A 71,744-nucleotide genomic window follows, 5' to 3' on the forward strand; every position below is an offset into this window, starting at 1 on the left:
AATTGTATGTCGGTAGTCAAACATAATTTTCTAAATGACTAACGATTTGAATTGTGAGAAATCTCATGCGGTTTGCAAGCTATTATATGACTGTGTAGATTTATCCAATGCACCTACATAGATCGCTGCGTATTACATCATTATCAGAAGAAGAAAAAGAAAGACCGAACAAAAATAATTAAAATTTTAGAGCTGTCTTTTTGCCGTATTCCATTTTTTTTTAAATAGAATCATGTTTATCTTGAGGGTAACTTACAACCACCTCCCTAAGGTATGGGCAAATTATGAAAACCCTCCTCTTGTTTGGATAATTACATCTACTCCCATCAAATATGAATCTTCGTACACCACCATCCTTATATTCAACATAATCATCTAGATTCCGTGAAATGTGCTCTATTTTTTACTCGTTTTGTGTAAAAATACAGTTTCTGATGCACCACAATCTGATATATATACAAGCCAAAAAAACACATCTTATGATCACTTGTTTTAAAATGTGGAGCTCAAATGAGATAAAACGGGTACAAAAGTGATAATATTACATATAATCAAGAAGATTCCACTAAATTTGAACCGCAAAGATGAACGTGTAAAAAAATTTATAGTTGGGAGGATTGTTGTAATCACCCAAATAGAAGAGGATTTTTGCAATTTTATCATCCTCAAGGGTGGTTGTAATATACCCTTATTTTTATTCTTCTAAATAATTTTGAGTCAATGTTAGACAATAAAATTGACTCCCTATTTTAAAACACAGCTCGGTATATATGCTCTTTAATTATGTACAACTTATATATATTTCATCCATTTATATTAAAATTTTAATCATGTCACACTATTTTTTCGATTATCCCAACACAATCTAATATAACTGGGTAGTTGTACTGGCAATTGGGCCATATGAGCCGAGTTTAGGTCGGCTTAAGTTTATATACCATTGGGTCTCGTTATTGTAGGCTCAAACTCAAATATTATTGAACCTCATGTCTACAGGCTCAAACTCGTCTCACGTATTTTTTTAGGTTTCGAGTTTATATCAAGCTTATCTTTCTTTGTATTCAACTAAGACGAATTGCTCTAGGGCAATAAATAAATTACAACTCTCACAACCGCCAAAGCCTATCCAAGAAATCCTAAAATCGCCAGCGAAAGGATCTCCACCAAACTGCAAGAGGGAAGTAGCAGTGCAACGATAAAACAAACACAACAAGTAAATACATACATCCAAATCATACCCAATTATAGTCAGAAGATAGAGCTCGAGTAGAGAAATCCAACATCGTTTATATAATTTTCTAAGAATAACATAATATCCAAGTAAATGTGTTTACAATAATTATTAAAATTTAAAAAACAAAGGGCGGGTGAAATAGCATTTACCTACAAGTACAACAATTAAGCTGGATCATTGAAGACACGGCATGTGCCGCCACGTCAACGGTAAAAAGTAATTGGATAATGTGGGCCCCATGTTTTTATGGCTAACCTTAAAGCTGGGCCCCACTGACTAGCTCCCTTCTGGATAAGTATCTAATCCAATTCCTAAGAAACCTCAAACATTTAATTAATCTAATATTTATTTGTCTACGTGGCACAATAGAAAACGGAATTATGAGAATTTATGTTGGTTATGCCGCCGTCCATTCATTAAAAATACACCAATTAAAATAGATTGGGTGATTAATAATTATTAATTTGCATGTAAATTACAAATACATCCATGTGTATATTTTATTTAATGGGAAGTTATTTCATAACATCAATGATTAAATATTGGTCGGTATATTTCAGTGAGTGTAGCATCTCAGAGACGATTGGGATTTACCTGCAATATTGGTCCGTAAAAAATTACAGAAGTTTAATACACTATTTTTTATAAAAAAAAAAAATTATTATTCAAGTATTATTTGTGATGAGAATTATATTAGTAGTATATTTGACTTTCGCAAAGATAAAGTAAAATAGTGGTTAGTTCTATTTTAGGTATATAGTTAGTTAGCTCAACTCATTTAGTTAGTTAAACAGCCGTTGTTGTTGGATTAGTTAAGTTCATAATTGATGCCTAATTATGTTAAACTTATCCATGTAAACTCATCTATATATAAAGCCTTCACTAATCACTATATACTAGCTTTATATCATTTCATGCAACTATTCAATGATCTATCTTTTTTAGATGACAATTTGACAATCTTGGTTTTCTAAATTTTCGCCCAAATCCGGTAAATATTTGGTAGTATGTTACGGCTTAAGAGCAAAATCTAGAAAATAAATACAAGTTCGAAAAAATCTGGACAAGCGTTTTGTTTAGAATGCAACAGTTAAACATCTATAAATTAATACAGTCGGGACCAACAAAATTCTATTAATTCAACGAAATATAGAATTATCGAACTGATAATTTGATACATTTTTTTCAAGTCGGGACCGAGATAAATTATTATTTAAGCAAAATTATTAATTTATCGAGATTCTACTGTAGATCAATTGCAAATGTACGTGAATTGTACATTCGATTTCATAGTGGTAAATAGAAAAATTAACGCACCCTTGCCATAAGGGCATGATCCGTCGAAAAATAGGAGTGTAAATTGGAAAATAAGATTTTTATTGGAAGAACAATTCTACACGTTGTTTTGACCACAAAAGTATGCTCCCAAATATACTTACAATCATAAATTCATAATTACTTAGGCAAAAAATTTAAACATCTGCGACTGAATAATAACAATAACAATAACAATAACTAGGCACCATCTCAATTTTAAATGTCATTGACTAATTTGAGGATTACTTTATTGATTGGACAAACTAATTAGTTTGGTAAGATTTGGTACATATTAAAAGCAACGTGGCATGTGAGTTGTGTTCTTATCAAATTACAAACATTATTCATTTTCTTGTAATCTATTACCTAATTTATAATATCCTCTAATTTTATATTGAAATGTCTTTTTTTTTCTTCTATTCTAACAAGAAGACAATTTATATATTAATTTACATAAAAGTATTGTACGAAGTGTATTTTTATTAACCCACTATCACCTTAAATGTTGGCTTTGCTGCTGTATATATCAATCGTCTATGTCTATTGTTAATTATCTTACTTTACACCCACATTTACATACATACTCATTTGATTGTGCATAAATCTATTCGTAAAATTACATAATATATGTATTGCACGAAGGGTAGGATTTTCAATTCTCGATCAGGGAGGAGCGTTAGATTGACGACCACATCTCAATTATTCTTTTCGAATAGAGCAGATTACGGCCACCCCTGAGATAAGTTTAAATTACGAGGAAAAAACTATTTATTCGGATAATTAAAACCACATCTTCAACTATGTATTGTCTTACCAAAAAAACCTCACACTCAGTATGTATATTTTATATCGTGAGGGTGTCGTATAGTGGACATGTAAGACAATACATAATTAATGGAGGTAATTATAATTATCTAAATTTATGGGGTTTTTTTTTCATAATTTGAGCATATCTCAATAATTGCCTTTCATTTGTCTTTGGAATATGTAATAGATCTTCAAAAAGCACGTGCCCTTATTCCTCGTATTTATTTTTCTTATATTCCACAATCACCCCCTCAATTTCCTGTAATTACGGCTCTCCCCTTTGATTTCAACCCTTATTTAATTTGCCCACTTGAATCATTCAACATTCATCCTTGTTGTTCCACTACACTTCTATGCTTAATTTATTACTCTCGATAATCCAACCAGCTACCATTTATTTAATTTGGGTATGTATTAAATTACTAATTAAACAAGTTATTAGTCGTTATACCTTTCAATGAAAAGATATAATAATAATAATAATAAACATAATATTAGAGAAATAGTGGCAATTTTTGTTTCACCTAGTTTTTTTTTTTTTTTTTTTTTTTTTGTTTTTCTAAATAACTTGTTGCAATATATGTATATAAATCACAAATACTAGTACTACATATTCTTACTTTGTAAAGTAGGATAAAAGATTTCAATTTCGGCTTGAGATAACCTTCAATTATTAAAGATAGTTTGTCATCTTCAATTTTCCAAAAGTTTGAACTCTTATCAATCCATCAATTTATAAAGCAATGGGTATGTAGATAGAATATAATATATTATATATATATGGCAAATGGCAAATGGCAAACAAGAGCACTTAATTAAAAGAGGGACATCCAACTTTTTTGTCTATCAAATAAATCCAGCTATTCAAACTTATTGCAAATAAGGTAAAATACTTTACATATATCAAAATTACCCCCAATTCATTGAAACCCAATTCAACTTCAATTTCATGATTTACATCTCAATTTAGCCCAATTTCATCAATTAACCAATTTTAACCATAATTTCAATTTTGACCCCAATTTTGACTTGCCACCACCGGAGACCGCCAGTCGCCGTCGTTGACCGCCGGTCTCTGGCGTTGACTTTTTTTTTTTTTTTGAAATTTTTTTTTCCGGTAGGTCAACTGCCGTTGACCGCCGGGTCTCCGACGTTGACTTTTTTTTTTTTTATAAATTTTTTTTGCTTAAAAAATATATTTTAATTAATATTACTGTCTTGGCTGCTAAATTACTGTCTGCAGCAGTTATTTAACTGTTGGAGACAGTAATTTAACTATTAATTGACTTTTTTTTTCTTCAAAAATATTTTAATTAATATTACTGTCTTCGTTGCTAAATTACTGTCTCCAGCAGTTATTTAACTATCGGAGACAGTAATTTAACTCTTAATTGACTTTTTTATTCTTAAAAAAAATATTTTTAATTAATATTACTATATTCGTTGCTAAATTGTTGTCTCCAGTTATTTAACTGTCGGAGACAGTAATTTAACTGTTAATTGACTCTTTTTTTTTTAATTTTTTTCTTAACAAAAATTATTTTAATTAATATTACTGCATTGGCGGCTAAATTATTGTCTCCAACAGTAATTTAACTATCTTAGACAATAATATTACTGTTCGGCAAAATAATATTCATAATATTACTGTCCCAAACAGTAATATTACTGTCTGAGATAGTAATTTAGTAGCCAAGACAATAATTTTAATTAAAATATTTTTTTTCTAAAAAAAAATTTCAAAAAAAAAAAAGTCAACGCCGGAGACTCGGCGGTCAACGGTGGTTGACCGGCCAGAAAAAAAATTCAGGAAAAAAAAAGTTTTCAAAAAAAAAAAAAGTCAACGCCTGAATCTGGCTGGAAAAAAAATTTCAGAAAAAAAATTATTTTCTGAAAAAAAAAAAATTGGGGTTAATGTGATATATTTGTTTAAATCCGGGGTCAATGTGTAATATTAAGGAAGTTAGAGCATAATGAATGGAATTGATAAGAATTATATTATGGATGGTAATTTAGACGAAAGACTGGGGAAGTTTAATTAAGAGACTGTTTTTTTTGGACCAATGTACATTTAAGTCTAATATGATGGGCTTTTTTGCCCATATATATATATATATATATATATATATATATATATATATATATATATATATATATATATATATATATATAAGATAAATAAATCGATCATATCAATAACTGTTTATTCAAACTAACTAACAAACAAAACAAACTAACAAAAACTAATTAATTTGGCCATGACTTCCCTGTCTATATAGTATATACCTATCAATAAGAAAATTAAATAAATATATAGGAAAAAAAGATGGTAGTGGATATTATTATTTATGGTACCTAAATTGAAGCTGCTTCCTAGGACAAAGAATTTAATCAATAAATCACGGAAGTGGATAGATAGAAAGATTGATAATTAATATTATAGATATAATATCATTAAATTCTTATCTGTATGGCTCGCAAATTGGGTGTATTGTGTAATTGCCATTTTACACCCTAGAATTACAAGTGTTTCGCACATTGCACTCTTAAATTGCAGAAATAGCAGAAAGCACCCTCCAATTATATTATCTTTGGTAAAGTGCACCCTAATTCAACTTTTGGCTTAAAAATTGCCCCTACTTCAATATCACAAACAGGTTGCCGAGTCACATTTTAAGCCAAAAAGTGAATGAGGGTGCACTTTGCCAGGGATATTATAATTGGAGGGTGCATTATGTTATTTTTGCAATTTAAGGGTGTAAAGTGATAAACAGTTATAATTCGAGGGTGCGAAATACCAATTATCGATCGCAAATTGCATTAATTAAATAAAAATCCCCAAAAAAAAGTTTGGTGGATTTGGTGGTGGCAAGAAATTGACCCAAACCCTTAAAACGTGGCAACAATAATTTTCCCAACCATTTCCCACATAGCATTGAAAGAAGCGTGTTTTACTTGTGAGGCTCACAACTCATAAGTCGCTGTTTCTGAGATCACGAGATATGAACAAATATCCAACGATGGGAAAACACGTATTACACCTGCGGGCCAGTCATAAGACACCACATGTCACTGTCCTTGTAAAGTTTGCCAGGTGGAAAATTACATATTGGTCCCTCATGTTCGTCTCTATGCAACTTTTGGTCCCCGTTGTTCCAAAGTGAATAAAGTTCACCCCCAGATGTTTGATTTTTAACACTTTTGGTCCCCGCCGTTACATGCCGTTTGCAAGTGACGGAAAATACTATTTTGAGGCCAAAACTGTGAAATTTTTTTGGGGCTGAAATATAATTAGAATTTTTAAATTATAAGTAGTATATTTTAAATTTCTATTATTTTCCAGTCACAAAAAAAAAAAAAAATTCAATTTCAATTTTGCCCTAAAATAGGGTTTTTTTTTTTTTACTTGCTAACAAACATGTAATAGGGGTGACCGAAAAGTGCTTAAACTTGAATCTTGGATGTGAAGTTCACTTTTAAAATTGAAGATACAAATAATTGATACTAATGAAGTAAATATTATAAATGATCCTTTAAAGGGATAAGTGTTATACATATTTTATTTCAGTGGTGGAATGAGTATTTATAACGTGTGCGTCAACTATTCAATATCTCAAATATAAAATATTGATATTACATCCCCATTACTTTACATTATAATTAAATTTACTAGTAGTATATATCCATGAAAATGATATATTTATAAGTTTGACTTCAAATTAAAGTTAAATATAATTTTCTCTTAGTAAAAAATGTCATATTACATGAATAGTGGTTTTCTTTATTCTCTCCAAAAGGATTGGATAAACATAAGTAGTGTAGAATATGACTTTGAAGTTGCCAATTAATTCCATCAACAAGAGAGAGTTCAACATGGACTTGTTCTCCTTAGGATTAACATGCCATGTAATAGTACTATATCATAAACTCCAAATAAAGTATTGATTTTTCCTTTTCTTTTTTAGATTATCTTTCAATATTATGATATAATACCAAACTATGCATATATAGGAAAAAAAATAAAACCATTGTTTCTAGAAGAAAAAAGACACCATAAAAGAAATTATTGATGTATTTTTACTTTATTTTTTGTTTTTTTTAAATAAATAGGTATCGAACTAAAAAATTTACATCAGAACACCAAAATAACACAAACCGATCCTCGTTTTTAGCAATATTCGATACCACTCAACTTAAGTATAGTATTGACCAATCCTTGTTAACAAATCATGCCATTCTCTTATTTTCTCATTTTGTATTAGGAATTTATTTTTGTTTTTATTTTTCCTCAAAAAAGAAAGACTAGATCATTTTCGCGGAAGTTACTAATAAGTAATAACCATTTTTTTCTAGTCAATTCCTTATTAGCGTGCTGCGATGCAATAACCGCGATTTTAATTTGTGGGGATATGCAAGTTTTGTAAATGCTACATTCAGTGAAATACATCGAATAATTTTGAACTATTGATTTACACATAATAACACACGTGATGTATATGCGTTGCGTTGTCAGGAGCATTTTTAGCGAAAAAGATTAAAAAAAATAATAATAAAACAAATTTAAAAGGTTAGACAATTCTTGGGATAATACAATTCTTTGGAATAAAACCAAATTAAAAGGGAAGAGAGAAGAATATGGTTAATTGGTCACTATTATCCAACTAAATACCTCTTTCAATGCTTTTGAAAATTATTATTATTATTATATTATATATCCGTTACTTGGGCTGCTGCCTAACGTCGTCGTATCTTCATCAAATCACGAAATATTCAAACCTCACATTTGATTTGGGACCTACAATCCAAAAAGGGACAATTAATTTGATAATCTATTTAGAGAAAAATAACTAGAGATTTTGGTAACGTCTATCCCAAAAATATGAATACATAATTCCACCCTTTTTCTTTTAAGGACGAACCCATAGCAATTTCGACACCATCACGCCACGAATTCGGCGTACAGATAGGGTCCGGAAAAACAGTTTACTTGATACTGCGTCTGGTGAAGTACACTTGGTGACTTTTAATCGTTGATCTGCATATAATCATATATATACATACATATTTATATGTGCGTATTCAGTGGGATGGTTATCGAACACCATCAATTGTTAAAAATCACTCGATGCAGATAATCTGATGTAGCATCTAATGCGACCGAAAAAACAAATGTGAGAATGAAATTAAATGTTTCATATAACATTTAACAATGTAATAAAAAATTAATATTAAAATGGTAAATCTCTCTCAAAATAATGATGTAGGATTAGGCGTCCCGTGGGGGTAATTTAGTAAATAGAGTAAGATAGAACAATGTCAGTTTCATATGAATTAAATACTTTCTAGGCTACTCTCGTCACACATAATTAACTTAATTTGATTTACATCTCATAACCAATTTGCAAACTTCAAACCGGTTGAAATTTATCCAATGCACTTCGAGAAGCTGCTATCTTATCAATTAGAAATAATATAAAAGGAATAAAATCAGGATATACTAGGAATACAAAAAAATTAAAAGAAAAAAAGTGTTAAAAATAATATAAATTGTTTTTAAATTAACATGTGGTGTAAAAGGTGGGGAGGGGGGGTGTTTTGGGGGTGGGGGTGGAAAAAGGTGGGGCCCACAGTCAATCTTGGCTATTAAATTCGGAACCATTTATATTACGTAGACTCCCATATTTTTTTTCCTTAAGTCGGTCCTCCGTTCTTATCCCCTCACCACCTTCCTTTTTTAATAATAAATATATATATATATCTATAAATTAAATATATAAATTATCCACATTTTGAATTTTCTTTAAATATTCCTTTAATAAAAAAAAATTCAAAAATCAAAAATCATAAATCATAAATTCCCAGTAAATGTGTTAATTATCCATCTTCCTCTTCTCTCTGTAATCGTTTCCAGCACACCCACACCAAGAACACGCACAAAACACACACACAGAAATAAATAATTAATTTTGTATTTTCTCTCTCTAGAAAATGTTGTCGAGATCTTACTTCAATCTGTTGAACCTCGACGACTGCACGACTGACCGGACACGTATACCGAGGGTTATTTCCATGCCGGGAATCATACCGGATTACGACACCGCCGGCGGCGGCGGCGGCGGAACGGCGGAATCCGATTCCTCTTCTTCTTCTTCTCCACGCGCCGCCGCCCAAGAAAGGAGAGTAATCGTGGCGAACCAGTTGCCATTAAAGGCGACCCGTTCCGAAGATTCGTCGTGGTCGTTCGATTGGGACAAAGAAGCCCTAGTTCTGCAATTAAGAGACGGGTTTCCCTCCGACGCCGACGTCATCTACGTCGGCTGTCTGCCGGCGGAGATCCCCCCGTCGGAGCAGGACGAGGTGGCGCAGCTCCTCCTCGAGAAATTCAAATGCGTCCCGACTTTTCTGCCGACCGATCTGCTCAACAAATTCTACCACGGATTCTGCAAGCACTACCTCTGGCCCCTGTTCCACTACATGCTCCCGTTAACCCCCAACCACGGCGTCCGCTTCGACAAGGCCACGTGGCAGGCTTACGTGTCGGCGAACAAGATCTTCGCCGACAAGGTGATGGAGGTGATAAACCCCGACGAGGATTTCGTGTGGGTGCACGACTACCACCTCATGATTCTCCCCACTTTCTTGAGAAAAAGATACCACAGGGTTAAGCTAGGGTTCTTCCTCCACAGTCTATTTCCCTCGTCGGAAATTTATCGGACTTTGCCGGTGAGAGAGGAGATTTTAAGGGCGCTGTTGAATTGCGATTTGATCGGATTCCAAACGTTCGATTACGCCCGGCATTTCTTGTCTTGCTGTAGTAGGATGCTGGGATTGGAGTATCAATCAAAGAGGGGTTACATTGGGTTGGATTACTACGGTCGAACCGTCGGTATTAAGATCCTGCCTGTCGGAATCCATATGGGTCAAATCCGATCGGTTATGTCTTCGTCGGAGACCGCTAATAAGGTTCGAGAACTGAGGAGGAAATATGATGGGAAAACTGTTTTGTTGGGTGTGGATGATATGGATATGTTTAAAGGGATAAGCTTGAAGTTCATGGCGTTTGGTATTTTACTCGATGAGAATCCGACTTACCGTGGGAAAGTTGTTCTGGTTCAGATAATGAACCCGCCGAGAAGCAGCGGTAAAGATATTCAAGAGGTCGAGAGCGAGATCAATCGAGTTGCGAATGAAATCAATCGGAAACACGGCAAGCCAGATTACCTGCCAATTGTTTGTGTGAATGCCCCAATGAGTTTCCAAGAGAAAGTCGCCTACTTTGCGATTTCTGAATGCGTTGTGGTGAATGCCGTTCGAGATGGGATGAACTTAATCCCTTACAAGTACACCGTATCCAGACAAGGCAGCCCTGAACTGGATGAGGCACTCGGATTCGAAAAAAACTCGGGCCCACCGAAGAAGAGTGTGATTATTGTCTCGGAGTTTATCGGTTGTTCACCTTCGTTAAGCGGGGCGATTAGGGTTAACCCGTGGGATATTAACAGCGTGGCAGATGCAATGGTATCTGGTATAACAATGTCGGATTCCGAAAAGGAATTGAGGCACGATAAGCACTACAAGTACATTGCGTCGCACGATGTTGCCTATTGGGCAAAGAGCTTCGATCAAGATCTCGAAAGAGCTTGTGGAGAGCACTACAGCAAGAGGTGTTGGGGTATTGGGTTCGGGCTTAACTCGAGGGTCGTTGCTTTGGGCCCGAATTTTAGGAAGCTCTCGGTGGAGCACATTGTTTCTGCTTATAAAGAGACGCGTAGTAGGCTTATACTTCTTGATTACGACGGGACTATGATGCCCCCGGATTTAGTGGATAAATCCCCGAGCGGTGAAGTTATTTCTCTCTTGAATAGTTTATGCAACGACCCAAAGAATGTGGTGTTCATTGTTAGTGGGAGAGGGAAAGATTCGCTCGGGAAATGGTTCTCGCAGTGCGAAAAACTCGGTCTTTCGGCCGAACATGGTTACTTCACTAGGTAAAATAGTAATAATAATGCGGGTTTCTTGATTTCTTGATTTCTTGATTTTTTTTTAATTCTTTTTTATTTTTTTTTGTAGGTGGAGTGGGGATTCGGAGTGGGAATCTTGTGGGCTAGCAGTGGATTTGGATTGGAAGAAAATAGTTTTGCCCGTTATGGAGCATTACACCGAAGCAACCGATGGTTCGTCTATTGAGCACAAAGAGAGTGCTTTGGTTTGGCATCATCAAGAAGCCGATCTTGATTTTGGGTCGTGGCAAGCGAAGGAGCTTCTAGATCACTTGGAGAGTGTGCTTGCTAATGATCCTGTTGTGGTGAAAAACGGGCAACAAATTGTCGAGGTGAAACCACAGGTAATAATATTTACTTACTAGCTCATGTTTTGCTTAAAGACTACGTTTTTATGTGAAATCTTGAAATGTGGTAATAATTAGGGGTGGAAATCTGATAAATTGGATCGGAACTAGCATTTTCGGGGATATTATTTTCAGAAGTGGGAAACTAATGCAAATTCTGTTCCCAAAAAATTGGAATAAATAAACTTGTTCCAAAATCGTGAATTTTCGGATAGGAATTAGGGGAGTTCGGAATTTCCAGTTTCTTGGTCACCTATATTACGTAATACATAATAAATTCATATTATCAGCGTAATTTTCAAAGAAAGTAGGTTGAAAATTTTGGAGTTAAAATCCGATTGGAAATCGGAATATACTATGCAGTCCAATTTAGTTCCAAAAAACATCATAAAGATCGGGAATTAGAAATTTCAAATCCGGAATGAAAATATATTGTTCGATAATCGGATCAATTCGAAATTTTCAGTTCCAATTTCCAAGTTAGAAACTTGAATATCTTCAATTGAAATTGAGCTTTTTTTTTTTTCTTGGTTTCTAATAATACGAGTGGTTTTGCAGGGGGTGAGCAAAGGTGGGGTAGTGAAGAAAATAATGGAGACAATGAGGAACACAGGAAAGGGGGCAGATTTTGTTTTGTGCATAGGAGACGACAGATCAGACGAAGAAATGTTCGAGGCAATTGCCAGCTCAGTTGCCGACCGGTCGTTGCCCGAAACTGCTGAGGTTTTTGCATGCACAGTCGGACAGAAACCTAGTATGGCGAAATATTACCTCGACGACACATTTGAAGTCATCAAAATGCTTCAAGGGATTTCGTCTGCATCTTCGGCACAACAGCTAATTCCAAAGGAGCCTCGAAATCGGGTCTCGTTCGAAGGGTCGGTTTGAACAGGTTCTAGAGAGAGAAAGGCAGGGGGCTTTGTACAGAAAGATACATCACATAATTAATTACTACTCAGGTTATCTCTAATGTGATATAATATAACAGTTTTTCTTTCTTTTTGTTCATAGTTGGTTTATGATGATGATGATGATGATGATATATCAAGAATAGGTGTTCTTGTTTGTTCTACAATTTGTACAGACCCTTTTCTTGTTTAGTTATATACATTTTTTTTGGTTTTAACTTGCTTTTATCCTTAGACTGTGATGGGGAATGGGTCGGTTCCGGGACGAAAATATTAAAATTGTCTTGACCCAAACCCAAATTCTTCTCGCTCCGTACTCTAATTTAACGGCTGATTAAGTTTGTTGGGTATGGAGAAAATGCAATGAACATTAGCTTCGATAAACTTATCTCGAAATTTAAATTTTAATATTGTGAAAATTTGTACATATTGAATAGAAAAAACACTAAAATGAACAAAATGCAAAATAAAATGTTGGTGTAACATAACCATTTAGTTTAGCTCTTTGGTTTGGTGGTTGTGGAATAAAGTACGGCATAAGAATCGAGATACAGAGAAAGTAAAAATACGGGACATGTTACATGGGAGTTACATAGAACTTATATCCTAGGTGTAGTTGGAAGTTATAAACTCCGAGTGGCTTAAGCGGAGCCTTCATTCACGTATCTTGGCACTCGGGGCTCTTCCGTTCATTGAGATGCTATTCGTATTATTTTATGGGCTACACAATGTTTGGTTTCACTTCCATTTCATTTTTATTCTTTACCCGAAACGAATTCATGTTGGTTAAGCTTTTTTAAAAAAATCTTCATTTTTTTTTTTTTAAGTTTCTCATTCCTACAAACAGGATTCGACTATTACAGTAAAAGAAAAAAAAAATTGACAGTGAAAAACTAAAAACAAACTAAAATCACTTTATTTTTCAAATTCTTCTTCTAAGATACATTTTCCCAACACGATTAAACTGCTACAGTGTATACTCTCTTATCTCAACAAAATTACTTTCATTCTCAACTTATTCACTCCCAAAAACCTCTCCAAACATTACTATAGATCAGTGTGCCAAAAAGGCGGTTTACAAGAAAATAATCAACATAAAGAGATTTACAAAATACGGTTGTTAACTGAGCTCGTCAAGAAAGGACAGGAATGCTATCGAACAATTTTTTATTGAATACCAGAAATCTGGACTATTGCGGTTATTCATTTGTTCGGCAAATGCAAACAAACCTATATATGGCTGCTCTAGAACTTGGATTTCGACTGTACAATGTAACAAGATCGTCAAAACTAAATCAAAGAAGGACAAGCTAAGGAAAGATATCTCACCTGTCACTATCTCTTCCTAAGAAAAAAATATATACAAGAATCCACCATGAACAAAATTGGAGTCTCCCACATAAAGTTTTCTTCTACAATTCTACGACACTTGGCCTAATTTAGGATTTCTTTTTCGTGCGGTTTCCTAAATAGAGTTATATATAGATATTTATATATAACCTGAGTTCGAATTTGACATTCTATTTTCATTATTTGACGCTTCTGACTTGAGATTGGAGCAAGTGTTGCGCAGCGTCAGAAGCATTCATCTTCAACTTTTCAGAAGCTTCCTTCTCTGCCTTCTTTCTCTCAAACTCCAGTTGCTTGCAGTTCTCCTCGTGGCATCTTTTGAACATTTTTACAAAATTTAGCAGCGTCGAAATGACTGCACCAAAAATTCCATAATTGTAAGATAAACAAACATAAAACTTTAAAATCTCAGAAAAGCGGGAAATTTACCTTGCTCAAATGGGCAACGTGATGGGTCTTCTCCGAAGTAAAGGATCAAGGAATCTACATTCCGACCCTGAATTACAAGAAAAAATATAATTAGGGATACCATAATTGTGACAATATCAAAAGTTGTCACTAAATACATATATTAAGTGACAACATTTTTATATTGTCACTCACGACTCACGACTCACGAATAACTCCTTTCGTTTTCAATCTTTTTTTAGTGTCACTAATAGAAGTGACGTGTTGTCACTACATAGCATTAGTTCAAATTAGTACTGTCACTCAAAAGATTCTTTCTTATTTCTTGTAGTACTGCATAAGCCAGTCTTAGATAGAAGTGTTTGTTTTGCACGAAATCTTCAGTAAGCTGATCCTAAAAACAACTTGTACGTACCACTCCTGCATAAAGTGAAGCCAATGACCTTACTTCACCTTCAGAAAAACAGAGAAACTCCTTCAAAGCCTGCACAAAAATAATAATAATAATAATAATAATAATAATAATAATAATAATAATTAAAATAAATAAAAAAATAAATAACTATAGTGTTATCGAATGGTGCTAATGTCCCATGAGTTTAGAAATGCTGATCACAAAATCCCATTAATAATACCACGTAGAAACTAACATTAGTGGGACCAGGATTTTAAGCCTATGGGGCCGAATGCATTAGAATTCTACGAGGGGGGCCAATAATTCTATTATACACAATTTGTTTTAAATATTTACATAAAATAATAGGGATTTGGGAAACGTTGTTTTGGGGGTGGGAGCATGGCCTCCCTAACCCTATGTTGGCTCCACCACTGGAAACTAACCTTGCAAAACAGTTCAGACACAGGTCCGTCACTTTCAGACATGGATAACTCCTGCATAACTTTCTCGAGTCCTTTGTTTATTGCTTGCATTTCCTCGGCCAAATATTTCAGTTGTATCTGCAAAAGAATTGCTTGGTCGAGTTAAGAGTTGCAGTTTGTAGTGCAATAATACTATTTGCTGGAAAAAGATCAATGAAAAAAAAGAAAAAGAAAACTCATACCTTCAATGCAGGTTCCAAGCTAGAAAGATCTTTCCAGAAATCAAGAAGCTCCGGTAATTTATCAGAGAGCACCTGCTTGTAAAAAGACAAGAATTTATCGGTAACTTTTATGAGTCAACTTCAATGTTAAAATAGTATCCTACGATAATAATCAACCACCATATTTAGTTTCATTAAAAAATGCAATTAGATTATTCATATCATTCATTATTATCCGCAAAAATATACGTAAAAAATCTGACCTTGCAAAGATAATGCATCAGTGTCATCTTGTTGTTCCGAGCACGAGTCTCGGTAAGTTTAAGGAGGCTATCCAACCTGAACCCAACAGCAGAACCTGTCACACCACCATTTTATAAAGGAGAGTAAATCAATTTAATAATTATTTAAATGAAACAAGAAAATGTATTGTGCCCATGTAATTAAGAAGGTTTGCAGGAAAAATAAAAGAAAATAAACTTTACCTCTTGCTGTACCCTGGTTCAAGGCATTACCGAGAGAAAGAATTGTCTGCATAATTCTTTTCAACTTGGCAGAACCCTTAATCTGATAATAAAATAGTTACAAAGAAGAGTAAGAAATCAATATTTACGGTCACATGCAGTGAGAATTATTAAACAAAATTTACAATATTATCGATAGTTACCTGATCTGCAGCAGAATTTACAATATTCAAACTATTTCTGAGATCAGTAACCTGAGAGAAAACGACAAAATTGCAGACTATACATTACAAACAATGTTCTAAAGATGTGTAAAAATTGGGATATCTTATGCAAACTTCTGACCTGGGTGCGAAACTGAATCTTGAACGAAAACACCCTCAACTTATATTCTATTCGTGGCACTTGCATCAACTCCAAAAAGAACTGAAATTAAGAAGGCAAAAAAAAAATCAGATTTTTGCATTAAACAAGAGACAAATAAAAATATATATATATATACATGAATCATATGGTACAGACCTGTTCGCATTTTCCTAATTTATCTTTCTCTCCTTTATAACCCTGGAAACAAAATATCTTGTTAAAATTTCGTAAATGATGACCAAAAAAAAACATTATGTGCATGCAATAAAATTCAAACTCGAGGTTTAGGAAATATGTATGCAGTTTAAGGTTTCTCAGATATAATTAAAGAACGAAAATTGTCACTTTTTCCATACCGCACCTTAAGCACTTCCATCTCCTCCTTTGTTGGGCAAAACTTGATTAGGTTATCAACCTGGTCAACATCTAATGCCGAGTCCTCCAAGGCAAGTACTGAACTCTGTAAAGTCACAATATTTCATTACAATAAAAAAATAAAAAAATAAAAATCTATAGCGTAATATAAGACAACATGCAATGTATAAAACAAACAAGAAGACGAAAAAGAAAATCCATATGGAACATGTGAATCAAATTTTTTGATACATTCAGAAAAACCAATAAATTAGGCGATGGTTAATTTTCCCTCCCATGTTCTCCACAAGTCCAATTCCAGAATATTCTAATAAAACATGAAATAAAGGGTATTTTGAAAACAGAAAAGGTCTATGAGAATTGAAGACACAATTTTCTTTTAACATAATCGTTGAAAGAACGATTTTCTTTTTGCGGAGAAAATGGCACCTGCCACATAGAATTATAGAAACAATATTGATAATTCAACAAGTCAAAATGTAACAGACCATAAATTTTTTTTTAATGCAATGTCAGTTAATACTTGCTAAAAATGACTAAAAGATAGATATATCTAGCTCACCAGCATGTCATGCAAGGGTATCTTCACTTTTGAAAGCATAATTTCACAATTGTATGCACGCCTGTGTTCTATCTGCATAGTAAGAGAAATACGACTTAATATAATTTGATCAAATCAAAAGGGATAAAGGGATAAGCAAGAGACACCTCATTACATACTTCGAATTTTGGATCATCAAACAAAAAGAGGCTAAGAAACATATAAAGCAGGTGCAAATAAAAAGAATTTTTCCAATTGTTTTAGTCAAAAAACAACTGAATAATTATGAATTATTAGAAAGGAGAACGGATTCAACAAACAAAGAGGTAATCGAGAAAAACAAAATAGAATTAACGGATTAAATTATACCCATCGATTTTCTTATTAGTCAGTTCTAGGGTAACAGACTTAATCATAAAGAAGACAATATCATGTATAAACACAAGCAAATGCATCATTTGCCAAACAAACATCGACGGTTGGAAGCAAACTCTCATCCATTAATGTCTGTAGCAGCCACTAAGTTAAAAGTTCAAATAAAAGAAAAATGATAAGAGCACATTCCTTGTCAATTTGAAGCCTATAAAACAAAAGGCACAGTAAATCACCAGTTGCACTTTTTCAGGTTTTTGCCCCATCGAGCCTCGTGAACCCATTCTGCCTGAACCCGCTTGATCTGGATGTGGAACTGCAGCTGAGAAGAGAGATTCAAGTTCCGAAATATCAATCTCTGGTGCCCTAACAAAAAAAAATTGAGAAAAATAAAAGAGCATGAAAAATAAAGATAAATGAGGTTCTACAAAACTATATATACAAAGGAAATGTGCATGATTATAAGTTTCGTCTGAAGAAACTTGAGGAATACTTACTTAGAAGCTTCACCAGATTTCTGTGCATCTGCCCACAAGCTACCCGATACTGCTCTTGATATTTTTAACCAGTGCAACGGCTTTAATTTCTTTGACTGGTTATTCCTTGAAGGTGCGGTTCGAGATAATAAACTCCTCCCTTTTGTTCCCGGTGGTGCCATAGGTGGTGGAGGAGATGATGAAACAGAATTTGACAAACCAGCAGGACCTTTAGGGGAATGCGGTGGGGGAGGAGGTGCTGACGGAACCGAAGGGGGATTTCTTGTATTGGCACCAGGCGGCGGGGCAGGTGCAGGAGGCGGAGCAGGGGCAGAAGGCGGAGCAGGGGCAGAAGGCGGAGCAGGGGCAGGAGGCGGAGCAGGGGCAGAAGGCGGAGCGGGAGCAGGAGGCGGAGCAGGGGCAGGAGGCGGGGGTGGTGCTGGCCGATTCGTGGGTCCTGCACTCGGCGCAGAACTCATAGGAGGTGGAGGAGGAGGAGGAGGGGGACCTCCACTTGACCCCTCCTTAGGAGGCTGTGGAGGAGGTAGGGGTGGAGGTGGACGCGGGTCAGATCTGGTGACTGAAGGTGGACCATAGTCTGAACGTGGAATAGGTTGAGTGGGAGGGGGTCCTCCTTCTCCGGACCTATCCTTCGGAGGCTCTGGAGGAGGTGGAGGAGGTGGAGCAGGTCTGGCGACTGAAGATGCACCATGACTGAAATGCGGAGGAGCTGGAAGAAGAGGCGGCTCTTGTCCACTAAATCTTTCCTTAGGAGGCTCTAGAGGAGGTGGAGGTGGAGGTGGACATGAAACATGTTGATCGACCAAATTATTCCTTAAAGGTGAAACTGGAGGGGGCGGTGGTGGCGGAGGTGTTGAAAGATGAGGCCTTCCTCCAACAACAGATGGACTCTCGTTAGGATAGATTAGAAAAGGTGGGGGTGGGGGTGGGGGTGGAGGTTGAGGTTGATACATTAGAAGAGGTGCGGGTGGGGGTGGGGGTGGAGGTGGAGGTTGAGAAGGTGAAGATCTGTCAGCTGAACTATCTGCCAAATGTGGGGTAAAGATCAATGGAGGTGAGGTCTTAACTGCAGGTGCAGGTGCAGGTGGAGTTCGACTACATGCAGCAGTTGAATCCTCGTTAGCAGGACTCTCATAAAGATTTTGCAGAGGCGGCGGCGCAAAAGATGCAGTTTTATGAGTAACATGTGTTCCGGGAGAAGAAAGATGAGATGTAGGTGATCCGCTAGATTGATAAGCATTTGGATCTGACAACACAACTTTTGAAGGAATCAGCGATCCAGATGTAGCAAATCTTCCTACATCGATTGTTGATAAAGAAAGAGTTGGAGGTGGTGGAGATGAAGATGGAGGTGGTGGTGGAGGTGGAGGTGGAGCAACTCTACTGCCTTCAACCACATCTTTCGTTGAAGAAACTATTGAAGGAGGATGTTCGGATTTAGGAGGTGTATCCTTGACGACTCTATCATTGCTCCGAGGACTATCTGCTGAAGGAGAAGATATACGAGCCTCAATTGTACTCTCATCATTCAAAGGGGGAGTAGAAGTACTTTGAACACATACATTATCCTTCAAAGGGGAAAAATGATCAAATGTTGATGTCTCAGCTTCACTTTGAAGAAAAACCTTCTTAGGCATACTACGGTGCACATCCACGTCAGACTCTTGTTCGGGTGAGAAGTGAAGATTTTTTGCAGTTGAAAGTTGATAAGGCGGTGAAGTTGATGAGGGCGGTGAATGATCGAAAGGAGCAATTATTCTTCTCTCTGGAGATATATTTGCCTCAATTTCACCATACTTAACCTGCTTATCACCCATATCTGCATTCAGGGAAGATTCTGATTTAAGTTCTAGTGTCTCAAAACTATGATTCAACTCAGACTTTTCTGCATGAGTATAAGCTTCGATAATTGCATTTGATGCAGTCAGATGTTGGAAAACTTCGACTGCAGCATCTCCTTTTGGTACTAACCAATCCACACTACTAAACATTTCCTGAACTTTAGCAAATGCCTCGACCGGAAGGCCATCCTTCTCCTCAAAGCAGGAAATGTCCACAGGAACTATAGAAGAAGCAGTGTCCATCTCCGAAAAAAGAACCTATATTGATACAACAGTTTTCCTTACAAAAAATGATAGACTTAGAGAAGCATAAATCATGTCGAAAAATGTACGAGAAAACATACTTCTGCCCTGAAGTCCTTGGGAAATAGATCCTTCCCATCCCACAGTATGTCGATTTCATCCCGATTGAGCATTAAAATATTTGACCTGATAAAAGCTGTGTTGAACATGACTCGAAACATCATCTCTTCTCGCTCTGCGTCGTCATGCAAACTGATACACTCCAGTACAACATCACCTTGAATGTGGCAATTGATATCGAACTTTATTATTTCACATTCTGTCTAAAAATAACCAAAGAAAAATGTGCGGATTTTAGTGGTTAAGGATCAGTAGCGTCTATACAAAGTACTATAATCATGGATGCACCCATATCAAACTGATAACATAAGAGTAAATCATATTGCACATGTAGTGGATCGGGGAAATTTTGCCCATCTTAATCTAGTAAAGGTGGTCCGCGTTACAGACAGTCTACATGTGACTGTTGTACTAACTTCTCTTTTTTTTTTTAAACTGTTGTGTTGAGTAGCACATGACCTGTAATAAACCCTACACTGCATTTTCTACGTAATAAGTGAAATATCACATACAAGCTTATAGAGTTGCCCTCTCAATCAACAAACCACATCATTTATTTTTGCCAACATGCATTAAGCATGTTAAGATTCACGAATTCATGCTCACAATACTTGCAATTTTCACATCAGTTTCTCTCTTATTTCACGAAGAAGAAATCCAGTGCTGAAACTATTCAAATAGTAAATCCGTAAGCAAAGACAATCTACATAGATAAGGAATTATTTTCCAAATTCACTCTTTATTATTCATAAAGAATATAAAAAAATCATGAAATGAATAAATATTTATCGTTTTCACATATCAGGTCTTAGAACCGTCTTTCAAATTATAATATTAGATATTTAAAGAAGGAATTAGTGTTGTGACTTGTGACTCGGAGTGAAAGCAATCACGAGGATCAGGTCAAGGGACAAATATCATACGATCTGCAGCGACTAGCAATAGCATAATTTGGCCCAAGACACAAAGAACAAAAGGAGCTCACCTGCTTGTAGTGGCGAACAACTCTACTTTTCTTTGGAGTCGAAAACAGAACCTTGGGCGTACGGTCAGAGACGAGGAAAGGATCTTGTCCGTAGATACGAAATATCGGTCTGCATCCACCATCTCCATCGAAATTAGGTATCATCCTAATAATGACACAGTCCATAGTGAGAGCCCTGTCCAACGGGGGCCACTCCGAGGCAACATTCCTCCTCGACACATACTGTAAGTACCTTATCTGAGAAGGAATAGGATTGAGAGATGACAACAAGTGCAGAAGCTCACGAGGTGCTTGCTTGTACACCATGTCCAATGTCTTAAACTCCCCACTGTAGTGCCGCCTGTAGATTAGCAATGTCGCCAGCATGAAAGCCAAAACCGGCCAGCCGCCCCTTTCACAGTGCATGAGAAGCAGATTTTGCAGCCCGAGTGAAAGCCAGCTCTCACTGGATCTCAAGAAATGGTGAATGACCTCCATCGGAAGAAGCGGGCAGCCTTCGTATTGACGAGGGTACTCCATTATTGTCATATCGTGTTCTGTCAGAGCATTCGCCATCTGGCTCTGTTTCTCCCCCTCCCGGAAATTGAAAGCAAGGATCGAAGCATCGGGGTAGTGCTCTCTAAGTTGAGAGACTATGCCTCCCACATAGCCCTTGTAATCTTGTTCACCCAAAGCGTCGGTCGTAAAACAACAGTCGAACACTGTAGAAACAAAGAATGTGCAGAATGCAATTGTTAGGCTGCAAGTTTAATTTAAAAACCAATTTCAAAACCGTTATCACTTACTGTGGAAGCACAAATTGAAATTGAAATATATTTTGCTGCCATAATCTAACTGCTCCACCAAATAAGATTTTTCACGATCAATACATCCAGAACTAAGTTAAACCAGAATTTTGCAGTTCACTTTATATTTCACTAATAAGCTATATTCTAACGAAAGAAAATGCATACGTCGAAATACAACATTACCACTACAAGTGAGTAAACGAGAAACCGGACCATGATACACACATGTCGAAACTTATTACTATATATGCATGTGGCGAAGAAGGACAGGAACAAACGATACTTTAGCACAAGTATTAGTTCTCCTAAATGCTAGTTTACGCATGATTTCTAATCTGCCAATTATCGAACGTGAAACGCGATTTTCCATTTTTCATCAACTTTACACACTAAACTCTAGATCACAGGGTTGCCCTACTCTATGCAATAGGCATCAGTGACTATTCACCCAACTAGTTAACAACTCGCATTCAACACTTGCTCATCTAATTCGACTATGCAACAACCAATACAAATTTTTTTTAACAATCATTAAATTGCAATACGAACAAAAAAAATTCAATCCGTTTTTTTTTTCATTCAGCACGAAGCCAACAACATGTATAGGGATATACTGTAATTTCTGAGTAAAACGATGTAAATCAAATTTAGAGAGAGAAATTCATAAAAAAAAAAAAAAAAAAAAATTAGAGAGAGAGAGAGCGTACCATAAACCCTCTCGCAGATCTCTAGAAGTCCATCAGGCGGCTTTCGGTAGAACAATTTCCGAAACAATGCCATTACTGAATTAAACTACAAATTACGTGTATATATATATATATATATTCGAAAATACTGTGAATTCGAATTCTATCAAACAAAATCGTATCAAAAAAACAACTGAGAGCAACGAATTCTGTGATTTGGGGGTTTTCTTAAGAAGAAAAAGATGGCAGCTGAGGGAGGAAGAAGAAAGCTTTGTTCAGAATCAGATCGAATCAACCAACTATTTAGCTCCGGGAGTTGTATAACCATGCGCCACGTAAACGTGCTAAAAACGACGACGTGTCAACCATCGAATCGAGAAGAAGAGGGGGGGAATCTGCTGCTATTGAAAACTCTACATTTCTCTGCAACTGGTTCCGAAACCGGTTGTAGTAAATTCCGAAAGCAGGAGATTGCTACTCTTTTTTTCTATAAATGATGTACTTATCCAGTTGTCGGGTCATGAAAATCAAGGAAACATGCAAATGTGCAAAACTTGAAGCCTTGGGTTTTGGCAAATGCCTGGAAATACAGATCGGATCTGCGGTTGGAAGAGGCGGAGCTCCGCCTTGGGTTGGGACGATGAATCGTCGTTTTGAGCGGAAAGAGATGGGAGGAGAAGATGAAAATTTATTCTTTTGCTTAATTAAGAAGAAAGAGCTATTCAGATGGATTATATTGTTAATATGGTTATCTCTATAATTAAGGAATTAATTAAACTATTTTTTATTTTGCTATTTTATTCATTTTATTTCTTCCTTTTCTCTTTATTTTTATTTTATTCTCCTTTTTTTTCTTCTTTTTCTTCAAAATAAAAATCATATTATACTTTTCTTTCCTCTTCTACACTTATATATTAGGGAGGTGCTATTCGCGGTAGCAAAATTACGAATGTCGTTTTAAAAAATCCACTCTCTATCTTTCTTTCTCTCTCTACAATTTTAGCTTTTATATTAGAAATCATTCCAAAACTCATGTTATTGTAGCCATTTGCAAAAAAAAAAATGAGTGCATCGAATGAGGATCGAGATATGGAATCTAATGAGGTAAAATTTGTTCGTTTTTGTTCTTTAAATCGTGAAAACGCGACCCACGACCAAACTGGGAGCTAAAAAGTCCGATTCACGCCCGGTTTGGTCGCGTAAAAGTGTTATCCGCGCCCGATTTGGGCGCGCTCTGTGACTGAGATTTAATAAAAAAAAATTACATATTTATGCTGCCACAAAGGTAGGCTTACCTAACCAACAAGGCTACAGCCATTTTGAAAATAAATTATTATTGAATTGTATTTATAGACTTCGTTATACTTCGCAAAAAATTAATAAATATACGCTGCTGGAAAGACTCGAACACGGATCTATTGAGAAAAAACGAGACGTCTGACCAACTAGGCCAGAGCAAGCTCATTAACTAAACATTATTTAAATATAATATAGCATGTCATTTATACAGGGATAAAAAAAAAAATTGGACCGGACGAACGGTCCAGAACCGGCGTCCGGACCGAACGCCCAAACCAATTTTCCGCGCCCAAACTGGGCATGGGAAAGCAGTTTCCACGCCTGTTTTAGGCGTGAAAACTGCTTTCACACTCCCATTTTGGGCGTGGAAGATGCGCAGTTTTTATTCAAAATTGACCCCCAAATCGCGATTTTCCTTCGATTTTCATATAATTAACAACAAGTTCAATATATATAAGTAGTTTAGATGAGTAATTACCTTTCAAATTGAGGAGATTTTCGGATTTGGAAGGATTGTGAGAAGGATTTAGGATTTTTGTGAAATTTGTGGTTTTTTTTTGTGGTTTTGGGGTTTGAGTGAATTGGGGAGTTTTTAGAGAGAGAAAGGAAATGTATTGTGAACGACATTCGTAATTTTACTGCCGCGTAAATCATTTCAGTATTAGATTGGGGTTATTTCACATACCCCCTAGCCACCAAATAAACTAGGGATAAACTCAAGCTCAAATCATTATTTGACATACCCCCTATAAAAGTGAAAGTCCTATGCTACCCTTATATGCAATTTTTGCCCAAACTGGATTCAGCATTTCTGGTCCTGCATTTATCATTTTCGCTGATTTATTTATTATTATTTATTTTATTTTTTTTAATAATAAACCTGTTTGTTAAATTTATTTATATATTTAATTTTTTAATTTTTTTTTAATTTAAAAAAAAAATTAATTTTCAAAACAATATGTTTACTGTACTGAAAATAACTACATGTAACTATAGTACATATAGTAATTCGTAGTTATGTTCGTTTTTTACCCCATATTTTTAGTCGATCAATTGTATACACACGAATACTGGCTTATACAAAAAAAAAAATCATATACCCCACCAAAAATTTACAAAATTCAATATTTTTATTATTAATCACCTCATAACCAATAAAAATACAAATCGAAAATACACAAAAATAGGCATATTTAACTACATGTTACTATATCTATAGTAATGTATAGTAATGTATACAGTTTCTTGAAAACTGTAACTTCAAGTAGGTGTAACTTCAACCAAATTTTTGACACTTTCAATGGGAGGATCAATGGTTTTCATTAAGCTGCAATTGCAAAATCAAGACAAAAAAAATTACTTTAGTGCAAATCAACAAAATTTGAAGAAACATCAAAATACTCAAAAATCAACAACCACTAAGAGATCGAGAGATAGAGAGAGGTTATTGCTGGGAAATGCTACAAATTTGAAATCAAACAGACAGTGACTCCTCACCCCCTCGCCTCCTACTAAATCCCTAGCCGCCGCTAATAACCACCTATGATTCCGCGCGCCCACAAATGCAAAAAAATATAGAAATAAATCTGAAAACATAAAAATAAACGAAATTACCATCAAAATATAGATCTCGACGAGAGGAATCCAACGGTGGGTAGCCCATCAAATTTCGACTGGTGGAACACCAAATACACTTCCGGCAAGACCACCGTCGTCGAATGAAAAAAAATTGCAGAAAAAGATCAGCGCTCCAAACTGAATGAAATCACCACCAAAAGAAAGAGCTCAACGAGAGGAATCCAACGGTAATTAAACCATCGAATTCCGACCACCGGATAGAGAGTTATGACTCCGGGAAGCAATTTCGCCTGTGGGAGGTTTGTGGAGGCGGGATTTTGAATCTGGGAGAGGAAGAGAGAGACCGAAATGTGTTGGGCTAGGGTTTAAAACTGATTTAACAAGGGTATTATAGGGACTTCAGGGTGGCCCAGGGGGGTATGTCAAAATATTTTCGAAATGAGGGGGGTTTCCCCTAGACTGTAATCCACTTGATAGTTAGTTCTATATAATTTGGAAATGAGGGGGGTCTAAGCTTCAATTATTTCCTTTGGGAAAAAAAATTTCGTGTTTCATTTTTTTTATGTAGTTCATAAATAATTTATGGGCAAATGGCAAAGAGGGACATAACATGGGACTTAAATGCATATTAGTCCACAAAAAAAAAATAGTCTTTCAAATAAACTCATCCCCATATCTTAGTCTAAAATACCATTCATAATCTATTTTTTTATCAAGTCCATCAATTATACCCTAACTTCCTTAATATTACACATTGACCCCAAATTAAAACAAATATATCACAGTAACCCCCATTTTAATATTTTTTGAAAAAATATTTTTTTTAAGAAAATAATTTTTTTTCTGAAAAAATTTTTCCCAGTCAGATTCCGGCGTTGACTTTTTTTTTCTGAATTTTTTTTCCGACCGGTCTCCGGCGTTGATTTTTTTTATTATTATTTTCTTTTCTTTTTTTTTCTTAGATAAAAATTATTTTAATTAATATATTACTGTCTTGGTTGCTAAATTACTGTCTCAGACAGTAATATTACTGTCCCAGACAGTAATATTACTAATATTATTTTCCCGAACAGTAGTATTACTAATATTACTGTCCCAAACAGTAATATTATTCCATGAAACAGTAATATTACGGTCGGAGACAGTAATATTACAGGTGAAAACATTAATATTACAGTCGAAGACAGCAAAATTACAGGCCAAAACGATAAAATTAATTACTACAATAAAATTACTGTCTAAGATAGTTAAATTACTGTTGGGGACATTAATTTAGCAATCAAGACAGTAATATTAATTAAAATATTTTTTTTAAGAAAAAACAAATTTTCAAAAAAAAAAAGTCAATTAACAGTTAAATTACTGTTGGAGATGGAAATTTAGCACCCAAGATTGTAATATTAATTAAAATAATCTTTTTTAAGAAAAAAAAAAGTCGATTAACAGTTAAATAACTACTGGAAACAATAATTTAGCAGCCAAGGCAGTAATATTAATTAAAATATTTTTTTAAGAAAAAAAAAAGTCAATTAACATTTAAATTATTATCTCCGACAGTTAAATAACTGATAGAGACGGTAATTTAGCAGCCAAGACAGTAATATTAATTAAATATTTTTTTAAGAAAAAGAAAAAAAAATCAACGCCGGAGACCCGGCGGTCAACGGTGGTTGACCTACCGGAAAATAAAAAAGTCAAGACCAGAGACCGGCGGTCTCCGGTGGTGGCGGGTCAAAATTGGTTAATTGGTGACATTGGCTAATTTGATGTGTAAATCATGAAATTGGAGTTGAATTTGGGGTAATTTTAGTATATATAAAAGCGTTTTCGTTATTTGCAAATAAGTTTGAATGAACCGGAAATATTTGAAAAATAAAAAAAATGTATTTCCCATTTTTAATTAAGTGCCTTGTCATGGGCCTCTTTACCATTAACCCATAATTTAATGCAAAATTGATACAAATAATAAACGGGTTATATTTTATCACAAAAATAGTATTTCAAATTTTTTAATGTATTAATTATAAAAGTCTACGTTCCAAAAAAATATTCATTTATTAATTTAAGAAGAGCTCAATTTGTTTTTGTATTACTTTTAAAATGGCCATTTTGTATGAAAATGTTTATGACATGTATTGAATTTTATTTCAAACAATTTATACAGGGGCTAGGGGTGTTTACTCAGTAGGTACATGCCAAATTTCGTTCGGTCTTGGTAAAAAAAAAATTTGAATTTCGGTATTCGATATGGTATACGGTAATGATATCCAGGTATACTATACCGTACCGTATACCGAATATATAATATATATATTTTCTTTATTTTATTTTAAATCTTATAAGGTTATAACAAATTATAAAATACTTATAGATTGATAAAAAAAATTCATTATTTACAAATTAGCCTCTATTGATAATCACCTTTTGTTTTTAGGGCCTTTGAATGTCAAATTCAAAAATTAATTAGTAAATATTTTTTAATACAAGAAAAATATATTTTCGATTTTACCGGTACCAAACCGAAAATTTGAATTAATTCAGTAAAAACTGTACCGAACCGAATAGTTCGGTTCGATAAACAATATAAATTTTGATGTACCGAAATTTCGATTTACTTAAATTCTGGTACGATTCGATACGATTTTATCGAATGAACAGCCCACGTAAGGGCGGTTTGAGAGACCCCTTATAATATTTCCTATTAGAACTCATCAGGAATTATGGGCGGCAAATTGCAATCAGACCCTATGAATCGAACTTAGTGATTAAAAGATCAAACTCACATAGACTTTTTTGTATTTTATTGGAAGAAATAAAAATAACACAAGGGTTCTGTGCAAGTCAAATAAGCAGCCATTCCCAAATTTTTGTTCAAAATGAATTCCAAAATATCTACCATGAATTATTGAATTATTGATTAATATGATGTGATTGTCTTTGATACGAATTGTATGTTTAGTGTTATATGTTTATGATGCTAAATAGTAGATCATCTTGAGTAGTGGAGTAAAACGAGTTGGGAGAGCAGAGTGTGGATCACTGGCTCACGAGCTAGATGGTCCTGAGAGTCCTGCAAATAGAATTCACGTAAACTAAGTCGGGGTTGATCCGGCGGAAACCCCTCCGACGCTCAACTCGTGGAGATTTTGGAGAGAAAATAAACACTTGGATTGCTTTGAATAAATAACGTACATTTTACAAAATGAATTAACTCTTTATTTATACCTTGTCGATTGAGCTGAAGTTTAATTAGTTGGGATTGTCGGGCCCAAACCTTAGTTGAATGTGTTAGAATATAATTGGATTCTAATAAACAATGGATGAATAAAGACTTGTGCAACAAGTCCTTATGTACCGTGAAACACAAAAGGGAAGTCTCCTTGTTTACTTTAATTCTTTAATTTGTCATTAATTGTTTCTTTTATATAATAAACTATCTTATTGATTAAAAAGAGTTATTCTTAACTTAATGACTTGTGTAGAAGTCTTGTGAAAGAAGAATTCTTTCATTCCATATATTTCACACAGACGTGTGAGAATCAAGAGAAGGGATAATTCATTTTTTATTTTTCTTATATTGTCATTAATTGGAATATTATTACTTATATGGGATCTCTCTTTTATTTTAATAATATATTATTAGATATGTATCTTATAAATCTCCTGTACGTATCTAACTTTAATTTGTTTGCTTATACAGGAGTATTTCCCAGGCTATATAAAAAAGAGAAGCAGCAACAGCATACTTCGTGTCTTTTTGGAGAGAAACTGATCTCTCTTTTCTTTGTTGCTGTTGTGTGCTTTTTTGGAGAGAAAAATATTTCTCTTTTCCTTGTTGTTCTTCCGGCGACTTTTTATCGAGAGAAGAGTTAAGAGAAAATATGTTTTTCCTCTCGTTTTTATTGCTCCATTGTGATACGTGATTTTCATAGAAAATATATCGGCTTCAAGGCTTTGTGGTGAAGACACCAAGATTCAAGGATTATCACAAGTTTGCTTCTTCTATACAAAAAGAAGATCGGTTATTCGGGAGAGGGGCTTAAACAGATATCGGGAGGAGATCGATCCGCCGACTGAGGGATTCAGCGTTGAAGGGAGTTCAACAGTGCGGAGCAAATGACGTGCTGCAAATTGAAGATTTATAATTCAGCGTAGTATACAAGAACGGCGTCAACAAAGAGGGAGTCTTTGTATTTTGATTAAAGTCCTACTATTGTATTCGTAAAACTAAAAATTAGTAAATTTCATTAGCAGGTCCCCGTGGATGTAGGGTACAATTGTATCCGAACCACATTAAATTGTGTCTCGTTTATTTCTGTTTTTACGAACTGCTTTACGAACTGTTGCAACACTTCACGCAACAGTAACGAAAAACTGAATCTGACACAAATAATTTATATCTGCACGAAATAAATTATAACAGAATGTGATTCGGCCTCGATAATATTGGTCTTCTATACTGCGCTCGTGGCCCAGTGAATAAATAAATCGTAGGCCCATTGAGCTGCCCAATTAGATATATCAGCTATGTTGTTTCTTAGCAAATGAGCTAACGGCCCTAGTTATAGGACTATTGTGAGCTTAAGGATCAAATATGTTTTAATGTGCATCATGGCTGCTGAGGAGGATGTGACATAACAATAATTTAAAGTATTAAAAGCAACTTTAAGTTTTAAAAGTTTCTCAAATTGCAACAATCGACCATAAGGTTTTAGAACTTAAAATGTATGTATGCATGCATACTTATATATAAAAGTAGGGCACTTTTGTGCAATGTTTGTTGGAGCCTTCTGAGCTTGAGCCTGCACTTAGTGTTTATGATTTTCATTTGAGGGAATTGTAATGGCACAAGCGCTTTAAATTATGTCTCTTGCCCAAACTTCAATACATAACACACACAATATCGATATTGGTTCAGTTCAAGTGGGTTAGCTCGTTATCCATCATGTGCTCGTATCTTGAGTCTCATGAAAGTTTCTAGGGCCAGCCTAAACCCGAAGCCACGGCCTAATAGCACCACTTTAACTAAGGTGAAACCTCCAAGGGTAATTGCGACCACCACCCTACCGTATTGCCACTTTGATTTCATTAAAGTTAAACTCATCATTATCGTCACACTTTAAAGCACTATAACCATAGGGATGGGAGTGGGGGCTCTCCTTATAAATATTTTAGTGATTAATGAGTCATGCATTTACGAGTTGTTCCTATAACATTGAATCTTCTTCATGGGGTCTCCAATTACAAAGGTTGGATTACTCCCGAAGGTGACTCCCTTACGGATTTATGTCCATCCCCTTAATGATTTTTTTACATCCTTATAGGATAGATTTTTAATAGATCAATGATCATTTCTTTTGAAATTTTTAATGTTGATCAATGATTTTTACACCTTTATAGGGTAGATCTTTAGACGATCTTTCGATTTTTTAATGTTGAGAGAATATCATATTTCTCTTCAATTGATACCAATACTTGAGGTTTTTATACGGGTTTCATCTCAACTTCTAGTAGAAGATCCGTCATAACATTTACTTTTCTCAACGACATGATCTTGTAAGATGAAGTTTTTATTTTTGATAAATACCCTCACATTTCAAGAAAACTTCGGGATAAATAATCTTTCAATTTCAAATAAATGGAATTAGCTATGTAAGCAAAATCACAAAAGATAGTGGAAGTTTTGAACTTTAAAATACCCCTTTTAACTTTTCTCCACTATTTTCAAAATTTAGCTTTTAAGGGCAAAAGAGTAAATTTTTTCACCACATTGTTTAGAATAAAAGAAATACTCACTAAAATAAAAGTTATCTCACCACATTATTTTGAATAAAAGAAATACTCACTAAAATAAAAGTTCAATGAATAAATTCTCAAATTAATTTTAACCTATCTCTTTGAGAAAATTCGGCAATGAATAAAGAGATGTATAATAACAATTATGAATTAAAGTAATAGTTTAAAAGCAATTGTCGATTTAGTCTTTCGAACTACCGAAATTCCAATATGATTCGATACATTTTTTACCGAACCGAAAGAACACCCCTAAATGAGATGACCTGAGCCCCATACATCATTTCCTATTATGGTGGCAAAATTTCAAGTGATTTAAACCTCAAACTCAACTTTTTGTATTTTATTGCAAGGAATAAAAATAACACAAGGGTCCTGTTCAAGTCAAATAAGCAGCCATCCCAACTAATTTCTTGAAAAAGAATTCCAAGATATCTACCTACCATGATTTATTGATTAATTTGATGTGATTGTCTTTGGTAGGAAATGTATATTTTAATGGCCACTCCTCAATCAACTATATATTAATCTGCTTTTTAGCAATTAATTAGCTTAATAATTAAACAAAAGTTCTGAATCTTGGCTATAATTCTTTAATCTTTTCTTTATATCTTTTGGTTTCTGCACATCTGCACTGACACTCTCATCAGTCATCACACTTAGTAACATGATCAAGAATGTTTTATTCCTTTTAATTTAATTAATTCCGGTTAGTAAGGTAACTATTTTTCTCTTTTTCTTGCACTACTAATTTATTTATTTATTTTTATTTATTTATTTATTTATATGAATATTTCCATTTAAAGACAGAAGATCGAGTTTCATGAGTTGTAAGAATGGAGGTGAAGAACGAGAAGCTTTTAAGGTATGTGGGTTTCTAGTATTATTCATTTTTCAAGAACTGTATTTAATCGAATTCTTGAAATTAGGTCATTTTTCCATCTAAAGATCGGATTTTTAGTTCGATTTGAGCTTAAAGGAGCTATCTTTTTTCAGTTCTATCACTTCAATTTTATTTTTCTGGGGTTTTATTACATCAAGAAATCTTAACTGTGTTTGTCTTGTGTGTGTGGTGATTGACAAAGGTGATTGATTTTTCCAACAGTTAACATTTATATATTTGGGTTTGTCTGAAATGCACCCAGATTTTCTTCTACTGGGAGGCGCAAGTTAGCACCCACTCCTTTAAATTCCAACACCAAATGCAAGATTATAAATTCCCTCAAATTCGATGATCGAAAACCGTGGCGCAAGCATATACTCGACCCGGGTAGCGAAATCGTGCTGAACTGGAACAGGGTTTTCATAGTCACTTGTCTAATGGCACTATTCATCGACCCGTTGTACTTTTACTTGCCGAGTATAGGACGAAAAGACGGTTCTTGGTGCTCGAAAACGGATTTGAACTTGCGAATCGTCGTCACGTTTTTCCGCACCATCGCGGATATTTTCTACCTATTGCACGTTTTCATTAAATTTAGGACAGCTTACGTTGCACCTAGCTCGCGGGTTTTCGGTAGGGGCGAACTTGTAATGGATCCCGATAAAATTTCCCGAAGATATATAAGATCCGATTTCTTCATCGATTTAGTTGCCACATTACCCCTGCCTCAGGTAATTTTTTTATTTTATTTTCGATTTCTTAAAAATGATTTGTGTTGCATGTGATTCTTGAGTTTTGGTTCGTTATCGGATTTCCTTGTTTACAGATTGTGATTTGGTTCATTATACCGGAGTTAAGAAACCACCGAACGAATCAGAATAACAATGCACTTGCTCTGATTGTACTATTCCAGTATATTCCAAGATTATACCTCATTTTCCCGTTGAGTTCGCAAATTATAAAAGCAACGGGGGTTGTCACGAAAACTGCTTGGGCGGGTGCTGCCTACAATTTAGTTCTCTACATGCTAGCAAGCCATGTACGTAATTTTCTCGTTAGTTTATTACATCGAGTTTATTGCATTTAGCACCCCTGTGTTTACATCATTGTCAAAAAAATCCCCGTGCTATAAATATTAGCACAAAACGCACAACCCCTTAAATGTTACGTTTTTAGGGGGTACTTTGCTAACAAGTCAGAATCATAGAGGCGATTTTGCTAATATTTATAAAATGGGGAGTTTTTCGACAATGAGTGTAAACACAGGGGCACTAAATGCAATAAACTCTTTCTATATCATATTCGTAATTTGTTATTCTCTTGATTGAAAAAAAAGTCTTTTTTTTTTTTTCTCAATTTAATTTTTATGGGATTGTTATTAGGTATTGGGTGCAGCATGGTACGTACTGTCGATCGATCGCTACTTGTCTTGCTTGAAATCGGCATGCAAGAAAGAAGAAATCCCTACGAAATGTTTGCACGAATATTTGAATTGCGGTTTTTCCGGAACTGGACAATACAGTAATTGGATCAACACTACGAATGTGTTCAAAAGCTGTGATCCTAACGAAGATATTACATTCCAATTTGGGATATTCGGAAATGCCGTCGCGAAACAAGTCGTCTCTTCGAGTTTTGTCCGAAAGTACTTCTATTGCCTGTGGTGGGGCCTACAGAACTTAAGGTACATTCTTATATCGAACTATTAGGCCTTGTTTGTGAATGTTGATGGGATTGATAAGATTAATCACGGGCTTTAAACCTAAGCCCCGAACATTTGATACATCTTGATTATATTGTCTATCAAGTCCTATCCTTATTTCCAAAACGAGGGGCATTATAGTAAAACTCAGTCTCTCTTTTTGTGCTGTCAGTTCGTACGGGCAGAATTTGTCGACGAGCACATTTATCGAAGAGACGTCTTTTGCGATTCTCATCGCAATCTTGGGTCTTGTTTTGTTTGCACATCTTATTGGAAATATGCAGGTAAATATTGCATTTTTTAGGGTAAATTACAACCACACCCTGAGGTATGATCAATTTACGAAAAAACCCCTCTTGTTTGGATAATTACATCTACCCATCAACTATGATTTTTTTCTTACACCTCCACCCTTATAGTGTCAAATTCAACATAATCATCTAGATTTCGTTGAATGTGCTCTAGATTGTACTCGTTTTGTGTCACAAAAATACAGTTTCTGATGCACTACAATCTGATATATACAAGCCAAAAAACACATCTTATGATCATCTTGCTTCAAAATGTGGAGTTCGAAAGGGATAAAACGGGTACAAAAGTGATAATATTCCATATAATCTCGAAGATTCCACTAAATTTGAAACCGCAAGGGTGGACGTGTAAGAATATTTATAGTTGAGGGGTGGTTGTAATTACCCAAACAGGAGGGGGGTTTTCGTAATTTGACCATACCTCAGGGGGTTGGTCGTAATTTACCCTTTTATATATAATATATATACTATACTGTTTTGTACAATAATTATGTGATTTAATCCCGTATATATTCTTTTCCGCGTAGACATACTTGCAGTCACTAACGATGAGACTTGAGGAATGGAGACTCAAACGAAGAGACACGGAGGAGTGGATGAGGCACCGTCAACTTCCGGAAGATTTGAGAACACGCGTTAGGCGTTTTGTTCAATATAAATGGCTCGCAACTCGAGGTGTAAACGAAGAAGCTATTTTGAATGGTTTGCCTGCCGATCTAAGTCGTGATATTCAACGCCACCTTTGCTTGGACCTTGTCCGACGAGTATGATTCTCCGATTCCCCCTCTTAAATTTAAATGCTATGACAAGTTATATTATATTATAATTTTATTACATTTGTTACCTCTGTGTTATATCGAATTGCTAAAAAACTCCCCTTGTTATCAGTATTAGCAAAAAAAACCCTACCCCCGAAATTTTTTTGAGGATTTTTTTGTGACAAAATCAGAAACTAGGAAAAAGAGAAAAAGAAAAGAATTATTTTTTAGAGATTTTTTTGCATTAATTTGGATTTTAGGTGGGCTAATTAATAAAAATTGGGGTTTTTTTCGTGTAATTTTGATTTTGGGTGGGCTAAAGAATTAAAATTGGGGCTTTTTTTTGCATTAATTTGAATTTTGGGTGAGTTAATTAACAAAATTTGGAGGGCTAAATAGATATATAGGTATAATTTAGGGGAAAATTTATCGATTTAATCATTTAGGGTGGTCGATTCGCCCTTGGTACGGTATATGTATATATAATTATATATATATGTATATATAATTATATATATATGTATATATATATATATATATATATATATATATATATATATATATGTCAGTTGGAGAATTCTCCAGTTTGTACCTCTTTTTTATCCTACTTTTTTTGTCAGGTCCCGTTTTTCTCGCAAATGGACGACCAATTACTCGACGCAATATGCGAGCGTCTCGTTTCTACACTGAGCACCGAGGGGACCTATATCGTGCGCGAGGGCGACCCCATAACGGAGATGCTCTTCGTGATCCGAGGCCGTCTTGAGAGCTCCACCACAAACGGTGGTCGAACGGGCTTCTTCAACTCCATAACCCTAAGGCCCGGAGATTTCTGCGGGGAGGAGCTACTCGCGTGGGCCCTCCTCCCCAAATCGGCCCTCAATTTCCCATCGTCAACAAGGACCGTCGTAGCCCTCGGCGAAGTCGAAGCTTTCGCACTGCGGGCCGAAGATCTCAAGTTCGTGGCCAACCAATTTAGGCGGCTCCATAGCAAAAAACTGCAGCACACGTTTCGATTCTACTCCCACCATTGGAGGACGTGGGCCGCTTGCTTTGTACAAGCCGCGTGGCGGAGGTACAAGAGGAGAAAGATGGCTAGGGATCTCGCGAGAATCGAGTCGTATGCCGAGGAGGGAACTACGGTTGCCCCCTCGACGGTGAAAGCGGATTTAGGGGTTGCGATCTTGGCTTCGAGATTTGCAACGAATACGAGAAGGGGCATTCAGAAGATTAAAGATGTGGGCTTGCCGAAACTTCCGAAGCCCGAGGAGCCCGATTTTTCGATCGAGCCCGATGATTAGTTTATCAAGAAAAAAAAAGTAGTATGGTCTTTAGTAAGATGGATGCATATAAGACCATAGACATTTTGTATAATTAAGTAGTTTGGTTTGCCATATTTACTAGTGTTTAAGATTAGCATGTGTTCCATATGGTGGAACTGAGCCCTCTGGTTAAGTTTTAGTTGCTACTTTTTGAGTTCTTATTTGGCAAGTGTACAAAGATTATTGCCCAATCTAACAGTGACAAGTGTCTTTTGTTTACTTGTTATTCAAATAACTTGACTGGAAAATTTAGAAAAGATTATTGTATAATGGGAAAATTAGCTGGAAGTCCCTAAAAATAATTCTCTATAGCTACGAGTACAGATGAATTTTGTTTTTTGTGCTAAGAGTTCTTGTGTGCTTTCGGCGCTCTGGATCTAACGCTAGGTCTGGAGTATCTCTAACGGAATTGTGTAGGAGAACTAACAGTAACAGCGACATAGCTTAGTATATTAAAAACCAATAAAATAAACTGAACAAAAAAGTAAAATATGAGTAGATGTATCCCAGAACATATAAACAACTTACATAGACAACTTCGAAAACTTATTTACAAAGTTTAATTACATTAACGAGCAAAAGTTTAGAGAAAAAAACATGTTTTTCATGTAATTTTACTATGAAGTTAGACAGCTAAAACAACTTATTTGTATAGCTTAATAACAGAACACAGAGTTTAGCGGAAAACCTTCTCGTCTGCTTCTCATTCCTTCACCGATTAATATACAATCAAATATTTACCTAATTAGGCAAATATTCACACGCCTAAATATATGCTATAGTCAACATAAGAATAATTACCATCTCAAGAATATTGACTACCTAAAATATAATATTTACATAATATTCACAATACTTAATTACACAACTCAATTAAAATAAGCTACAGAAAAGAAAAAAAAACTTAAATCTCAAGTGCGTACATCACCACCAATATTACTATCACCATCAACAAACAATTCTTCTGACTTTTGGGTTACAACGAAGGCGAATGAGTGTAATGTAGGCGTGATTATGTGGTGTTTGTTTGTGTGTGGTTGTGTGGCAAAACTTCGATAATAGTAGTGTCAGAGAGCGGGATTATCCTAATTTAAAAGAGTAATAACTTTTCAAAAAAAAAATTTAAAAGAGTATCAGTGTCCAAGGATTTTTAGCAAATTGCCCCTTCATTTTGTTTACAAAAATACACACACTTGTGTTAGTCTATCTATATATAAACGGTAATCATGTAACCACACACAAATACACTTCACCAAATGTGTCATATAATTGACCACAGATGAGTTGACTTTACCACTATTTAGTGATTTTTTTTTTTTAATGTATATTTTCAACAATTACAGAAGTTTATTAATGAAGCAAAAAAAATATCTCAAAATTATAGCAAAATTAGAAGCTATATTCAAACAGACCTTCCGAACAAAAACTGCAAAATTTACAAAAGAACCATCACCATCTTAAATCAAATGTTGTATGTATCAATTCATTACAGGTGTTGTTATGTGCAATTTCTGTTCAATATTTGTCGGAGTCGTAAAACTCAATCGTCTTGTATTTCTGTGAAATAATCTCTGCCTGAACTTTTCTAGCAGTATCAGTTGCACAACCGACGAGAATTAGAACCGAAGTACCCGCAAACCCCCTAAAAGCCGTCAGGTGCGTTGCCTGTTCGATGACAGCTGGACCAGCTGCAAGAATCGCCAGAAAGACCGAACCCAGTACCGATATCCGACTCAGAACCTACCGTAAATCAAGAAAACACAACCACACATTAATACTATTTATTTATTCCGTGAAAAAAAAAAATAATATATATGTTCATCAAGAATACGAAATTATTTTTTTACCGTTTTGATATATTGGGCGGTACTTTTTCCGGGCCGGACAAGCGGGATCGACGCACCTTGCCTCTTCAACTGTTCGCTGACATCATCGGGATCCAGTTGCAGAAACGTGTAGTAGTAATTGAAGAAGGCTATCATCAGAATGTTCGTTGGCAAGTATAGTGAACCTGAAATTTATTTATTTATTTATTGTCTAACCTATTTAATGAACCTAATTTAAAAACATTTACACACACATAATATATACAGTTAAACCTCTATAAATTAATAAATTCTATTAATTTAGCGAATTATTAAATTATCGAGTTAATAATTTAACATGTTTTCACCAAGTCGGGACGGAGAGAAACTATTATTTAATCGAGGTTCTACTGTGTATATATATATATATTTATATATATTATTATTATTTTTTTATCGTACCCCCGGGATTTAAACCTACAGCAGCCTTCTTTAGGAAACTGATGCCGGTAAATCGGGCAAGAGTTCCTGGAAGAGCCAATGATGAAGTAGAGAAGATGATTGGCATCACCCCAGAACTATTAACCTGTTAAATTTATATATAAAAAAAATATTAAATTAAATAAACAAAAAATCTTAATATATAATAAAAACGTAGCGAGTGAAAATACTACAGTAAAAAAAAAAAAAAAAGAGGGGGTAATTACTTACCTTAAACGGCAAGTAAGCGGATTTCTGAAGCCCCCCGCCTCCACCGGTATATCTCGAGGCATAATTAAGTGGTATTTTCCTCTCTGCTTCCTAAAATAGTATAAATTCATTACAGTAGTATTAGGCCTCGTTTGGTTATCAAGATAAGACTTTTGAAATTTAATGAGAACCGAATTGTATAAGGCCTTGTTTGGTTTCTAAAATAATATTATATAATTTTACGAAAACCCGATTATAGTGTTCCAATAATTAATCTCACAATTAGCCAAGATTAGAGCTGTTTTTTCCACAATCACTGAACGGCCCGAAAAGCTAGGCCTCGTTTGGTTATCAAGATAAGACTATGCAATTTTATGAGAACCGAATTGTATAAGGCCTTGTTTGGTTTCTAAAATAATATTAAATAATTTTATGAAAACCCAATAATAGTGTTCCAATAATTAATCTCACAATTAGCCAAGATTAGAGCCATTTTTTCTACAATCACTGAACGGCCCGAAAAATTAGGCCTCGTTTGGTTATCAAGATAAGATTAGCCAAGATAAGACCCGATTGTATAAATTGGAATAGCGGAGTTCAAATACAAACTCCTCATAATTGCCAACCGAAAAGTTATTGTACTAACCAAACATCAAACAAGACCTAATTATTTAATCAATCATGGATTACCTTACGAACCAAACGAGGCCTTGGAAAAAAGTAAATCACTCACCTGAACGTATACAATGCTAAGAACGAGCAAGAAGAAGGAAACAGCTATGCCGCCAAGTCCGACATAATTGCCGTCTCCGAATGCTTGAGAAACTGTCCGTCCGACCGAAGCTGGAAGATACGATATTATATTCGTGAAAATCAAAAGCGAGGTACCGTTTCCGATTTTTAAATCGGTAATTCTTTCTCCAATGTAAGTTGTGAAAACCGAGCCGAGTGTCAACATTATAATCGAAGAGATAGCCCACTCAGTGCTGAAATCGTTCACGTAAGGACGAAGAAACAATACTTGGCCGATCGCCTGCAACGAAGAAAAAATCTTATACGAATCAGCTATCGTTTATTTAGGCTTTGTTTGGTTCATGGATGTTGAAATGTGGAAAATGAGAATAGCCCCGTTTTCGTTGATCCAAACAGAGCCTTACCTGCACAACGGCAAATCCAACCGAAGCATAGCGAGTATACTGCAATACTTTCTTTCTCCCAGCCTCGCCTTCTCGTTTTTGAAGTTCTTGCAACTTTGGATATATTTGAGTAAGAAGCTGAAAAACGATTTGCGCATTGATAAACGGAACTATACCAAGAGAGCCTATCCCAAGTCGACCAATACCGCCACCGGAAAACGAATCCAAAGTACCCAATAAGCTGTTTGAATCCAAATTACCCACAAAAGCCTCTCTATTTACACCGCCAAGTGGTATATATATTCCAAGACGAGAGAGTGCTAAAAATCCCAAAAGCTTGAGGAATTTTCCGGGAAGTGGGCCCTTGAAAAAATCCCCGAAATCGATGCTCGTGTCTTCTATTGCAGCTGGAAAATTTTTAGAGAATTTCCTAATCGAGGGTTAAGGGCAGTAAGGTAAAAAAAAAGTTGTCGAAAGTGTTTTGTAGTGAATAAAAGCGCTCGTGTGTATATAAATAAACCTGCGGCTCCTCGTGTTGATGAGGATTTGTCTTTTCTTGTGCCGGAGGTACTGTTTAGTGTTTCGGAAAATATTTGTAGAACACTTTCCCATGCAGTTTTTAAATCGGATAGTCCGTCTGGATTTATTCCGAGCGGGTCAAATACGGAGGTTTCGCGGCTACGGAAAAATAAAATTCAATCAAGAAAGTCAATTTGTGTTAAAAATTAACTAAGTTAGGAACGAAAAACAATGACTTGAAATAAAAAAATTGAAGCATAAGCATTAAAGAGAAACACGATTATCCGGGTTTTTTTTTTCCTGGTTCATAATGAAAGTATTTTTCACAAACAAATTACTAATGAAAGAGAGAGAGTAGTTCTGATCGAAGAATAACGTTAGATGACAACTACAGCAAATATTTTCTAATTGGTTTGAACGAAAACAAAATAAATCCACGATATCAAGCATCGTTTTTCCCAAGATTTTTCTCTTCGACTACAGCCTTGTTCAAATTCTAAGTCGAAGCACAAATTGATGTTCGATGGTTTCATAACCATGTCTAAAATTTACCGTATGAGTTTTATAGTGCAAAAAATAATAATCACTTGACAGAAATTATGCAACAAAAAATCTTCAACCATACCTAATGTCGTAAAAACTAAAAAATAAAACTAACGAAATGCAAGAATCATGTTTCCGGAAACTTCAGCTTCTTAACGTTTCCGTGTTTCGGACACATTTTCGTGTCAGACACTCGAGGACACCTACCAGACACCTTGCGATTTCTAAAAAGTTAGAAACATGTTTGAATATCAGATTTTTCAAATATTTTTGCTGCTTCCCTAATTATTTACACGATTTAATGATCAATTGCAAATTGATAGTCAAATTATTTTGAATATGTTTGTCTGAAAATATATAAAAATAAATACTTACATTTATATAGCATATTTATAAATATACCCCTATAAAATATTTCACACGTTTCCCCCAATCTCCCGTATTCCTATTTTCGGAATATTCTGTTTCCGCATTTCCATGTATCACCATTTTCGTGTCCGTGCTACATAGCCTCTATCTCTTTCGACTTACTAAACACCCAGTAAGTAAAACCTATGTCTAAAGATATGTAGTACTTAAGTATGCTCCTATAATTCAGAAGAATCTATATAACTTTGTGAATTGCTCACTTCAATTAACCAACCAAATCGAGTGATTAAAGACATCAAATTACTTAAAGCTTAGGATTTTCCATTCATTATTTGAAAATGCGCATAAAAATTGAACCATACAGCAATAATTCAAAATAAAAATTGAAACTTTCAAGAAAATGGATGAAAAATAAAGAAACCCTTTACAGAAAACCTCGAACAATCGAAACAATAAGACAATTGGGAAATTCATGGGTTTTATTACCTCGGTTTGCCGGCGGTGGTGGCGGTGGCGGCGGCGGCGTTGTTTCTGTGGACGGTGAGAGTGGCTCTGCAGATAGAGCTGCGGTGGTTTCTGACGACATAGTTACGAGGAGGTTTGTCGGAAAAAGAACGGTTTTTTGAGAGGGAAGTGTGTGAGAGAGAAGCGGTGGAGCATAGAGAAGAAGAAATTTGCCTCACTGTTATCAACATTATCCAAGAACTCCCAACACACACACACTACACACAGTGGAAGGTTTTTTAGAAAAAAAACTGGGAGTGATTTAAGGCCGCGTTTGGATGGATTTGTAAGCTACTATTTTTTTAATTTTTTTTTTTTTTTTTGTGTCTCTCGTGTTGCTTCCCCTTGCAATAACGAAATTTTTGGGAAATCAAGATTGGATTTTTATTTTCTCACAAAAAAAAAGAAAAGAAAAAGAAAGATTGGATTTTTATTTGTGTTTTTTTAGAATTAAAAGCCCATTGACAAGGAAAGATATGGGCTGAATGAAACAAAATGAACCCTAAGTCAGAAAAAAGCCCAAATAGATATTGCCTTTCACATGTGGAATTTAAGACATCATTATTTTTATTATTGAAATAATTATATTTATAATTTTTTTATTTTTGGGAAATGAAGGAATTTGCAGCCAAACATATAAGGAAATTCGAGTTTTGGTTAATTAACATAGATCACTTGCTTCAACTGTTAGGCTATATCTTGCGGGACTATATTTATAATTTTCATATCTATGGATACTCGTTTACTATTGTTTAATGACCACATCAATCAAAAGCTTAGGTTAGTGAAATGTATCATTTAATATTAATATTTTCAATCTGCCCTCTCAAGTTCAGCGAATTACATTTGAAGTATTGCACTTGAAATATTTGAAATGGGTAGCGTTGGGATTCAAACTCATGATCTTTTTATTTGACATGTCTCTGGTACCATGTTGAATGATCATCTCAATTAAAGACTTAAATTGTTAGTGAAATATATCATTTAATATTAATATTTTCAATAACTATATGTATGAATAGAAAATGTAATAGAGTATAAATGATTAACTTACCAATTATAACATAATCATATATCAAACTTATTCTAAATACAAAATTTGATTATTAGTACATAGATCATCTTCAAATTTTAGACAACATAAATGAATCCAATATTCGCAAATAACTAGCAAATTGGACTTTTTTGTCATCTCATTAAAATGTTATGGGGTGAACTCAAATTTTAGTAAACGTTGAAGGACTAAAAATGAAAGTAGGGGAGCATAGGTGGTTGAGATAGCAATTTGTCTTTATTACAAAAAGGCGGATGTGACTGCTGCCCGGGGCAGCTAATATAAAGTTGTAAAGGCGATCCAGGGCATCCTGCCTTCTTTACTATTCATGCCCCACCTTTTCTGCTTTCTGACAAAAACAACCCTATAATTTCTTTTTCCATCATTAAAACCCAGAACCATACCTATCTTTTCATGTCTGTGTATGTAATGTTATACACACACATTTGTGTGTAACAGTGTTGTTTGTGAGGCTATAACGCTTATCCATTTATTTTCAATTTTGTTTCTTAGAGGTAATTTTAGCCATGTTTAACGTGATTATTTACTATTAGATTTTGTAAAATAATAAAATGATATATTTCACGATCTAATTTAATTGACGGTTAATATTTTCTTCGATGAATTTGAAATATGATCTTTCACTTGAGCATTGCAGTACTCGAGTAATTAGAATTCATTTGCCAACGCCTGTTAGATCGAACTTGTGACATATAATTACTCAAGTGTGAATTATATTTCTTATACGGTTTACGAACTATTATATTACACGTAAGAAAGCGTTTGCCTAGTACATTTTAAGTAGTTGTGTGTTTCCTTGTTAATTACAACACATACAAATAATAGAACTGAATTCAAAAGTGCACTAAATAAACTCTACTCGTGCAATATAATTGTCTCGCATACTGCACGAGAGATATAAATCACACCGGACTACTTATGCGCAACGAATTTTACCTAGAAAATACGAAAAAATAAATTCGAACTCGAGTAAATAGACAGTACAACACTCTCTTATCGATGCCAAATTCGGTCACGTAAATTCAGTTTAATTTCATGTATGTGTGAAAGAGAGGTTTTTTTCGTACATATCATTCACAACAACCTTTTAGTTTCTTCTTTGAAAAAGGGAAAAAAAAAAGTTGTTGACAATTTTTGTTTGACTAAATAAAAAACGCGTGCTTTTAAAATTTTAAAATTCAAGATGAAGTATCACGAGAAACTACAAATAAAATAAGATTAATATTTCAAAGTCCACGAACTTTGGCATGTACGCGGTATTATTAATGCCACAAAAATTATGATTAATGGACCAACTTTGAAATTTCCTGGCACTTTTATAAATTTACAACGCGTTGTCTTAATAATAATAATAATAATAATAATAATAATAATAGAATTTGACAAATTTGACATATGTATTATTCCAAGCTATAGTCGACTACAAATTAAACTGCATATTTTACTATATATTACTATAGTTACATGTAGTAACATATGCATGCGATTGTGTATTGTTCGATATGTATTTGTTGGTTACGAGCTGATTTATAATATAAGTATTTTGTATTGTAATTTTTATTATTAGTGTGGATGAATTTTTCTTTGAATATAATCAGGTGTATAGGTGTATGTAGATAATTGGCCGACCATAACTGTTGGGTAAAAAAGAAGAACACTAGTACGAATGACCATAGTCGACTATAGTTACTTGTCGTCAATTTCAGTACAATAAACATACCAAAAAAATCATTTTTTTTTGAAAGAAGGATTATTTTCTTTTTTTATCACATGAGCACATAAAGTAAAATCCAGTTCTAATTATTTAATCACATGAATTCAATTTATGAGATTGAAAGAGTGTTTATTTTTGGCCCAAAATGTAACACACAATGAGAAGAAATAACAAATGTGTCAACCTCATCGCCGCAATTGAAAAGGTATACACTTAATACTTGGTCCAAACAACTTGTTGTGGGTGGCAATAATACTTTTTTATATATAAACATATAAATAAATTAATTGGGACAAATGTGAAAGGAAAACTATTAAGTAGGGGGGTAATAATAAATGAGAACACATGCATGGCTTGAGGGGAATTGACAATTTGTTATAAGCCACGAATGCAACATTTTTGTCTTTGTTGGTTGATTTAATTAATTGCCTTTTCATTTATTTATTTAAGGGTAATTTACACCTACACCCCTAATGTATGCGAAAATAACTTTAAGGTTACTGCAATATCAGTAATTACAATCACCTCCTAAAACAGAGCTAGGGGTGATATTAGACACGGCCACGGGCCGGTTTTGGGCCCGGAACCGGCCCGAACCGGCCCGTTGACGGCCCAAACCGGCCCGTTGACCAAGTGAACCGGCCCGTCCCACCCGGGACGGGCCCGGTTCTGAAAAATGATGAACCGTGAACCGCCGGGCCGGCCCGGCGGTTCACCCGGACTTTAAAAAAAAAAAAAAAAAAAAAATTCAAAAAAATTCAAAAAAAGTGAATAACGGCCGGTTGAACCGGCCCGAACCGGCCCGGTGAACCGGCCCGGGTGAACCGGCCGTTATTCACTTTTTTTTGAATTTTTTTTCACCCCCAATTTTTCCTATAAATACCCTCACACACCAATTTTGCTTTTTTTTGAATTTTTTTTGCCCCCAACCCCCCCAATTTTTCCTATAAATACCCTCACACCCCAATTTTTCCTATAATTTACTTATTCATCAAATATTTCAAACTTGTGCTTCTAAATTGACTTTTCATTTATTTCCTTTTCCTTTATCTATTTAAAAGTATTTCTTTTAATTTACTTATTCATTAAATATTTCAAAAAAAAAAAAATTCAAAATTTTCGGGCCGACCCGGAACCGGCCCGGATAGGCCCGTGAAGCGGCCCGACCCGGCCCGGTGAACCGTGCACGCCACGGGCCGGTTCCGGTTCCGGAAAATGTGAACCGTGAACCGGTCCGAACCGGCCCGGAACCGGCCCGAACCGGCCCGTGGCCGTGTCTAGGTGATATGGTTCTTCTAGTATTTTTTAAATTATTATTATTTTATATAAGATTTATAAATTTTCATCTATGGTAGTCTGAACGGCCCCGCGCGAAACAAATTTAGCGCATATCGCTCCCCAGGGCATAAAATATTGGCTCCGATAATTGTTTCAAGGGTGTGGCTGTAAATTACCTATACTACATAGACTTTAAATCATTTTAGCATATCTCAGAGGGTGCAAATGTAATTTATTCATTTAATTTAATTATATAATTGTAGTTGTGTCCACATTCAAAGAAGATGTCTCTTTTTTGGAAAGCCCTCTTTTTCATGCATTGATTGTTGGGAGTTGGGTTTTTTGTGACTTCATTTTAATTATTATTTTAATTTTTTATTTTGTGTGGCTCTTGAAATAGCCAATGGCTCTTAAACAATTTTTTTTTCTTTTTTTCTTTTTTGTCTCTTGGCTAATTAAATATATATATTAATTCATGTACTATGTCGGCCTGAATTTATCACGAAAACCAGAAAATCAAGAAGCTGATTAAATACTTGTTGGTTGTCAAAATGGCTAAAAATAGATTTTCTTTTTAATTAATTAATTAATTAATTAATTAATTAATTAATTAACTAATATTTATTAAATTATTTGCGTCTGTGATTCATCTTTCTGTTATTTGGTTGATTCTTAGTATCATGGCCAAAAGGGAACCACAAAAACACTTTTCATAAGTGTATAAAATATGAATAATCAGAATCTTTGTTACGCAATTATATATATAAATATATATAAGTCACGTTAGAGAGATCGAATAATGAGATTTTGGTGACGTCACTACTGTAATATAAAGTCATGAATTTAATTAGGAGAATCTTTATTTTAATTTAATCCCTAATTAACTCAATAAATGAGCATATCAAAGTCAAGTCAAACCTTAATTCGAACATATATATACAATCTTTATCTTTCATACTTCAATTTTTTTAATTTTTTATGAATATTTACATAAATAAATAATATAAATGTTAAGATGAGTATAGTGTCACGTCAGAGTAACACAGAAGAAGATGATACCCAAAATTAAGACTGGGCACGTGCGACCCACGTGAAGTTATAAATATTTGATATCGAAGCTTCACCTTTTCATTTATACCTTCAATATAATAGTGATCGTCACATTATTTAATTAATTAATTGAGGTGGTTCAAAAGCTGTAATTTAAAGAGAGCTGGAACAATGATTTGCTTCAATATTAAGAACATCAATTTGTCTATTTTTATATGTAAACATTAACTCTATTGGCATATGCAATAACTTATAAACCAAGCGAAAAATATAAAAACACAAGTAGACATAAGCCGTGAGAAACTCGACCTGTAAACTGTTGACAAGGATTTTGGGCTCGAGTCGTTTGACTTTTACTGTCTATTACTCCATTAAATAAGTCACTGTTACAGGGGAAGTGGAAGTGCGTTAAATTTTTTTTATTAGTTATTATTAAATATGAACACAGTTCATGAACCGTTGGTTCACTCGTTAGAAACGACAATTCACGGTTTAAAGTAGTATCCTGTGTAATAATTAATTTATTAAAATTGACTTCGAAATCAAATATATATATATATATATATATTGGAAAAAATAAAATGTCCATGTTCGATGGACAAAAGCAGCAACTTTTGACATTGGGGGCATAATGACAAGATTTGGTTGACGCATTAGATCTACACCTGATAATTTACACTGGGTGATGAACAGTAAATCTACACATAATCACACACACCCACATGTATGTGTGCTTACTAAATAGTTATTTAATTAAATGTATGATTCAAATTCACTCGGTGTAAATAATCAGGCGTAACATCTGACTCTCCCAATCAATGTGGCGAATATATAAGTCAACTATCTTATTCAAATTTCATCTACTAGGGAAAAACACTATGCGGAGTTGCATGGTTCTCATTTTAATAAGTGTAACTGTAATTATATGATCATAAATATAAAACAACGGATCCACTTGAAATCGAGGGGTGAAATGGTAAAAGATGCTATTATTTAGTATTTATTTATTTATTTTTCTTTTTCAACGTCGGTATTGTGTTGTTTCGAGCGCCAATTATTTTTAGGGCATATTACAAATAAGCCCATCAGTGGGAACTTATTCATAAAGAGATCCAGACAATATTCTCCTTTACCAATAAGTCCACACATGGTCCAGATTTATGTAAAGGACTAAAATAACCCCTCTTACTTTAATATGCTCCAATTTCATCCTTAACTTACTTTAACTTCAATTTGACCCCAACTTTCACAAATTATTCAATTTTGACCCAAAACTTTTTTTTTTTCACAAATTTTTTTTTTTCAAAAACTTTTTTTTCCCGCCGGATTCCGGCGTTGACTTTTTATTTTTTTTTTATTTTTTTTTTTTATTTTTTTTTTCCCTTCCGGATTTTTTTTCCGGATTCCGGCGTTGACTTTTTTTTTTTTTTTTTTTTTTTTTTTTTTTTTTTTTTTCTGTAACTTTTTTTTCCGTTTAAACAGCAATATTGCTGTGAATGACAGTAATATTAACTATATTACTGTTAAACACAGTAAAATTAACTAAACTATAGTTTAACACATTGATATTGCTATATTAATCTCTAGCACATTAATATTAACACAACAAAATTCATTATTATTGTATAATAAAGTAATATTACTATGTTGTCCGTTCAACAAATGTAAACAAAATAAAAAAAACCAAAAGAATTAATATTACTGTGAGTGACAGTAATATTACTATAGCAACAGTAATATTACAATAGTAGACAGTAATATTATTACGTTACTTCGTGAATAACTCGAACAAAACAAACACCCCAAAAAAATAATAATATTGATGTTGTTGACAGTAATATTATTGTGTTTACAGTTATTTTACTGTCAACGACAGTAATATAATTACGTTGACTTGTCAACAAATCAAAAAAAATAAAAAAAAATAATAATAAATAAAAAAATATAATATTGCATTAATTTACTGTCAACGGCAGCACAATTACATAAATGTAATGTCAACGGCAGTACAATTACGTTAATTAACTATCATTGACAGTATAATTACGCTAAATTACTGTCAGTGACAGCACAATTACGGTCAACGTGTAGCGGCGGGCGTGGAAAAACAAAACAAACCAAACAAAAAAAAAAAAACTTAAAAAAACACTAAAGAAAGAGACCGCCGGAAACCGGCGAAAAAATCCGGAAGAAAAGAAAAGAAAAAAAAAAAAGAAAAAGGAAAAAAAAAAAAGAAAAAAAAGTCAACGCCGGAGACCGGCGTTGACCGCCGGTCAACGCCGGAATCCGGAAAAAAAATCCGGAAGAAAAAAAAAAAAAAAAAAAAAAAAAGTTTAAAAAGTCAACGCCGGAATCCGGCGGCAAAAAAAAGTTTTTTGAAAAAAAAAAAAATTTTGGGTCAAAATTTAATAATTTGTGAAATTTGGGGTCAAATTGAGATTAAATTAAGTTAAGGATGAAATTGGAGCATATTAAATTATACTCCAAAAAAAAGTCAAAATTGAATTTTTGTGGTCAAAATTGAACTTTTATGGACAAAATTGATTAATTTGGATTACAATTAAGAATTGGGTATAAATGATTGAGGGTAATATTGGGATATACATGAATGTTTCCTTTAGTTATAATAAATATTAAAGGGATGGGCTTATTGGTGAAAGAGATATGTCCCCTATACCTAGAATAATAAACATGCTTGGTTCTGAATTTTCGTCGTTTGGATCACTAGTTGAGGAATGTTGTTTTGTTGCGAGTACCTTTAACTCGTGTAATTTTATGTTTATCAAGCGTGCAGGCAACTCTTTAGCTCATTCTATTGCTAAAATTCCTTGTATCGACTATTTGGAGGGCTTCAACCTTCCTATGAATTTGACGGATGTCGTCTAATAATATGTCTTTTATCTCAAAAAAAATAAACATGCTTGGTTGGAGACTTTTGCATAAAAATCCCTTATTTTTAATTTCTATTAAATCTTCCCGGGGAACGCGACACGTTGCACATGCAAAAACGTGATTTCCGCAGAGCTTCTTCACCAAAACGACGTCACCTGGGCCCCACTTTTTTCACCAATACTATCATCAATCCAAAAAGTTCATTTTTGACCGTCAATCAGTACGACGACCGCCTCTTGACCACCCCCTGCGCGTCTTTTACAGTCGCTGGTCCTAATGACCATAATACCCCTCATAAACAAAAAAAAAAAACAAATAAATAATTTAATAAATTTAAATTAATTAATATGTAAACCACAAAAATAAATAAATTAAACAATGCCCTCAATTTTATTCATCGCATTTAGAGCAACTCCAATGGCGGAATCAAATGGAGTATTAAATGATAAAACTTCCATTTTGATTCCCAAAACTCAAAATTTCTTCTCAAAAGAAAGCACCAAAGGGGTAGTTTTTTTGATACTTCATCTCCTAGAGGTGCAAAAATGCACCAAAAAATACCAAGTATCAAATATTCCTAAAAATTAGGAACTGCAATTTCAAGGTAAAAAGAAAAAAAATTCTAACAACTTCCTATGGAATAGGGACCAAATATATCTATTAATTTATGTTTAATACATTTTTTTAAATAAAATTATTTATTTGGTGCCTACGAGTTGGAGCATATAAGTTTTTTCGAAGTATCAAAGTATTATTTCAAGCATCAATTAATAATTTAGATGTCTCATTTTAATATCTACCATTGGAGTTGCTCTTATTCCCCAGTATTAACAACAATTGATACCAACACATTATTAATACCATAAAATAAATAAATAAACTAGTAATAAATATCAAAATTATACACTTTAAAAAAAAAATAGAAAAAAAGTGAATGCTGTTGAAGATTCGTTAACCTGTCAACATCTCACTCACTCTCAACGATTGTACTCCTTTCATCTATCTCTTTAAATTTCCCAACACCCCCCCTTTCTATAATATTTACACAAACACCCTCACAAAAACAAAAAAATATCATTTTCACCCCTTAACAACAAACTCTTTAGTCTTTACACCAATATACTACTAGGCAACCAATCTTCACCACCCGTGCTCTTCCCCCGGTCACTCGAATCCGACTCCACCACCAACCGAACCACCGATTTGCTCCGATCGCCGCATAAAGGTAACCGCTTCTTCAATTGATCGAAAGCGGGCCCCACAACATTCTCCATCCATTCCTCGAGACTCGTCCGGTCGTGCCACAAACCTCCCAAAATCTTCTTCACCACATCATCCCCAACCTCAATCGGCAAATCCTCGTCCACGACCATCGAGAATTTCACCGATATAGTTTTCTTGATCTCCCTCCGAACAAACCCCGAGTCCACCGGCTTGAACACTATCGACTCGTCCACATTGCTCGCCAGCTCGTGCGGCACCGACGTAATCGAGAAGTTCCGGTCAACCGCAAAATCCATCTCGTCATCCTCGTAATCATTGGTGAGATCGCTCGAATTCACCGACGATCCATCGGCCGAAAGATTGAGATCCAACGACAAACCGGGCCCCGCTTCCTTCCTCGCCCGCCTCGCGGGCCCATTTTCTTCCGCCAACAACCAATTTGCCCTCCGTTTCGCCGCCGTTTTTTCTCTCACTATAAGTCCCAATTGCCAACTCCCGCCCGCGACAGACGCGAGCTTATCCTCGTCCAAGAACCGATCGCTTCTAGAAGCTTCCGGATCAACGGTGGACCAATCCCCCGTGACGACGAACACCGCATTCCCTAAACCCACCTCACGCCCGTGCGAATCGGTAATCCTCCCACGCTCGATCGCCCGCCTTATGCTACCGCGCACAAGCGCGTCCGCCTCGTCAATATCTTCAAGCACGATCACTAAAAACGGGTTTCTCCGAACCGCCTCCGCAATTCTATCAACGGCCGTTTTACCTCGAAAACTCATATCCAATTCTTCATCGTCCCGTTTTTTTCTACCGAGGCATATCGTCACGGGGCGGCCCCCACATATTTGCTCCGCTAAAACCGAGGCCATCTTCTTCTTGCCCACCCTATCGGGTCCCGTGAAAAGCAACCACACATCACCCCTCGACCCGCCCCCACGTTTTTTCCCGTTGCCCAATCTGCACCGCGTGATGGCGGCAGCCACCGTGCAGGCGGCTTCGGCCTGCCACCACGCCCTCTCCATGAGGCCCTTGAGGAGTTTCTTGTACGTATCCGCGTCCAACGCGTTCGAGAATTTCTCGAGGAACTTATTCGCCAGCGGCTCAGACGAGATGCAGCTCAGCAAGTCTTTAGCCTGATCTTGATTATTCTCTTTCGCGGGTTTTTCGGACACGATGGCGTTGTCTCGTTCTTCTTCCCTTCCAAGAACAAGATCTGTCCTAACGAGTTGACTAGTGTTCAATTGAAGAGCTTCTCCGATTGGTTTGATCGTCTGCAACTTAGGCTGGAAAGGCGGGCGTGAAAGCAAGTTCAAGTTCGGATTGTACAAACTCGTCATCGATAAAGAAGGTGGGCCCGCTCGATCGGGGCGATTCGTTTGATGGAAATTAGGATGAAGATGCAAGCACGTGTCTCGCCATTTTTTCTGCAGTTCTTGAGTTTTCTGCTTGGAAAGCAGTCCCTGTTAAAAAAAAATACGTAATATAAGTCACCCGTAAATTTAATTTGAATTAATAAAACAGTTGTTTCAAACACCTTCGAATCAAAGAAAGACGGATATATATTAATATATATACCTGTGTTGCTTCGTCTGTAGTTTTCGTAGAATCGGTAGTGTTGAGTTTGGCATTTTGCAGCCACTGAGGCAGAGATGGTTTATTAGGCGCGTCTTGTTTAGCTTCGGAAAACAATTTTTGAATGGCGGAGAGTCTCGCCGCTTCTTTCTCGTAATTCTCCATACACTTTGGGCAAACGGTCGGTTTTTGAGACGATGGATCCAAATTTTCGGATATACGCCTTGTTAAACCAGGCATTGGTGGACTTGGTGCAGCCTTCATTGGATTTAAAGATTCCATTTGATTGCTCAAAATTCGATCGGCTCCCAACCTAATAAAATAAAACGAGTCGCTTTAGCTATAATCGGATAATGATAATATTGTCGACACAGTTTCGATTTTGATTATATCAAGAACGAAACTTTGAGGCGGCGAAAAAATATATACCTGGGAAACATTCCGGGAAGAGGCGATCTAGAAGCGATGGGTACCGCCTGCAAATCCCAATCGATTTCCATGGTGGAATGATAAACTTGGCACCTCAAATAAGTTTCGCAAGTGGCGGTTCCGATCAACCAAAGCCTGTTTTTGCCGCCACCGCCGCCACCTTCGTTAGCACCGCCGCTGAATCTGGCCACCAGCTTGGTCATCTCCGCCACTGCCGCCCGCCCGATCTCGGAAACAACCGGCTGCTTCTGCTGCTGCTCCACCAGCCACTTCAAATCACCCAAATCAAGAACCACCCCACCACTGCTAATTTTGCTCTCGATCTCCTTTCCCAATTCCTCGATCTTTGATAATATCCGACTTTTATCGGATAAGAAAAGGCCTTTCTCCATTGATACAACCTGAATATTCTTGAAATTCTGGTCGGTTTCTAATTCCTTGGTTTCGATTTTTTTCAAGAACTCCTTCACTACGGATTCGGGCTCGGAATCGCCCACCAGAACCGGGTTTCGTTTTTTGCTTCTGGACATTATTTCAAACACCTTCTTTACTTCTTCTGTTCTTTGATTCAGTATGATCGGACCGGTTGTTGTTGTTGTTGTTGTTGATGCCCCTTGCGGCTGCAATCGTGGATTTAGATATAAATTCCGATTGGTCAATTGGGCGGCGGCCGGAGATGGGGTTGTCAATTGACTGGTATTGGGAAGTAATCTCGGGGCGAAACTCGACCCGAAGCTAACGTTTCGGGTCGGAATTTGGTGGTGGTGTTGGTGGGGTTGTGCGGCGGAAGCAACCAACGACTGTTCGATGGCGGCTTTCACGGCGGGGCTGGAGAATTTGGCCTCCCTCATAACGCGGCTGACGCTGGGGTCGTCGAGTATCGATATAACGAGCTGCTCGAGCTCGACTTTCACGGCGAGGAGGGGCTGCTGCTGCTGCTCCGGGCAGCCGCGCCGCTGGTGTGCCTGGGCACGCTTCAGCGCCGCCATGAGCGCGTTGGAGATCGGCGGCTCCGGCGGCTCGGCGGCGGCGGCGTTCTGGGTCTGGGCGGCGGCCGCCGCCGTGGGGAGGCGCTCGAGGGCGACGCTGAAGCAGAGCTCGAGGGCGCGGCACTGGAGTGGGTGGCTGGAGTTTGGGTGGGAGCGGATGCACGCCTGCCTCAAGAACCCGGACGGCGAGGAGAGCAGCGTCGCCGCCACGTGGAGCGGCGTTGTCTGGCCGTGGTTGCGGCGGCCGGCCTCCGATATGGAGTGGTTGAGGACGGTGGCCGCATCCGGTGTGAGGGTTTGCTGGATAGTGCTCAACCCTGCTCTCATATTGAATTCCTAATTCCAATAAATTAATCTGCAGAAAATCTAAAATACAGATATACAATTTTTCCCCTTATTTACAATCTTGATTACAAAAAATTAATTTGCAGAAAAAATCTGAATTTTATGAAATGAATAACAAAAATAAGAAGACCCTTCAACTCAAAAATCAGAAAATCGAAAATTAAAACCCAAAGATTGAATCTTTATAATCTGGGTTTTATTGGATATGATGATCTCTACTTTCTCTCTCTATCTTTTGGAAATGAATTTTTTTTTGTTCTGTAATATGAGTTGGGTATTTGAATGTCTGAAACCATAAAAGAAAAGAAGAAAAGCTGTCTTGGAAATTCAACGCGAAAACGAAAGATCGGACAAGCTCCTTCACACAAACCCCTCTCTCTCTCTACAGTTTGTTTCTCTCTCTAAAAGGAGGTGATGATATGAGGAATGAACACACAGAAAAACCCCATCTCTTTCTTCATTGAAGACACCAAAAAAATATCCCTAAATGAAATATAAAACAAATTGCGGAAAAGAAAAAATAAAAGGTAGGTGTGATGTCATAATAAATTTTATTGTTTTTTTTATTTAATTGCATAATATAAAAAGAAAAGAAGAAAAAAAAAAGCACAAAAATCCAAAAGGTGTTAAAAAGTTGAAGTAGAAGGTGTCAGAGAAAGAGGTGTTTGTTTTATTGTTTTCTCAATTGGGATGTTAAAAAAGAAAAAAAAATGAGATTAAAAGGAATTTATGGGAAATAGTAACATGAAAAGTACTTTCTATTGCAAGGATTTCTGGAAATATTAAAATAAAACAATTAGGTACTTTCTTGCTAATTTTATATATTTTTTTATCTGATAGTCCGTCCGAGGTTCGAATTTCATTACCAACGATCGTCAGATCGCAATCGAGTTTCTCGCACACGATTAGTTTAATAATGTGGTTTACATTTCTCCTGTGGTTTGAATGATATTATCCGTGAGTGTATGTTTATTTAGTACACATATATATTTGTCTTCAGGTTTCTTTATTATTGTTTTTTAGAGATTAAATTCTGAGCGAATCAGCCGATATTTAATATAAATCGGACTGCACTAATTTTTTTGACATGTGCACTCTTAAAGCTTAACTCTTAATAAATCACGCTAATTAGGGTTATAGGGGTTATGGATTATGCTGGAGAGTTTTTTTTTTTTTTCTAATTATTAGAATCCTAATTATATTTTTATTTAAACTATTCACGTGTCAATCATTCTACGACATCAATTTTCCTATTAAAACCGGTCATCCTGTCTAAATTTGCAACTTTTTTTTAATCTCAATTTATAGAAAATAAATTTTAAAAATTTTGACATCTACGTGGGGAGTGACCCACCATACTTTTTAGTGTAATGAATCCAAAATATTTAATTGGGATAATTAATTAAAACTAGTAGGTAGTTATATCATATATGCACTTGTTCTCTTGCATCAAGGGGAATAAAGTACTTAAAAATAAATTGTTTAATTTAATTATTTATATATATAAAAAAGAAAGTAACCCAAAAGATAATGGAAAGGTGAGGAAAGAAAGAAAAATGAACCTTTTTGGGGTGGATGAGATGAGGAGATTCATGAGTGGTAAAGATATTACTACTTTATTTGCTTCTCTCTCTAACTTTTTTTCTTTCTTTCTATTTTTCCGTTTGAAGTTTCTCTCTCTAAAAAATGCCAATGACTATAGATTGACTCCTTTTTTAGCTCTCGTTTTGTTTTGTTTTTTAGTTCTCATCTATCATTGACAAAGTGGAATCCCACATTTCCACATTTGCGCGTGGGGCTACGCGTCTTTGAAAGGTGGGAGTGGGAGTTATACGGGAAGATAAATGTTACGTCTGGTTATTTATATCGTTAGGATTTCAATCATAAATCTAGGGCTGTGCATGGATCGGTTTTAACCACCAACCAACCCATTTTCGACCCACAATTTCTGATGGTTAATCAACCATCAACTGACCCATTTAAGTTGGGTCGATAATGTCAACCAACCCATGTATAGTTGGGTCGATAATGGTTTCTAATATGCTAAAATGTTGGTTAGTCGGTTAATTTCGGCCAACCAACTTTATTCATTAATTTATTATTTATTAATTTTAATTAAAATATTTAATATTTTTAATTTCAAATTTTTATTTTATATCACATTTATTAAATTGTTTAATATTGACCAAAATCCTAAAAGCAATAAATCTAACCTAATTATCTAATTTAAACAATTTTAATTTTAGGACATACAGTCTAAATATTTGGACGATTATTATTTGTTGAACTATTTATGTTTAATTGCAATATATATGCCCGTAATGTTTTGAATCTTTTATTTGAATATTATTGAACTAGTGGCATTTAATTTATAAAAGATATAGCGTTGTAATAAGTAATAAAATATTAAAAAAAAATTAAAAAAATATTTAGATGGATGACCCATCAACCAAACCACCAACCAACCCATTAAATTGGTTTTCAACCATCACCCAACCCATGTAAGTTGGGTCGATAACGGTTTCCAATATTTACCAAAGTTGGTTGGATGGGTTGGGTTGGTTTTATGACTGGTTTTTAACCAAACCAACCAACGCACAGCCCTACATAAATCTAGTTAAATAATTATTAATTAAGAACACATACACATGAATATGTGTGTGCGATTATATATAAATCTACGGTTGAAACTCATTCAATGTAAATAACCAGATGTAGCATCTGATTATATACCTTCTTGGATACGTTGTATTGAAACTTTTAAAACTTCTTGATATCATAATTTCAAAGTAATTGTATCATAATCTATAGTCCCTCCATTTTATAAGTGTTGTTTAAGGTTGATTGACGCTAATAAATAAAGTTATTAGTTAGCTCTTATTTTAAGGAGCAAAAATATTATTTGCCAAATTATCTTTTTTTCTTTGTGTTCTCTTTATCGCTTCATTAATTACTTATTAATGTTAGGATAAAGTTAGCCAAAAAATTATCTTGCCTCAAAATTCTAAAGAATTATTTAGTACGGAGAAAAATTACAGCTAAAAAGACACATGGGAGATTTTGTAAAAGTTTTTGATTAAGTAGGAGTTAGTGATTGTGAGTAAAGATGTAAATAAATGCTTATTTCTAACAATTTAATCACTTTTAATACTTATAGTTTTTTAATAATTTAAAATAACACAAGAATTTATTTACAATATACTCATTTTTATTGCACTAACATTATCATGGTACAATAGACACTGTATCCAGTATTCATTTGAATCAACATATGGCGAACTCCACCAAATGTAATTTTATACACGTGTATTGTTAACTATCACTTGTTTTATATATATATATATATATATATATATATATATATATATATATATATATATATATATGCTCTCTTGAGCATCTCCAACAAGAAGAATCATAGCTCTAATTGGTTATGTTAAATTCATACATTCTAGCTATCCATCTCAAAAGATGCTTCTCCAAAATGAAGAGCTAAATATTTACATACCATCTAAATTATACATATTGGCCTTCAAATTTGGATAATTGGCTAAAAATTTAGCTCTTTAGAATCTTTTCTTACCATTTGTTCCGAAGGTGACAAAAGATTTCAACTATCATCTCCCCAACCACTATTTTTCCTATTTTAATGCAAAAGGTTGAAATACAATAAAATAGTTAGCTAAAATTTTAAGAGCCCATTCGCTTACCTATATCGATTAGTTTAGATTAGATGAAATTGAATTAATCTTCTATTGACTAATTAATAATTTAGATAGTAAAATGTTCGATTCATTGAATTAGATCTTGTATTATATCTGTTAAATATATGGTATTATATTTATTCAGTCTGTAAAATCTTTTACTTAATAAAATTAACATGTAGTTTGAATGATAAAATAGTCTTTTACTCGTTTAATTAACCCCTATTGAATTAATCTCAAGGGAGGGAGGAGTGCTACTAATTCAATGAAATAGTAGCATTTAATAACGGATTTTGATTTTAGTAGTGAGTTTGAAAAAGTGTGAATCTCGTCAATCAAACGTGTTATCAACCCCCACTATTTAGTCAATAAAACTTTATAGCAGTAACCCAACGAGCACTAAAAGTATTATTAGATTAAGTAGCTAAAAGTTGATACATACAATACTCTACAATAGCTAAAATTTTACATTTAGCTAAGTAATGTAGCTCCCCTTGTTGGAGATGCTCTTACACATTTTATGCTCTTACAAATTTAAAAACGGTCGTACGTAAATAAAATATAAATAAATATACATCTAAAATAGTGTAATAATAATAAATGATTTGCACATAGAATGAGCTAATTTGGAAGTCGTGATTAACACGCGCGAGTAGGCAAGTGTAGGAGGGTGGAATAATTAATTAGTCCATGTTTGCCTTTAAACCAATTTTCAACTTTTCGCACGCAAACGGCTCCGAAAGGGCATGCGCACATTAGCGCGGCCACCATCCTTTTCACACCTACTCTTCTTCCTCTTCTTTTTTCCATTTACCTTTTTTTTCTTTTTTTGTGCCTTTTTAGTGCATTTAAAAAAGGCAACACATTTTGCTTAAATATTTTGTGCTATACATAATAATAATAATAATACTACTTAGCTAAAAAGTCTACATTTGATATTAAAGTCAAAAGTGCCTTGTATCTGGGGGAAATATCAGATTCAATTACTTCTATTATCATATACTCCATCCGTTCCATATTAAGTGTCGTTTTTTGCTTTGCACAAGTATTAAGAAGCTCCATAAATATGTCTTGATTTTAGGTAAAATATATTAGAAAGACTAAAATAACCTTAATTATTTAATGATGTGATAAGAGAGAGTTAATATTTATAGTTGAATTAATAAGGTTAAAATAGGAAAAAAAATATTTAATGTAATATTGGAAATCTAAAGTGACAGATAATATGGAACAAAAATATTTTTAAAAAAGAGACAGTTATTATGGAACAGATGGAGTAATTATTTAGGGCAATTAATTCCACTTTCCCCTTGTACTTTGACTCAATATTACTTTGCCCCCTTGTACTCTGGTTCAATATTACTTTACCCTTTTTACTCTCAATTGCATCGATTTGTCCCCTTGTACTTTGGTTCGATATTACTTTACCCCCTTCTACTCTCAATTGCATCGATTTGCCCCTATGTACTTGAAAATTTTCTCAATGTGACCCTCGCCGTTAGTTTTCACACTTTTGACATTTACACGGTTTGATCTAAGTTTGAAAATTACAAAAAAGTCACCCCTCCCAGTTTAAAGGCACCCCTCCCAGTTTAAACTAATGGCGGAGGCAAATCGATGCAATTGAGAGTAGAAGGGAGTAAAGTGATATCGAGCCAAAGTACAAGGGAGCAAATCGATGCAATTGAGAGTAGAAGGAGGTTAAGTGACATCGAGCCAAAGTATAAGGGGGCAAAACGATGCAATTGAGAGTAAAAAGGGTAAAGTGATATCGAGCCAAAGTACAAGGGAGAAAGTGGAATTTACCCTATTTATTATATACAAATTCAATAAGAGATAACATTATCATTTAATTCTAAAAAAAATAACAATCAATTTCATTATTATCGGCACTAAAATTTTGCATTTTGGACGGATATGATCAAAATTAATATTTTAGAAAATAACCAAAATCGAAAATCAGAAACCTGAAAATCCGAAACCGAAACCAGAATCGAACTCGAAACCCCGAAACCCAATAGCCTGACGCCCGAAACTCAAAACCCAAAACCCAAAAATCGAGTGATTAAATAATTTTAATCTCCGCAGTCAAACTTTGGAACATTAGAATGATATAAAACTTGTTTCAAAATCAAATTTTTTTAGATTGGAACTGTTAATGAGTTCATCTATCTTAAGCGTCACTTAAAAATATCGGATCCAATGAACTTGTTATTGTCGTCACTCGTCACTATACCTACGACACTAATTTATGTATTTCAATTTGATGCCCGTAAAATAATGACAATAAAAATGTAATAACAATGACAATTTTAAGCATAATATTATCAATATAATTATGTCACTATTACTAATATTTCTAGTAATGTCAATTAATACTTAGAAAACACAATTAACTTATTCAAAGACTTGATGCTCAATTCGTTGAAACAAATTCTTTCAAATGTTGTATATCTTGGTTTGTCGTCTAATACTCATAGCATAAATTGAAATTGTAGGGGAATCATTTGCACAACTTGATGCAATTAATTAAAAATTTGACTATTAAAGATAGACAATCTAATTAATTGATTTCTTTTAATTTAGGTTATTAATATCTTGGTGTTATTTTCCATAATATCCAATATATTAAGGCTTTGTTTGGTTGGAGAGATTAACTATTGGACTTTGTTTGATGTTTGGTATCCCAATAACTTGTTGGGTCGACCCGTAAATACTATGTTGTCATGGTTTATATCTTGCCTTCTAGGCATGTTTTTTATTGGACCTTCCAAAAGCCAATAATACAATTAGGTCCCGTTTGGTTGGGGAGATTATCCATGATTAACTAATTAAATAGTTGGACTATGTTGGATGTTTGATATCTCGAATAACTTGTCGGGTCGACCCGCAAATGTTATGTTAGCATGGCTTATCTTGCCTTTTAAGCATGTTTTTTGTTGGACCTTCCAATGCCCAATAAAACAATTGGACTTCATTAGATTATTTAATCTTATCTTGGCTAATCTTATCTTGTTAAGCAAACGAGGCCTTATATTTCATTAATTTATTTAATATCTTCACTAAACAAAAAATATATATAATTTTATTAGACGAACTATAATTCCAACTTGCCAGCACTTCCGAAAAAATAAGACAACTAATCAAGTAAGTTGATCGAAAGTCAACTAATCAGAGCTTCGGTAACCTGTCGTCGTGCAGTTGACACAGTAGAACAATGTTAGCCAATTAATTGAGTCAGCTGGTAGGAATTCAGCTGATGAGAAGTCAGCTAATCGAAGTATTGGCAACCGGCCGCCATAAATAAAATAAATAAGAGAAAATGAACTCTAATTAACGTTTGAAAATAGTAAGAAAACATGTATAACTATTTATTTGGGTCTATCTCATGAAGTTTACTATAAAAAATAAAATAAAATGTAGTACTAACCCCTAACTATGTAAGTTAGTGTGAGAGGTATGTGAATATGTTTTGGCAAAAATAAAATACTATTTAATTATTTTAAAATTAATCTTTAGTTTAAACAAATTTTGAGGGAGATGTATGTAATATTTTTAAAATATGAAGGATGATCCGCATGTAATTAAATCTATCCTCCAATGAAACAATGTAATTTACTCAATATTTAATTAAAGGTAAAAATAGAACTTTAAAAAACGTCAACAACCCTTAACGGGAAATCATGAATACATAACATTTTTAGTAAATGTAAGACATTTTTTTTTAATTTTAATTTTTATCCCTATTTTAGAATGTATTTTAGAATTTATAGACATTTTAATATAAAAATTATTTCTCATTCAATATTTATCATTAATTGTCTACATAACTACATTTACTCTCTACAATTTCCAATCTCAGACACATATGAAGAAACTCTTTAAATTCGTTAAAATTCGTTTATACTACAAAATATTTTGTCCGATGAAAAATATTCACTATAATCGACTTCTTTAAACGTCTTGAGACGATCCTCGTCCAAATTAGTAACACAATTAATATATATTATAAAATATGGAACATAAAACAGAAAAATGGAAATTTGGTACAGAAAACATGAAACTCCTTTCGCACTGAAATGAATTTGTTACCTCACTTTCAGCCGTATCATCCTCCAAAACCAATAACTCCCCGTTCTTGGTGATTAATGATGATTAATTGTGTGATTTTCTTCCAAAGTAATGTCATGGAGACTTATAAAAAATATTTTGAAAGAATAAGATGAGATATATTAGGCTATGAATTTTCAAATAAAGTGTCTACGTTTACTAAAAGTCTTCATGTGATATTCCGGCAAAATAACATTCTTAAAAACTTCTACAATAAATGGATTTGAAAAAATAAGATGGGATATATATTAGCTTTTCATTTTCTAAAATAAAATGTGCTACATTTACTAAAACACGTCCTGCATTTATCACCACATATAATTAAATAGTGTTAATTGTTAGATAATACTTAGACATAAGAAAGTATGTGACATTTTTCGAACCATAGGGGTGAGACTGAAATTAGACATAATCCGAGGGGGTATAAATGTAATTTATCCTAAAAAAAGAAATAGTATCCCCTTGTGATTTTATTTTTATTTTTTTTCCTATTGGTTAGAATTAGAGCCTGTTTGGCTAAGCTTATAAGCTCCTAAAAACATCTTATAAGATGTTTAGGAGCTTATAAGTTGTTAAAAGGTGTTTGGTAAAAAAATTGCAAAAGATCTTATTTTTTCCATAAATAAGCTCTTAGGGAGCTTATAAGATGTTTTTAAAAAAGTACCTCTACCCCACCTTTTTTTCTTTAAGATCTTATTTGCTTCTTTACTAAAACACTTAAAATACAAAATTACCCTCAAATACTTTATTATATTACATGAATACTAATAATATTTATATTTTATCAAAACAACGTATTCTTGTAATAAAGATTAATAATTAATTAAATATAATTATCGTAATTATCATAATAATTGTAAAAAATAGTATTCTCTATTTATATTTTATATGTATATAAAAACACACGAATATTCTTATTATCTCCATAATAAATTATATTTCTTTCATCTATAAAAAAAATTATATTTCTTTTACAACTTTTATTTTATATTATTATTATTATTTGAAAAAATAATTTGTAAATATTATAATAATATTTTAGGAACAAAAGTATTTGAGTCAAATAAGTTTAACAATTATACTGGCGTCATGTATTTTTTTGTCATTATAGCAATAAACAGACCTTTTATTTCCAAACACCTGAATAACTTATAAAAACAAAAAGTAACTTATAAGCTACATATCCAAACACCTTAAAAAATAATTTTTAAAATAAGATCTAACAGCTTATCAGCTCCTAAAACATCTTATCAGATGTAGGAGCTTATAAGATGTTTTAAATAAGCTTAGCCAAACGGGCTCTTAGAACTTTGTTGTAAAGTAGATGTTTCATTCGAGAAGTCTTCACAAATCAGTAATCAGTAATCACAATCAAAAATCATCATCATATTCTCCTTTTTGCCTTTTAGTAACGCACGCTTTTACTTGCCTCTTTTTTACTGCCTTTTAGTTTTTTCGTGCTGGAACCAACTTTTCACCCCCCCCCCCCCCCTACATCAATTACAGTTTAATCCAATATATAATAATATATAACTTTTATCAGTCAATTACTTATATATACCCTATATTTTATTTAAATAGAGATATTTTTTGTAAGAAATTAATCAGGAAATTGGAAAAGAAAATCATGGATGCATGATAGTAAAATTGCACAAAATTAAAAGTCAATTTTTCTAAAAAAAATAGGGTAAATTACGTTCAAACCCCTGAGATAAGGTAAAATTATGAAAAAAATCCTTTTAATTTAGGTAATTACAAACACACTGCTCAACTATGTATTTTCTTACAAAAAAATCCATCATTTAATAGATAAATTCGACCCAGTAAAAATGAACGTATATGACAATACATAGTGAAGGGGTTTCGTATTGGACCTTAAATCAAGGTGTTGATCGTAATTTTTACCTAAAAATTATAAACGATTTTACAAGAATTGCCGATATAAGAACTTACATCAAGAATTTTTAATTTAATGGAGTATTGTTTTATATTTATAACTATGATAATGATCCGCCGAGGAATTGAAGCTGAATTGATTATAATTAATTAATTAATTAATTATATTGAATCGAACATAAGAATCCCATGATAAATGGATAACAAAGATGAAAAGTACAGGCGTGATGAGGAGAGAGAAAAAAAAAACCACGAATGAATAAATATAAAGCAATTATAAAAAATAAAAAATAAAATAAAATAAAAGAATAATAAAAGCGAAAGTGAAAACTGTGAGTCACAGAACAACTTTTTACATTAATAACCTGTCGGTAGTCACGCATTTCTGTCTCAAATTTATCTTTTCTGCTACAGATATTACAGAATCTTATGATACGATTTGCTCTTTTACAGTTTTACCCCCAGTACAATATGTAATTACACTCTGGTTTTTGACACCGGTCACGATATAGAACGGGTCATATATTGAACCGGTTCAACACGGTTTCAATAGTTTTTTTTTTTTACTAATTTTCATTTTTAATTATTTGTAAATAATTATGAAGTAATTTATTTTGTTAAAATTCACTTACAATAAAATATATGTCATAACTATAATATTTATTCCATATGTCTATAATTTGAATTTCATCAACTACCATATGGTCATATTCCAACGACTTCTTCGACCATACGCCCGGTGATAAACATTGGGTGGGTCTTCTGCTGCAACGTATCCTTTTTTATTTTATAATATATTCTCCCGCTAGGTTTTACTTTTAGGGATTTTAGAAAAATAAAAAAAAGACACGTGGCAGCAGAAGACCCACCCGGTGTTTATTACCGGGTGTACGTAGGGTCGAAGGAGCCATATTCCAACTATATCATATGAATATATATTTGATATAAAAAAGTTGGGCAAATTACGGTCAAACCCCTGAGTTAGTCAAATTACAAAAATCCGTTAATGTTTGGGTAATTACAGTCACCCATTAATTATGTATTATCTTACGAAAAGACCCATCCAGAGGTAAATTTATGAATGTTAATTTAGTAAAACCGAACCGAAATTTCGGTACGCCAACATTTCATACTGTTTACCGAAATAAATATTCGATTTGGTTCGGTAAATAACCAAATTACATAAATTTTATGTAAAAGTATTTAAAAAGAGGGAGTGACTGTAATTACCCAAACAAGAGAGATTTTTTCGTAATTTGACCATACCTCAGGGGTAGCCGTAATTTGCCGAAAAAATAAAACTATTTTTTTAATATTCATTAATAATTTGAATATTAATATTTCAATGATACTATCTCTATTAAGAGAATTAGTTTAGACACAACTTTTTGAGATCAATTAGTTATAATTAATAATAAAATAAGGCTAATTTTTAATGTTAGTATGATTACCAAAATCTTAGATCTCTATAGCCTAGTGATACATCTAGGCAATAGGAAATAGACCAATGTAAACGTCTAAGTCCAATATAGCCCTTTTTGACTTTGAATATTCAATTGTTTGTGTGAACATTATTTAAATCAAGTGGAAAAAAAAATATGCTATACGGCCATGTTGCATGCAATTTGCTATACACATTACTTTTTTCTAGGAACAAACTAATATCATCTCATAAGTCATTAGTGTTAACAGCTAGGGAGAAATGTTCTGTCTATTTCTAAGGAATGGTCTACTTGGTGAAGTAAAAAAGAACGATGTTTTTTTCATTACAAGTTTAAATTTCTTTATTATCACTCTTTTGGACAAAACTTAATTGTTACATTTCGAATGACTACGAGTTCTCTCTCGTCAATCATAAAATACGTTTATTTGATATATATGTATAACACCAAAGAACGTAGAGAGTAAATCAATATCAACATGAATTTATATATAATCAAACACATAAATGTATAAATGTGTGTAAAACATGCGCTAATATTTTTTTTTATTGATAAGAGAGTATGGAACTATTCGAAATGTGTTGGTAAATTATGTCATTGTATAATAACTCGCAAATTACAGGTTAGATGCAGACTACATAAATTAATCAGGTATGACGAATTTAACCTAAAAAGTATTAATAAAGGAATTTAAACACGAGTCAAATGATTACTCGTTTTCTTGTTCCACCAACTAGACCACCCCTTATGGTAAAAGAAGCCCCGCAAATGATCATTGCCATTAATTCCCAAATTCCCCATTTTCATTTTTTTTATAATTATTTTGATGAATATTAATTACCAAATTCAATGGATGTGATCAAAGATTTTTCTAAGTGTCAATTGTCATCGTATTAAGGGGGACTTTGCCTCCATAACTAGGAAAGTAATTTGGACCACTCGACAATTTGACAAAGTTGATAGTTCTTTTGTTAAATATAAATTAATAATTGAATTGGAAAGTCAATCAAGATCCAAGTGTGCCATTAAGTTTTCGAGTTAAATCATTTAATTATGTAGGATGTTATTGTGTATTGTGTATTCTAAATTCAACACTAAATATAATATTTCCTCTGCTCTTAAAGTAATTGTCGTTTTTTCAGTTGTGCACAAGTATTAAAAATGCCGATAAATATATTTTATTTTTAGAGAAAAAAAATATATTATAAAGGCTAAAATAATCTTGAGTTAGTACTTAGAGTTGAATTAATAATGTTAAAACAGGAAAAAATGCATTTAAAGCAGTATTACAAATATAAAGTGACAAATAATATGGAACAATTTTTTTTTTTAATAATTATTATAGAAAAGAGGGAGTATAAAGTATAACTGTACTATCCTTCCTACTAATTTCCTCTTCATTAATTATTCCTTTTTATTTGTTTGTTAGAGTTAAAAAAGACGTTGAAAAAAATATTATTTAATGATAATTTGAATTCTAATTAGGGTACAAATAATTAAAACAATTTTTTTTCTTCTTAAATTATTATAGTGATAGTTGCATAAAGTCTTGAGAACCTAATTTTTGGACAATTGGGGCTCTCAATAAATGCTTATGGACAAATAACATCAATTACAGCTCTCATTAAATATCTTTTGGACACATAACAAGTAGGTTTTGCCGTCACTAACAGGTTTTGCTGTAATATTTGGAATAATTAATTCCAATTAATTCATTTATAATTTACACTGAAAGACTTTCAGGACTTGACCTAAAAAACTTAGAGTTGAGATATAACAACAAATAATTTTATTTGAGTCTTGGCCTGTTAATTAGGCAAATTTGGACCTGACTTTGTATCGAGTTTCATTTAATTTCTTTTAATTTGTACTTAATTAGACAAATTAGTGCGAAAACTTTAACTTCTTAAAGTATTTGTGTTTCAGACACGTTTTGTGTCCGACATTCGAGGACACCTGCCGGACACCTTATGGGCCATTTTGCAAATTTCTGAAGAAATGTGCTTGAATTAGCTAATTTTCAAATATTTTTGTTGTTTTCCGAATTATTTACATGATTTAATGATCAACTGCAAATTGATAGTTAATAATAATAGTTATTTTTTTAATATATTTATATGGATAAAAACTTATATATGTTTATATAGGATATTTATAAATACACCCCTATATTTTTAATATTTACACGTTTTCCCCCAGTTCAATTATCCGTCATGCAGTTTCCCCGTTTTCCATATCGCCATTCCGTGTTACATAATTTATGAGTTTTGATTAAAAAAACCAACTAAGATCTCTTTCAAATTATTTACTTAGCCCTCTCCTTTTCACATTCTCAAAATTTTGATTTGGATTTACTTATGTGGCTTGAAAGGTTTCTAATTGTAAATGTGAAAATTGAGATTGTTTTTGTCTAAAACATTATGCCCATATTTGAAGCATACAAATTGTAACAATACAATACATCTCAATAATTTTAGTTCATATATATATATATATATATATATATATATATATATATATATATATATATATATATATATATATATATATATAGAGCACTTTTCCTCACTAATTTGTTTGTTCTTACTACAACACTACAAAGATTACTAAAAAAACATAAATAAATGGGAAACTTTCTCTATTGTCATAAGTACATTATTCGACTATTATGACTTCCAATAGGCCTATTTCCCTATTCAAATTAAAAGTTTTTCAATCAATAATTTTATGATCAAATAAAATCTTCACTTGATCTCAAAAAAAAAAAAAAAAAAAAAAAAAAAAAAAAAAAAAAAAAACTTCACTCAAAGGCTAATAATTGATGTTTTGTTGAGAGACATTAGGGCCCATAAACTCTTTTCACTTGTGTTAGTCAAACCCCACCACACTTTATCGATGTATATTTAGTTAAATCATGCTATATATATATATATATATATATAGGGTTGGCAATTTAGCACTCCCCACCGAGTATCCGCTCCGTCCCAGATACCCCGATAATCCACATCCCGTTAGCTGATTGACTTGTAATGAGTACGGGGCGGGTGCGAATTTTTCAAAACCCGCCCCGTACCCCCATGGCCATCCTTGTATATATATATATATTATACTCAAATCATGTGTACTTTAATTCTCTCTGCATGTTTACAAAGACCAGGTTTTGTAGGTGCTACATTCAGTGTTATAAATCTATAATTCAAAATCACTCGTATTTTTATCGGGGTGTAGCATCTCATAGACCCAAAGACCATAAACAGAAAGTGGATTTGCTTTTTCCATGAGATTGACAATATATGGTAAGGGAATCTCTAGTCAAACAAAAGATGGCCATAGCCTTTTTGCTTGCACAAGAAATTACACATCATTTTTAATTGACTTTTGATGTATAACATGTTGGGTAGAATAGTTTCATGTCAAATTTATAAAATCCCTATAAATGTGTTTGTTTATTTTGTAAAAAAAAAAATATTATTTACAAATTAGTCCATGAATTATTATGTTATTAAAGAAGTTCATTGCTTAAGATACTTAAAACGGAAAGGCCAATCAATTCAATTCACTTGTGGTATCCGACTCACCCCACAAAATAATAAATAGTATATATGGAAAATATACGATGCCAAAATATTTGCTTAATAAAGAATATTAATAAATGGCATATGCTCCATAGAGAAAAAAAAGAGTAAAAGACCCTTCAAAAGTTATGACCACATAATGAATATTTCACTTACTCAAAAAAAAAAAAAATATATTTTCAGTTTTGGTCCTTTTATGTTCATAAGAAAATATACTTGGTCCATCATTTTTCAGAAATTCAACAATTTTAGTTATTTCCGTTAATACTTTGTTAGTAGTACTAACAGAACCAAGTGTGTTCCCATTACTGTCTTAACTGACGGACTAACGGTAAATTAATGAAAATCACTGAAAGTGTTAAATTATTGAAACATGAGGGACACACAATGTCTTTTCTTATGAACATGTGGGCCAAATATAAAATCAGTACAAATTTGAGGGATGAAAACTATAATTTTCCCCAAATCTTTTTTCCATTCCACTTCCGATCATAGGGGGCTCATTCTTTTTTTAAAATATTGATATTTTTAAGGTTAGATCAAATTAAAGAAATTGGCTAAGACACTTTATAAACGTAGCCTTTTATTTAATTGAGTGGTTGTCTAGATAAATTATTAACAATTAAAACCATATATATATATATATATTCTGCTTTTAAAAGTTGAAACAGAATTGTAGGTAGACCCTTCCACCCAAAGGAACATACCATAATAATTTTAGCTCACACGCTTTTAAAAAGTGCTTTTTTTCGTAGTTAAGGTTTTCGATACGTCATTAAATAATTAAGTGCTTACGAACGACGAGTTTTCTACATTAATTATCTTGTAACATATCGTTAAGTAGAAGAGTTCACCAACACTAGCTTTTGTTATTCGAATGATCGATGCTAGTTTAATGTAGTGGTATTTCGAATCTTATATATATATATATATATATATATATATATATATATATATATATATATATATATATATATATATATATATATATATATGGTAAATTACAAACACGTCCTTGAGGTATGGTCAATTTACGAAAAATCCTTATTGTTTGGATAATTACATCTAGCCCCTCAACTATGATTTTTTCTTACATCTCCACCCTTATGGTGTCAAATTCAACATAATCGTCTAGATTTTGCGGAATGTGCTCTAGTTTGTACTTGTTTTGTATAAAAATACAGTTTCTGATGCACCACAATTTGATATATACAAGCTAAAAAACATATATTATGATCATCTTGCTTCAAAATGTGGAGTTCGAATGGGATAAAATGGGTACAAAAGTGATAATATTTCATATAATGTCAAAGATTCCATTAAATTTGAAACCGCAAGAATTGACATGTAAGAAGATTTATAGTTGAGGTGGGTGATTGTAATTACCCAAACAAGAGGGAGGTTTTTGTAATTTAACCATACATTAGGGTTGTTGTAATTTACTCTATATAAATATGAAAAACAATATTGAAAATGAAATAAAAAGGGATTCTTATTCAGTCCTATCCACGTCTAAGAATAGCATATTCCAAATCCCGAAGCTGATAGTTCTATTTGGATTTGATTTGGTCGGCAAATTATAATTTTAAATTGGTGATACAGTTCATAACTCGTATGGAGTAATAAATAATAATTTATAAATAAATAGGCAAACTTAATCTTTACTTTTCAATCCAATTTTTCCAAATACAAATTCCAATAAAATTTTAATCCCAACTCCATTTGCCAAGTATTTACCAAAAAACCCATCACACAAGAAAGAACTATATGTAAATCCCCTTATGATGTATTCTTTCTAGTACACAATCTTTGAATGATGAAATTTTACAGAGGTACTTTGTAATAAAAATTGGATTGTGATAAATGTCGTTTCAGTTTTGAGAATATTGTTCAACTTTAGATGTGATCTTGACCATTTTTAATGTGAATTTTGGAAAATTCTGAATATGGAATTTGTAGTTCTTTCAGTTAGTTTTTTAATCCAATTTGAATCATCGAGATTGGACGTCGGACGAGAAAGATATGAATAAATCGACGAACATTGACAACTACTTCGATGTTTCGAGTTATCTAAAATTCAAATAGTAACTCATTCGACATAACTTTACCACCCGACATCAACTGATTCAAGTTGAACTAGAAAACTAACTCAAAAGATTACGGTTTCTGTGTTTTGAATTTGCCAAACAAACTAATAAATCACGTTCAAATTCAGAACTATATTAGTAAAATTGAACCGACATTATAAATATAATTCAGATAATTTTTCAGAGAGGTAAATTGAGACCTTGAGTAATGGGCTTTCGAGCTTGAGCTAAGGTATATATTGGGCCTCTATGGGCATGGCCCAATTTCAGCTTAAGTTTGTACCAAAAACGCGAAATCCCCTTCAATATGTCATATTAAGCTAAATTAATATGACATGCATCAAAGTATATTGTTTGTCCAAATTTCAAAATCTTATGCACAAAAAATGAATTTAATATTTTACTCCCCTTCAGTATATATATATATATATATATATATATATATATATATATATATATAT

General features: G+C 33.9%; 5 protein-coding genes across 14 annotated transcripts; 2 read left to right on the top strand and 3 right to left on the bottom strand.

The window, feature by feature from the left end:
• The first annotated feature begins 9,051 nt into the window (after positions 1-9,051).
• Positions 9,052-12,831, top strand: TPS11 (trehalose phosphatase/synthase 11). Its single transcript, XM_012975872.2, has 3 exons — positions 9,052-11,346; positions 11,429-11,702; positions 12,264-12,831. Exons 1-3 carry the CDS (start codon positions 9,347-9,349, stop codon positions 12,591-12,593), a joined length of 2,604 nt encoding a protein of 867 aa, XP_012831326.2. The 5' UTR covers positions 9,052-9,346; the 3' UTR covers positions 12,594-12,831.
• A 932-nt stretch (positions 12,832-13,763) lies between these two features.
• On the bottom strand, positions 13,764-23,459 carry LOC105952327 (formin-like protein 18). Of its 6 annotated transcripts, none has more exons than XR_016033821.1 (17): positions 22,711-23,424; positions 21,216-21,916; positions 20,212-20,433; positions 18,027-20,125; positions 17,766-17,895; positions 17,179-17,250; positions 16,598-16,701; positions 16,398-16,439; positions 16,221-16,301; positions 16,079-16,129; positions 15,897-15,978; positions 15,675-15,769; positions 15,433-15,504; positions 15,212-15,328; positions 14,787-14,855; positions 14,393-14,459; positions 13,764-14,318 (listed from the first exon to the last, which is right to left on the bottom strand). XR_016033821.1 is itself a non-coding variant. In XM_012975871.2 (17 exons), the coding sequence occupies exons 1-17, from the start codon at positions 22,781-22,783 to the stop codon at positions 14,143-14,145; spliced, it is 4,248 nt and encodes a 1,415-aa protein (XP_012831325.2). In that variant the 5' UTR covers positions 22,784-23,459; the 3' UTR covers positions 13,764-14,142. The 6 variants fall into 6 exon arrangements, 1 of the variants encoding a protein (XP_012831325.2); XR_016033818.1 differs by having other exon boundaries at positions 15,675-15,750; positions 16,603-16,701; positions 22,711-23,395; XM_012975871.2 differs by having other exon boundaries at positions 16,603-16,701; positions 22,711-23,459.
• Positions 23,460-31,651: 8,192 nt separating this feature from the next.
• LOC105952326 (cyclic nucleotide-gated ion channel 17) lies at positions 31,652-36,554 on the top strand. 4 transcript variants are annotated; one of them, XM_012975870.2, is made up of 8 exons: positions 31,652-32,068; positions 32,166-32,224; positions 32,505-32,973; positions 33,069-33,281; positions 33,625-33,926; positions 34,117-34,228; positions 34,783-35,019; positions 35,634-36,554. In XM_012975870.2, the coding sequence occupies exons 2-8, from the start codon at positions 32,196-32,198 to the stop codon at positions 36,312-36,314; spliced, it is 2,043 nt and encodes a 680-aa protein (XP_012831324.2). In that variant the 5' UTR covers positions 31,652-32,068; positions 32,166-32,195; the 3' UTR covers positions 36,315-36,554. The 4 variants fall into 4 exon arrangements, with proteins under 4 accessions (XP_012831324.2, XP_088680118.1, XP_088680116.1 ...); XM_088823992.1 differs by having other exon boundaries at positions 31,737-32,068; positions 32,170-32,224; XM_088823990.1 differs by having other exon boundaries at positions 31,940-32,077.
• Positions 36,555-37,769: 1,215 nt separating this feature from the next.
• SCY1 (SECY homolog 1) lies at positions 37,770-42,337 on the bottom strand. Of its 2 annotated transcripts, none has more exons than XM_012975868.2 (8): positions 41,884-42,337; positions 40,487-40,644; positions 39,988-40,373; positions 39,564-39,863; positions 38,852-38,941; positions 38,603-38,726; positions 38,183-38,346; positions 37,770-38,075 (listed from the first exon to the last, which is right to left on the bottom strand). In XM_012975868.2, exons 1-8 carry the CDS (start codon positions 42,090-42,092, stop codon positions 37,851-37,853), a joined length of 1,656 nt encoding a protein of 551 aa, XP_012831322.2. In that variant the 5' UTR covers positions 42,093-42,337; the 3' UTR covers positions 37,770-37,850. The 2 variants fall into 2 exon arrangements, with proteins under 2 accessions (XP_012831322.2, XP_088680130.1); XM_088824004.1 differs by having other exon boundaries at positions 39,988-40,396; positions 41,884-42,240.
• An 8,427-nt stretch (positions 42,338-50,764) lies between these two features.
• LOC105952324 (protein SUPPRESSOR OF MAX2 1A) lies at positions 50,765-55,161 on the bottom strand. Its single transcript, XM_012975867.2, has 3 exons — positions 53,136-55,161; positions 52,710-53,019; positions 50,765-52,594 (listed from the first exon to the last, which is right to left on the bottom strand). The coding sequence occupies exons 1-3, from the start codon at positions 54,449-54,451 to the stop codon at positions 51,020-51,022; spliced, it is 3,201 nt and encodes a 1,066-aa protein (XP_012831321.2). The 5' UTR covers positions 54,452-55,161; the 3' UTR covers positions 50,765-51,019.
• Positions 55,162-71,744: the final 16,583 nt, after the last annotated feature.

Source organism: Erythranthe guttata, chromosome 10 (assembly GCF_056151865.1).
Source record: "Erythranthe guttata isolate IM_541 chromosome 10, IM_541, whole genome shotgun sequence".
In the NCBI taxonomy this organism is placed as follows: domain Eukaryota; kingdom Viridiplantae; phylum Streptophyta; class Magnoliopsida; order Lamiales; family Phrymaceae; genus Erythranthe; species Erythranthe guttata.

Bases quoted from the DNA above. Each gene is read 5' to 3' on its own strand.
- TPS11 (XM_012975872.2), top strand. From the start codon at position 9,347: ATGTTGTCGAGATCTTACTTCAATCTGTTGAACCTCGACGACTGCACG. The intron at 11,347-11,428 runs GTAAAATAGTAA...TTTTTTTTGTAG, and splicing joins GAACATGGTTACTTCACTAG to GTGGAGTGGGGATTCGGAGT. The intron at 11,703-12,263 runs GTAATAATATTT...GTGGTTTTGCAG, and splicing joins TTGTCGAGGTGAAACCACAG to GGGGTGAGCAAAGGTGGGGT.
- LOC105952327 (XM_012975871.2), bottom strand. From the start codon at position 22,783: ATGGCATTGTTTCGGAAATTGTTCTACCGAAAGCCGCCTGATGGACTT. The intron at 16,702-17,178 runs GTGAGCTAGATA...GTGACTTTACAG, and splicing joins TACCCTTGCATGACATGCTG to AGTTCAGTACTTGCCTTGGA. The intron at 15,505-15,674 runs GTCAGATTTTTT...TTTTACAAGCAG, and splicing joins TGATGCATTATCTTTGCAAG to GTGCTCTCTGATAAATTACC.
- LOC105952326 (XM_012975870.2), top strand. From the start codon at position 32,196: ATGGAGGTGAAGAACGAGAAGCTTTTAAG. The intron at 33,282-33,624 runs GTACGTAATTTT...GATTGTTATTAG, and splicing joins TCTACATGCTAGCAAGCCAT to GTATTGGGTGCAGCATGGTA. The intron at 33,927-34,116 runs GTACATTCTTAT...TTGTGCTGTCAG, and splicing joins TGGGGCCTACAGAACTTAAG to TTCGTACGGGCAGAATTTGT.
- SCY1 (XM_012975868.2), bottom strand. From the start codon at position 42,092: ATGTTGATAACAGTGAGGCAAATTTCTTCTTCTCTATGCTCCACCGCT. The intron at 38,727-38,851 runs GTAAGTAATTAC...TAAATTTAACAG, and splicing joins CCGCTTACTTGCCGTTTAAG to GTTAATAGTTCTGGGGTGAT. The intron at 38,076-38,182 runs GTAAAAAAATAA...GATTTACGGTAG, and splicing joins CCGCCCAATATATCAAAACG to GTTCTGAGTCGGATATCGGT.
- LOC105952324 (XM_012975867.2), bottom strand. From the start codon at position 54,451: ATGAGAGCAGGGTTGAGCACTATCCAGCAAACCCTCACACCGGATGCG. The intron at 53,020-53,135 runs GTATATATTTTT...TTATTTTATTAG, and splicing joins CTTCCCGGAATGTTTCCCAG to GTTGGGAGCCGATCGAATTT. The intron at 52,595-52,709 runs GTATATATATTA...TTTTTTTAACAG, and splicing joins CTACAGACGAAGCAACACAG to GGACTGCTTTCCAAGCAGAA.